This window comes from Coregonus lavaretus, assembly GCF_964263955.1.
Source record: "Coregonus lavaretus genome assembly, chromosome: 17".
In the NCBI taxonomy this organism is placed as follows: domain Eukaryota; kingdom Metazoa; phylum Chordata; class Actinopteri; order Salmoniformes; family Salmonidae; genus Coregonus; species Coregonus lavaretus.
In genome coordinates, this window is record NC_140004.1 from 3,812,585 (window position 1) to 3,873,532 (window position 60,948).

The window sequence follows — 60,948 nt, forward strand, 5'->3', positions numbered from 1 at the left end:
ATTATTCACAAATGGAAGAAACACAAAATAACTGTCAATCTCCCTCGGCCTGGGGCTCCATGCAAGATCTCACCTCGTGGAGTTGCAATGTTAATGAGAACGGTGAGGAATCAGCCCAGAACTACACGGGAGGATCTTGTCAATGATCTCAAGGCAGCTGGGACCATAGTCACCAAGAAAACAATTAGTAACACACTACGCCGTGAAGGACTGAAATCCTGCAGTGCCCGCAAGGTCCCCCTGCTCAAGAAAGCACATATACAGGGCCGTCTGAAGTTTGCCAATAAACATCTGAATGATTCAGAGGAGAACTGGGTGAAAGTGTTGTGGTCAGATGAGACCAAAATCGAGCTCATTGGCATCAACTCAACTCGCTGTGTTTGGAGGAGGAGGAATGCTGCCTATGACCCCAAGAACACCATCCCCACCGTCAAACATGGAGGTGGAAACATTATGCTTGGGGGTGTTTTTCTGCTAAGGGGACAGGACAACTTCACAGCATCAAAGGGACGATGGACGGGGCCATGTACCGTCAAGTCTTGGGTGAGAACCTCCTTCCCTCAGCCAGGGCATTGAAAATGGGTCGTGGATGGGTATTCCAGCATGTCAATGACCCAAAACACACGGCCAAGGCAACAAAGGAGTGGCTCAAGAAGAAGCACATTAAGGTCCTGGAGTGGCCTAGCTAGTCTCCAGACCTTAATCCCATAGAAAATCTGTGGAGGGAGCTGAAGGTTCGAGTTGCCAAACATCAGCCTCGAAACCTTAATGACTTGGAGAAGATCTGCAAAGAGGAGTGGGACAAAATCCCTCCTGAGATGTGTGCAAACCTGGTGGCCAACTACAAGAAACGTCTGACATCTGTGATTGCCAACAAGGGTTTGGCCACCAAGTACTAAGTCATGTTTTGCAGAGGGGTCAAATACTTATTTCCCTCATTAAAATGCAAATCAATTCATAACATTTTTGACATGCATTTTTCTGGATTTTTTGTTGTTATTCTTTCTCTCACTGTTCAAATAAACCTACCATTAAAATTATAGACGGATCATGTCTTTGTTAGTGGGCAAACGTACAAAATAAGCAGGGGATCAAATACTTATTTCCCTCACTGCACAGTACCGTGATGAGATCCTGAGGCATATTTTTGTGCCATTCATCCGCCGCCTTCACCTCATGTTTCAGCATGATAATGCACAGCCCAATGTCGCAAGGATCTGTACACAATTCCTGGAAGCTGTCCCAGTTTTTCCATGTCCTGCATACTCATCAGACATTCACCCATTGAGCATGTTTGGGATGCTCTGGATCAAAGTGTAACCACAGAGTGTTCCAGTTCCCGCCAATATCCAGCAACTTTGCACAGTCATGGAAGAGGAGTGGGGCAGCATTCCACAGGCCACAATCAACAGCCTGATCAACTCTATGCGAAGAAGATGTGTTGCGCTGCATAAGGCAAATGGTGGTCACACTAGATACTGACTGGTTTTCTGATCCACGCCCCTACCTTTTTTTTTAAAGGTATCTGTGTATTCCCAGTCATGTGAAATCCATAGATTAGGACCTCATTTATTTATTTAAATTGACTGATTTCCTTATATGAACTGTAACTCAGTAAAATCTTTGAAATGTTGCGTTTATATTTTTCTGTATAACTCTGCCAAGATAAAACAGTCAAAAATAGGCCTATTGTAAGTCATAACAAAATTATTAGAGGGAGCTTTGCCTGATACGGACTAGGGACTATGCACTTACACCGCTGCCAACAGCCAACCACACAGCCCTTTCAAGAGCAGCTCACGCTGGAAACAAGGTGCTCAAACTAAATGACAGAAATAGCGGCATGCCAAATGCCTGTATACATGGACCCACCCCAGCCTCCATTTTGAAACAGTATACATTTAGTAGCATGTATGCTTTGGCCCAGGGAGGAGGGATAGGGGAGGCTGATGGCTGCTATTCATAACTGTAGAGCCTCTTCTGTGTGGCAAGCCTAGTGATTGCCTAGGCAGCGAGCTTGAGCCCTCTGGTATGCAGACACTGCGGCTGTGAGAGTTGAAGAGCCTTGTCCGTTTTTACAGTATGGTTGTGGGAAACAAGCATCCTCCAGGTCAAACATCTACAGCTGCCTCCCTCTCCAAATCCAATAGGTTTAATCAACTAAATACAACCCAATGATGGACATAAATGGTGTGCCGCCAAACCAACTATCTATTGTATCCAACTGCAGCATTGTTATCGTCATATTTATTTAGCAAAACAATACAGAACAAAGAAAATAGGTTACATTTAACAGTTCGAGACAAGATACTCTTGGCTGACAGCCCTGAAAATGCATTTAATTTACATACAGTTATAATATTATTCATTATATACCTGTGGCATGTCTATTTTAAGTAGTGTGGTACATACTGTGCATGGCAAAATGCCAAGATTTTATTCCCTACATAACATGCAGCATCTTTCTACAGAATCCTCTAAGACATGAACATGTAGTAGGTCTATGCTGTAAATATAGCACCAACAAAAAAGAGATATAAGGGAAAACTGTCATTAAATGGCTGTTGACAGTACGAGGTCCGGCAAAGAAACCATACCGTAATCATTATTACAAGGAAAATAATGGTTAACTACCCTTTCACAACCATTATGTGTTATCATAGTAGTAGTGGACGAAGAGGTTTTTCCAACATCGAATGCAGCACCAAGACAGACAGCAAAATATACTGTATACCCAAAATAATTATACAAAGCAAAAAAGAAACAGGTATGGTATATCAATACAGAAATAAGCCTTTGTTGAGATGAGTGCAGATTTTTCTTCCCATTCTGCAATCAACAGGTCTTGTTTGAGATGTCAGGATGCACATACATGTGTACGAACAGAGAGAGAGAGTCCTCCAGACTACCTAAAATAACACCTCTAACAAAAACATTGGCTAACACCTGAAAATCACACTTTGCTACTGCAGTAAGAAAAACTGTCATTTGGTAATTTACAATCGACTGAAGAAACCGTGTTGTACAGTGCAATAAAATGAGCTCAGATGTGAGAACCAAGATCTGACACCAAACAAGTCAAACAAATGGGAATTAAATGTGTGTTTGGATGGATTTGCCACCTTCCCCGCTCATATCTGGATGTCAAACATGTATCGTGGGTGTGCTAAACACCCGCAAATCCCCAAGCTCTTTAAGAAGCACAGAATTGGGGGATAAAAAAAGAGGAAAAGGAGGAAAGGGGGGAAACAATGGTCCCCGGAGCAAATAAAGCTGTGACATCATTGTATGGGTAAGAGGACTATTATGCCACTGGGCTGTACACATCACCAGAGGAATGGATAATCACGGAACAATGGACGCCCTGAATGGGATCCCAAAGGAGAAAAACAAAGGAGAAAGGAGCCCAAAAGCATCCTGGGCCATGGAGAGGAAGACAAGCCTCAGACAGGGCTTTATTGTGCCATGTGACGGGAGGGAGTTTGAAGGGATTTCAGTTTGTCTGCCACCATTTTGGTTTAAGCTATCCAATGTATTGCTCGCCTAACATAAACCATCAAATAACAGGAAGAGGTTTTATTTCTAAGACTGCTTGTTAGTTCTGTGTGTTTGGGTCGGGAGGGACGGGGGAAGATGGAAACAGAGCTTTGTGCAACTTTCGGGGCTGTGCGTTTGAAACCTGTAGTGATCGTCTGTGGCAGAGACATGTGAGGAGAGGAGCGTGGATGTTTTGAATAGGGATGATCACAGCACCTCTTCACAAGTCAAAATGTGATGTTTAATTGCATTCTTTATCTCTAGGTGATAATAAATGAGGTCACAGCCTTCACAGCCTTCATTCCAACAAAGAGCTTCCGCTCCTCAGTGGCTGAACCCAGAAAAAATATATTAGAATCAGAAGTCTTTCAAGTCAGACGCTTTGATGCAAAACAAGTAGGTTCGATGAAATATAATTAGTTAGCGCTCACTGGCTGGGAAAAGCATTACAAGGAAATGGAAACCAACAACAATTCTCATTAATAAGTCACAATTAAGTAATAGAACAATAAAATTAGGCATAATCTATTTATGGAATCTATACCATGTAGGATAACAGAAAATGGTAGGCTGTGGAGGTAGGATGCAGGATTAGTAAGGTGGGCAGAGTTTTGAGGTGAAGACAAAACAGTTCCGAGGAGGAGACGACTACAGTGTTTTGACCGACAAGGACGGTCAAAACACTGAACCATTTCTAAAAGTCACCCAAATTCCATCGTAAATCAACTTAATACACATTCAATCTAATATACTGTACCTTAGACCATCAGATCAAAGACCAATAAAGGAATAACCAATCTATGACTACTGAAGGTTACATTACATTAGCACACTCACAGGTTTACAATAAATATTACAATTAGCTATGTCTACAAACACATACACTACCGGTCAAAAGTTTTAGAACACCTACTCATTCAAGGGTTTTTCTTTATTTTTTTACTAATTTCTACATGGTAGAATAATAGTGAAGACATCAAAACTATGAAATATCACATATGGAATCATGTAGTAACCAAAAAAGTGTTCTTCAAATAGCCATGATGACAGCTTTGAACACTCTTGGCATTCTCTCAACCAGCTTCACCTGGAATGCTTTTCCAACAGTCTTGAAGGAGTTCCCACATATCCTGAGCATAGCCAGTGGTGCGCGAGCATATGTTGGGTGCTTTTCCTTCACTCTGACTCATCCCAAACATCTCAATTTGGTTGAGGTCGGGGGATTGTGGAGGCCAGGTCATCTGTTGCAGCACACCGTCACTCTCCTTCTTGGTAAAATAGCCCTTACACAGCCTGGAGGTGTGTTGGGTCATTGTCCTGTTGAAAAACAAATGATAGTCCCACTAAGCCCAAACCAGATGGGATGGTGTATCGCTGCAGAATTCTGTGGTAGCCATGCTGGTTAAGTGTGCCTTGAATTCTAAATAAATCACAGACAGTGTCACCAGCAAAGCACCCCCAAACCATAACACCTCCTCCTCCATGCTTTACGGTGGGAAATACACATGGAGGTCATCCGTTCACGGCAGTTGGAACCAAAAATCTCAAATTTGGACTCCAGACCAAAGGACAAATTTCCACCGGTCTAATGTCCATTGCTCGTGTTTCTTGGCCCAAGCAAGTCTCTTCTTCTTATTGGTGTCCTTTAGTAGTGGTTTCTTTGCAGCAATTCGACCATGAAGGCCTGATTCACACAGTCTCCTCTGAACAGTTGATGTTGAGATGTGTCTGTTTCTTGAACTCTGTGAAGCATTTATTTGGGCTGCAATTTTTGAGGCTGGTAACCCTAATGAACTTATCCTCTGCAGCAGAGGTAACTCTGGGTCTTCCATTCCTGTGGCGGTCCTCATGAGAGCCAGTTTCATCATAGCGCTTGATGGTTTTTGCCACTGCACTTGAAGAAACTTTCAAAGTTCTTGACATTTTCCGTTTTGACTGACCTTCATGTCTTAAAGTAATGATGGACTGTCAATTCTCTTTACTTATTTCAGGTGTTCTTGCCATAATATGGACTTGGTCTTTTACCAAATAGGGCTATCTTCTGTATACCCCCTTACCTTGTCAAAACACAACTGATTGGCTCAAACACATTAAGAAGGAAAGAAATTCCACAAATTAACTTTTAAGAAGGCACACCTGTTAATTGAAATGCATTCCAGGTGATTACCTCATGATGCTGGTTGAGAGAATGCCAAGAGTGTGCATAGCTGTCATCAAGGCAAAGGGTGGCTATTTGAAGAATCTCAAATATAAAATATATTAGGATTTGTTTAACAATTTCTTGGTTACTACATGATTCCATATGTGTTATTTAATAGTTTTGATGTAGTTACAATGTAGAAAATAGTAAAAAATAAAGAAAACCCTTGAATGAGTAGGTGTTCTAAAACTTTTGACCGGTAGTGTATGTATAATGAATGAACTAGTCCCCCAAGCTCGTCCTTTTAGAGCGGTGAGCCATTGAATGCTCTAATGCTGAGGGACAGAGAGATGACAGAGAGGCCACCAGACTGTTGAATGATTTTACTTTCTCAGACTCCTCCAAGTAACATCTGAGAGACTGTTTGTATGTGTGTGTGTGTGTGTGTGTGTGTGTGTGTGTGTGTGTGTGTGTTAGAGATATGTCTCTCCAGCTCCTCCCTGGCTGGCTTGGATAGAGAGGAGACGTTTCGTTCTGTACACTGGAGGTCTGCCTGCTTCACCTCGGGGATTGGGCTGACAAAGCACGACACTGATCAGGTGGGAGTTCTCTAACTCTGCTGCTTGGCTTCCAAATAAATAATGTACAGCTGTCATCCACCACCACCTCTCCTCCTCCTGTTTCCTCTCTCTCTACTGGAGACACTACTGGAAGATTATGAGGGTATTATCAAGCCTTCTCCTTTCAATCAACAATATCGCTAAATTGGTTTCTGAGTTAGTTCTTATTTTGTTATGACGTGCATGCAGAATAACTTCAGAATGTAATTGCATTTAATATTTGTATTTGTTAATGATATTGTGATACTGTGAAGCCAAAAAAGACATACAAGATCTACAACAGAGAGAAAAATTAAGCAACTCAACATAGAAGAAAAACAATGTGTGTGTATAGCCATACACTTGATCTCCAGCTTAAATTTGAACCAGAAAACCATTCCTCTCTGTAGACAGGAGAGAGCCTGGGAAAGCCAGTATCTGTTGTGGGGCAACAGTGCCCCCTGTTGGGTGTTTGAGGAACCACCTCTCAACAGATTAGTGAACTGTGGGCTGGCTGTTATAACTCGTACACTTATCAATTGATGCAATTGAAATACGTCTCTCATGTTGCATTGTGTCAGAGAGACAGAATACTAAACAATGCATCATAAACAACAATTGTTAATCCTAGTGTTACCATAACAACCAAGGGAACCATTAGGTTAACATTTTCTGATGAAAAGCTGCAGATGCTGTCCATTTTGATGGACATGTATGGTCTGCTGATACTGTACAGATACAGACTCCCATAGGACTAAAAGGAAAGCAGGCTCTTGAGGCCATCATTAATAAGCTCCCTGCTCTCTGGTTATAGGTCTACTTCAGTGTCAAGAGGGACAAATGCAGAATTAGCATCCATGTGGAAGCCTGGATGGATCCCCTGAGTAATGTTAAGTAAACAGCCCCTCTGTATTGAGCAGGTAACAAAGGACAGTGTGTGTGTGTGTGTGTGTGTGTGTGTGTCTGTGTGTGTGTGTGTGTGTGTGTTCGACAGTGTCAAGTATTTACCTCAGAATCCTAATTTCTGCCCCCGAGCTCCAGCACTGCATGTGTATCCTTCAACGGCTTGAGTGGACTGGGCCATCTGAAGGTTTACCTGCCATCCGACATGCTCCAGCTATCAACCATACAGACATCACAATCAACAATTAAACAAATAAACAAACAAACACTGAACAAGTGGATACAAACTATATGAATAACATCAGGTCATTCATTGTCATTTGCGTTGCCATCTTAAAGAAAACTTCAGAAACAATATTAAGAAACCATCTTGAGAAACAATTGTGATCAGTTGGATGGCACAGTGACAGCACATTAGAGCAGAGGCCTAAAAGGCCCTAAAAGTTGCTGATTTATAAATGGACCCTCCAATCTGCATTAACAGTGGAATATATTAAGTGTGCTGAGAGGAGGGAGAGCGGTAAGCGTTTTATGATGCAGAGTGGCATTAGAAACCAGGAGTTATCTCTGTGTGGTCCCAGGTCGTCACAGCACCAGGTGTGATGACACCGGCCCCAGCCTCCCATGGGGGACAACGCTATGTCCCATATGGCACCCTATTCCCTATAAAATAATGCACTACTTTTGACCAGGGCCCATAGGCATTGTACTATATAGGTGTCTTTTGGGACACCCCCAAAGACTGCTGTCGCTGAGGTTATCATGACAACATCACAGGCTGCTTTGAGTCTCTCTTCTATGGTTTTAAAGCGGCTATCAGCAGTTGAAACAATAACAAAGTGTTCCCCTCGCCACTGTTTCACTAAAGAGCTGAGGGACGGAGAAATGTAACAAATCTCAAAATCATAGATAGAGCTATGGACTGACAATCCATGATATAAAAATAATTGTTTTAACAATGTTTTGAGGCTATACAGTGTTTGTTTACATTACCGTTGTTTACAAAAATTGGAGTAAAACAAGCTTATATTTTTGGTTCTGATGGGGGTACCACAGTTGAACTAAGCTCATGAGGCATTTTTAAGTTATATTCTTCAAGAATCAATGGGTACATATGCATAATTTATAAGTCACAAAATGGATGTAGCAACTGCATATTTCTCCTTTAACCTACACAGAGATTTTTCTCATCTTTTATGTTCAAATTATCAGTTTGGATCTGGCAGTTTCCTATGCATGCCAATGTTGATCGGGGCTCCAGCTCAACTCGACTGGTTTAATGTAACAAAAAAGTGCAAAAGTTGGCTGCTTTCATTGCATAGCCACCAGAAATGTATACCTCACGTACGTACGTACGTACGCAAGAATGCAATTAGGTACGCAAAATGGCCGTTCTGCATTCTTGCGTAGCAAAAATACACAAACGTGTGCAGTGACGCAATTTGCAAATCGACGCAACTATGCAGGATCGCCATTTTGCGTAGATAATTGCATTCATGCTTTTTGTATGTTTAGAAGTTATAAATTAGGCTTTATCTGCATTGCAGGAGCATAATTATTGCACAGCCTTTGCAAAATTTTTTGTAGGAGACTCAGGAAGTTTTCTACACATTTTTGGGGGCGAAAATCCTCTGCCTGACCTTCTCCACGACATCAGGGCAGGCAGTGGTCCAGGCCTGGCAGAAGGCCGCCGCCTTCTCTGGGGTGAGATGGATGTTCTCAAACTGCTGCTTCAGGGAGGCTGGCTTCACATTATGATACACAGCCTGCAGAGGGGTAGAGAGAGGATCTGCAATAGGCCTCAAGGTACTTTCTTCTTGGCTGTAGCTAAATGCTAGCCTGGGTACCGCACCTTGTGGCAAGGAGTGGAATAATAGCTAAACAGACTGGTTCCTAGGCTAGCTCAATACATGTTAAGATGCAGATTCTGCATGCATGACAGCAGTCACTTGACAGAATTGTTCTGCAAAAAAACGTATTGTATTGTACTGAGCATTAAACTAAGCTTTACTTAGAACTACACTACCGGTCAAAAGTTTTAGAACACCTACTCATTCAAGGGTTTTTCTTTATTTTTACTATTTTCTACATTGTAGAATAATAGTGAAGACATCAAAACTATTAAATAACACATATGGAATCATGTAGTAACCAAAAAAGTGTTAAACAAATCAAAATATATTTTAGATTCTTCAAATAGCCACCCTTTGCCTTGATGACAGCTTTGCACACTCTTGGCATTCTCTCAACCAGGTTCACCTGGAATGCTTTTCCAACAGTCTTGAAGGAGTTCCCACATATGCTGGGCACTTGTTGGCTGCTTTTCCTTCTCTCTGCGGTCTGACTCATCCCAAACCATCTCAATTTGGTTGAGGTCGGGGGATTGTGGAGGCCAGCTCATCTGATGCAGCACTCCATCACTCTCCTTCATGGTAAAATAGCCCTTACACAGCCTGGAGGTGTGTTGGGTCATTGTCCTGTTGAAAAACAAATGATACTCCCACTAAGCCCAAACCAGATGGGATGGCATATCGCTGCAGAATGCTGTGGTAGCCATGCTGGTTAAGTGTGACTTGAATTCTAAATAAATCACAGACAGTGTCACCAGCAAAGCACCACCACACCATAACACCTCCTCCTCCATGCTTTACGGTGGAAAATACACATGCGAAAAATCTCCAATTTGGACTCCAGACCAAAGGACAAATTTCCACCAGTCTAATGTCCATTGCTCATGTTTCTTGGCCCAAGCAAGTCAAGACTGGGTCTTCCATTCCTGTGGCGGTCCTCATGAGAGCCAGTTTCATCATAGCGCTTGATGGTTTTTGCGACTGCACTTGAAGAAACTTTCAAAGTTCTGGAAATGTTCCGTATTGACTGACCTTCATGTCTTAAAGTAATGATGGACTGTCGTTTCTCTTTGCTTATTTCAGCTGTTCTTGCCATAATATGGACTTGGTCTTTTACCAAATAGGGCTATCTTCTGTATACCCCCCGCCCCCGCCCCACCTTGTCACAACACAACCGATTGGCTCAAACGCATTAAGAAGGAAAGAAATTCCACAAATTAACTTTTAAGAAGGCACACCTGTTAATTGAAATGTATTCCAGGTGACTACCTCATGAAGCTGGTTGAGAGAATGCCAAGATACTTATTTTACATTGTGAAAACCATCATCACCAATAGCGCCATAAAATAGTTGCAGTGTGCATACTTTGGATACTTGTGCACAGTTTATACATAATTCCTTGAATTGCTCTGCATGTGACAACTAGAAATTCTCCCTCAGCTTCAGACTGGGAAACAGTACACTGAACGCTTGAGTGGAAAGGTAGGTTAACTAAGCAACAATGAATTAAAGATTCTTTATTCCAGCTACAGTTGAGGCGGACATCGAGGCCCACCTACCTGTTCTAGAATGAAGGCAACAGTCTCCAGCACCAGACTGCTTGTCCAATGACAGAGCACTCTGCAGTTTCTGTTCTTCCTCCTCACTGAACGTGTGCTCTTCCTGAAGGAAACAAGTAACTAGAACTTAAAGGCTTTGATTTCTGGATAAACAGATGGAAATGAGGTCTTAGAAAACATCTACCAGAAAAAGTATTTAAAGGCATCAGTACTGCATCAAAACACAATAATGTTGACGTAAAGATCCCTGCCAACTAATATCAACACTTATATTTTGGAGAAATTGTTTACCTTCTGTAAGTTTAAGAAATATTGCCTTGTACCCTCATAAGGGAGGATAATGAAAGTTCACAGAAGTAATAAGTAATGGTAGACCGACCAATTAGTTATGTTCAGCTGATAACTGTTTTCTTTCTCTTTCTTTTGTCTGGTGGTCAAACCCCTGGACAAGCCATCCCTCTCTACCTCCCTTTCTCACTCTCCAGTTTATGTCACCTCTCCCAGGTCTTACTTACAATTACCCATAAGCCCCCTCTCTTTCCATTTACTGCAACCAGCATCCTCACCCACTTAGCACCGACCCATACCGGACTTCCATGGACGTTGAAAAGTAGTTGAAATTTGGTCAGTCCACCCTGACCTTGATGTTAACGTCCACAGATGGACCGCACTGGACCAAATCGGAACCTATCATAGATGTACAGTATGTTTCACAAGTTTGGATAGTACAGTACAGTACCTTACATTACAGTGAGTAGAGCACAGTAGAGTGCAGTCCAATACAATACAGTAGTACAGTACAATACAGTACAGAAGAGTACAGTAAAGAAAAGTAGAGTATAGTACAGTAGAGTAGCGTACAGTATATTGTACTGTACTCTACTGAACTATAGTCTACTTTACTGTACTCTACTGCACTGAACTCTACCCTGCTGTATTGTACTGCATTGTACTCTGCTGTGCTGAGCTGTGATGTCCAAACTTGTGAAACATGAGGAGAATTACATTCATATCCATAATTATGCATTTCTGTGTAGTACAGATCAGGTACCCATGATGGCAGATATTTAACAGAGTTTTTGGAAAAATGTGGTCGCATAAAATCCTGAGGGAGATTTTACTGTAATTCCGTTACCAAAGTTTGAATCTGCACAGTTCTTCCACTAAATTCGTTTTAGTAAATTTTTCTGTGGAAATAGTAGTCATTGTGCATATAGTTGTATGGTTTGTTAAACTTTGAAATCAATGGTTTCTGTTTGGCATACATTTTAAAGTGAAAGAAACTGAGTCAAAGTGTAATTCCGTTACCATGGAACTGCCCACAACCCATATGAGGCTTATCATGCATGATCCAGTTTGTGTAGCCTGGGTGCCAGTCTAAAGCCCTATACGACATACGTGGTTTGAGGAGTTAGCGAGGTAACTTTGGTCAACTCTGAGTTCAACTCGGGATAACCGGCACCACGAAAGTGGCTCACCTTTTAGCCAGGTACATTTCTATGGTAACGAATCCTTCAGAACTAACCTGCTCCCGGCCGGGCTAACTCAGCGCTAACTCCATTTATCCTGAATGAAAGTGTGTGAGCCGTGAGTTGAGGACCAATGAAATCAGATTCCCTCCCTCTCGTAAAGATTGTGTCATCATTATTATTCAAATGTTTTTTTGTGTATTAAACATTTTTTATGTTAAAATACCTATCACATTACACATTTAGTAATGACAGAACGCATTTTAAACTTCACGCACAGTAAAACTTGTATGACTTAATACAATTATTTTATCGATAGGAGTGGGGGGAAAAGGTGCTCGTGCATTGTTAAGCACACCAAAGAGGGCATTAACGATAAGTAATAAAATAAAGACTGCACTTCAACAAGCCTATTTCACACCATAGCCTGCTGAATTTGCAAGATATCTTTTCTTTCATTTCATTTCGACTCGTCCATGGATTGATGTTTCAGCATTGTCTCAATGAAGAGTTTGGCGTTCGACTAGCCACGTGTGACATGCACCCGCAGTTACAAGACTGCTAGCTCATTCATGGACAATAACTACCTTCAGTGTCTATTCATGTGGACACCCATTAAAATGTGTGGATTCGGCTATTTCATCCAGACCTGTTGCTGACAGGTTGTTACGGATACAGGTATCCTGTATGTGTATTTGTGTTTTTCCTCTCCTTCTGCCCTAATCACAGGTGTCCTTTGTGTTCCTGATTGGAGGTCGTTGGTGTGTCCCACCTGTCAGTCATCAGTTCATCTGCTGATTGCTGAGGTGGACCAATCAGTGGCCACTTCTTCTGATTGCACCACCTGTTTCTGGTTTTCATTACCCAATCACATCACACATCCCCTTGTTTTAAAAGCCAGTCAGTTGTGTTTTGTGACAGAGACTCTTTTGTTTGTGAGTATGGATACTGTGGTGTCTTGTTTTTGTGTACTCACGCATTTGCTGTTAACCCCATATGGTAACTATGATGTTTGTTTGTTCCTGGGAAAAGGGGATTTTTAGCAAGTCGCCCTTGGGCATACACTACCCGTAGGAAAACTTTGTCTAAAAACACTAGTTAGACCTGAGCGGACCACCCACTGTATTTTTGTATGGTTAGCAGTAAGCTTAGCGGTTCTTGAGGCAGGCAAGATCAGTTTAGGGTTTTTTGACATTATTGTTTTATTCCTTGGGTCCTGCTCAGCCCCTTTTCCCCAAACCTTTACTGTGTTTATAATAAAAAAAAATGTTTTTGACGGTATCTTTTTGGTTGTCGGTGTATTTTTGTTCTCACTGTTCCTGGTCAATATTCTAAATCGCATGAGTTATGTTACGGGTCTATTTTCCATCCACCCTAGACTTTTAAAGCCACAGGGTTCGTAACACAGGTGTATAAAATTGAGCACACAGCTATGCAATCTCCATAGACAAACATTGGCAGTAGATTGGCCTTACTGAAGAGCTCAGTGACTTTCAACGTGGCACCGTCATAGGATGCCACCTTTCCAACGAATCAGTTCGTCAAATTTCTGCCCTGCTAGAGCTGCCCCGGTCAACTGTAAGTGCTGTTATTGTGAAGTGGAAACGTTTAGGAGCAACAACAGCGAAGTAGTAAGACACACAAGCTCACAGAACGGCGCTGAAGAGCTTCAAAATCGTCTGTCTTCAGTTCCAAGCTGCCTCTGGCAGCAACGTCAGCACAAGAACTGTTTGTCGGGAGCTTCATGAAATGGGTTTCCATGGCCGAGCAGCCGCACACAAGCCTAAGATCACCATGCGCAATGCCAAGCGTCGGCTGAAGTGATATAAAGCTCACCGCCATTGGACTCTGGAGCAGAGGAAACGCGTTCTCTGGAGTAATGAATCACGCTTCACCATCTGGCAGTCCGACGGACGACTATGGGTTTGGCGGATGCCAGGAAAACGCTACCTGTCCCAATGCATAGTGCCAACTGTAAAGTTTGGTGGAGGATAAATAATGGTCTGGGGCTGTTTTTCATGATTCGGGCTAGGCCCCTTAGTTCCAGTGAAAGAAAATCTTAACGCTACAGCATACAATGACATTCCAGACAATTCTATGCGTCCAACTTTGTGGCAACAGTTTGAAGACACTTTCCTGTTTCAGCATGACAATGCCCCCGTGCACAAAGCGAGGTCCATACAGAAATTGTTGGTCGAGATCGATGTGGAAGAACTTGACTGGCCTGCACAGAGCCCTGACCTCAACCCCATCGAACACCTTTCTGATGATTTGGAACGTGGACTGTGAGCCAGGCCTAATCGCCCAACATCAGTGCCCGACCTCACTTATGCTCTTGTGGCTGAAATGGAAGCAAGTCCCTGCATCAATGTTCCAACATCTAGAGGAAAGCCTTCCCAGAAGAGTGGAGGCTGTTATAGCAGCAAAGGCGGGAACAACTCCATATTAATGCCCATGATTTTGAAATGAGATGTTCGACGAGCAGGTGTCCACATACTTTTGGTCATGTAGTGTATCTTCTGGGCAAGGGAAGTTTTAAGCGTCCAAATGCTCATTCTGAACATTAACACGCATTGCTTGCGGTACGGTTTTGGAAACATAAGGAACTTTTCTTCATATCAGCGAGATAAGCATTTTCAAAAAACAAAAGTTTAAATTACTCCACACCTTGTTAGTGTTCCCACACAGCCATATCTCCATGTTATAGCACTTTACGGAAGATAGAGGATATCACCTGTGCTAATTAGCTATCTATTGTGCTCAAACACCTGTGTGTAAGCGTAATTGGGGGGAGGGGAGTGTAGTTTGTTGGCTGGAGGCACACACAGACATATGGATCTGTGCAAACATGCTACAGTAAGTTTATATATATTTTTTGAAATATTATGTCTAGCTAATATGAAAGATAAGTTACATATGTTTCAAAAACCATATCGCAAGCAATGGTTATTGACATTTCTAAACATTAAAACAGAGTCGGTATTGTAGTTCACATGGTCCCACCGGTAAGTGGTGCCTTGGGATAAGGCAGAATGCCTTGTTAATGCCTTCTAGAGTTAGCAGCAGGCGGACGAGGAACTCAGTCGAGGTCTCAACTTACTGTTGCGAGTTAAAATAGTACGATACACAAGGTGCAATTTCAAAATCTGGTTGTGCATCAGCAGATTTTCTCTTGGGCTATCAGTGACTGACATAACATGTCAGCATTATTTTTTTTTTGTTGGTATATTTGTCTAGAAGCCAGTATATGGGGGCCCCCTGGTCGAATTACCGGCCAGGGGGCCCCCATACATTTGTGTTAGTCAGTTCCACTCAGATATCATATTAAAAACTGCTAACATTTCTCTCCACCCTCCAACAAAATGTGTAGAATTGCAGGAAATTAGCTGTAAAACAGAAAATGTTCCTCTGCCCCATGGCAAAAACAGTAGAATTGGATGAAAATAGCTAAATCTTCTCTCTGCCCCCTTGGCAAAATGTGTAGACTTGCAGCAAACTTGCTTCAAAACTGCAAAATGTTCTCTACTCCCCATCCCAAAATGGGGGCTGGGGGAATGGATGTGGGTACGCAGACCCCCAAGCAACTGCAGCCCCTCATGGGGCGGCAGGTAGCTTAGTGGTTAAGAGCGTTGCGCCAGTAACCGAAAGGTCGCTGGTTCTAATCCCCGAGCCGACTAGGTGAAAAATCTGTCGATGTGCCCTTGAGCAAGGCACTTAACCCTAATTGCTCCTGTAAGTCGCTCTGGATATGTCACGGTTTCGGCCGAGGCTGCTCCTCCTCCTTGCTCGGGCAGGCTTCGGCGGTCGTCGTCCCCGGAGTACTAGCTGCCACCGTTGTATGTTTCATGTTCGTTTGGTTTTGTCTTGATGTTGTACACCTGTTTCCAGTTAGTGTTCATTAGTGTCCTATTTAGTTCTCGTTGTGTGTGTCAGGTGTTGTGTGTGATTGCGCTTCTGTTTGGTGTTCTGTGCTACGTGTTTCCCTCCGTTGTTTTGGAGAGGGTTTTTCGCACATGTTAGTGCGCCTTTTGTTTGACGCCTGTGTGCGCCTTTATTTCGCCTCCGGGCTTGTTGAGCTCGTGTACTACGTGAATATTTCACTAAAGTCTTTTGGACTTAGTTTCTGCGTCCTGCGCTTGATTCCTGCACCACACCCACCTTCAGCACCCTTGACAGGATAAGAGCGTCTGCTAAATGACTAAAATGTAATGATCAGTTCAGATTTTGAGGCCCCACCCCCACCAAAATTGCCCATCCCTAGGCTAGAGTTTGTGACCAACCAGTATTTAGAAACATGTTACGGCAATTCTACACCACATTACTTGTTCAGTGGAGACTGCTACCTTCAGGTGAAGTTTCTGCAGAATTCGTGAAAGTCGTCTGGATAATTTATTTAGGTCAATTGTGTTGATGGAAGTGACCGCTTCTTTTATTCTATGGATTGAATAAATTAAAATGTCAGCTTGTGCACACTACACTAGCTAACAGAGATGAATGAAACTGCTGTCTGAACAGATGAACATGACTATATTTCTCATGTAAATATTGCTATAGACCCTCGTGCAATTTTGTAAAGATTCACTAGCAAGATTACTTTTTTGGCACTTCTCTTTAGCTACAGTATGTATCTCTTAGCCAGCTGGGCTAACATGGCTAGCTAAAAGTTTCAGATCAAACATCAAGCAGTCATGTTACCATGTACAATAAGTGTAAACTAGCTGCCTACCTTTGTTTCTTTGATGATGGCAGCCATCACTGTCTTCTGTATGTTTAACAAATGTATTATTCGTTTCAAAGCTGAAATCTTTCACTGCAACACACAGCCAACTTCCTCTTTTCTCTTGTTGTGAATCGGTCCGTGCTATCCGGAATCCTTGGGACGTCCCTACCCCATTGAAATACAAATTAAAAATGGTTAAAGGGGAAGAAAAGCAACGAGAAGTATTCCATCCACTAATACTGAACATGTGCATTTAACGTAGAAACATCTCTGTTTTACATTTTCCTTTAAGGTAAGGGTTAAAGTTTAAATAAGGTCTATGGTTAGGGTAAGAGTTCGATTTAGGGTAGGGACGTCCCAAGCATCTCGGATAGCAATGACCGTCAGGTTTGACAGGTCAAACTAACATTTATATCACAATGACCATTTAAAACCCGGCCAAAAGGCCTGAAAACTAGCCCACATTTTTTTTTTCACAGCAAGAGGAGTTGCCATATTTATACAATAAACCCTTTTTCCATAACGGTATCGAGCCAATTCAGAAGGAATATCAAATTGTATTTGTCACATGCGCCGAATACAACAGGTGTAGACGATTAGTTACCGGAGTGTAACTCCAGTTCTATGAGTGGAGCGGAGCCCCATAGGGGAGCTCTGCTCCTATTGGTTTACCCACTGCCCTAAGGCAGCATCAGCCTGAGACAAAATGATGCACACACCTGCAGCCAATAGGAGTACAGGTGTCGCTATAAGAGGGGATGCCTCCCCTCAATCAGCCTCCCGAGATATTTATCTTCAGCGAGACTAAAGAGGGTCGGCAGGGCCTTAAGTCCTATGGGGCTCCGCTCCACTCATAGAACTGGAGTTACACTCCGGTAACTAATCGTTCTATATCGTGGAGCTCCGCCCCATAGGGGAGCTCTGCTCCTATTGGTTTAAGGGAGAGCGTAGCTCTCCAAAATGTACTCCCTGCCGAGCCCAACACTTCCCATCAAAATGAAAAGGTCAGGCCTAGCAATGGCTGCAACCAATTCCCGCAGTACTGTAACCACTGTCACCCTACAAGTGTCACAATATACTGCGTCATCGGTTAAAAACCCGCCCCACCTAGTCCAATGGCAACACCAATGACTAGTGGGCAGATCACCAGAATACAGGCCATACTAATCTGTACTAGCAGATAGATGGTACCTCAATATCCTGTTACAATACTACCGACCACTAATGGAATGACACAAAGTGTCACTCTACATTGTGTACACGGTAGGCCGCCTCACTCAATCAGTGGAACCCCAGAGATTAGTGGGCAGATCCCAGAACATGATTCATACTAATGTGAACAAGCAGATAGATGACGTCACATTCCGTCAAATTGTCATGACCGGTCTAATAGCATCGTAACCAAGTTACTACTATTATCCCTCATCATCCCGCCTCACTCCAGTGAATCACTGGTGGGCAGATCAATACATGCCCTCTACTGTACTGAACCTGTCAGTCAGGAGTCATGCAAAAAATATGTCCTTCTATCAGAAGCGGACCTGATAGAGACCCTGTCTCCACAGTCCTGCATTCCTCTCCTCCTAGCTCAAAGTCTCCCTTCAGCCACGCTGAGTACAGACTGAGCCAAAGAGTTAGAAGACATATCCAAGAGATAGAAACGGATAAATGGAGACGGTGTTGACCATGACGCCGCTCTACATATATCCTCTACCCCTGTTCCTCTGAAAAGGGCAGTAGAAGCTGCTACTCCACTAGTGGAGTGAGCTCTGATACCCTGAGGCAATTGTCGCCCCGCTGCCTCATAAGCTGTCTCAATGCCCTCACAGAGCCAATGAGACAGACGCTGTTTCGAAAGTGGTCTACCTAGTGCAGCAGCACCATGACACACAAACAGCTGAGGCGATGACCTAATCGCTGCTGTGCGCTCGACGTAACACGCCAAGGCGCATACTGGGCACAGGCGATGGAGCCTTTCCTCACTCCTCTCTCTATGAGGAGGAGGAGAAAAAGCCCACAGCTCCACGGTCTGTGATCTATATGAACTCCTAATAACCTTCGGCACAAATGCCGGGTTAGGACGTAACACCGCTCTGCTCAGATCGCCATTAATGGCCAGGCAGTCGGGTCTCGTCGAAAGAGCACACAAATCACTAACACGCTTAGCCGTAGTCAAAGCGAGCAACAGTGCTGTCTTCAAAGACAGCATCTTGAGGGGTATTTGATTCAATGGCTCGAACGGCGACTTACATAGCGCTTCGAGTACCAAAGCCAAATCCCACTGAGGAAGCGTGGCTCTAGGTGTTGGCCTAAGCCGCCGCGTTCCTAATAGGAAACGTTTCACTAGAGGGTGGCTAAAGACATTGTCTCTGCCAAACCCCTCGTGACAAGCTGAAATCGCCGCTGCAAACACCTTAATGGTGGCGGGCGATCTCTGCTTGTCAAACATAAGCTGTAGGAAAGAGTGAATACTCTCAACCTGACAGCTCATGGGGTCTACACCTTGTGTGACACACCATTGTGAAAACACGTTCCATCTACTGGCATACATCTTAGAAGTGGAACTGGCACGTGAACCCTGTATGGTCCTGATCACCGCATCAGATAACCCACGGCGCTCTAGCCTGTCCCTCTCAGCAGCCAGGCCTTCAGTGGTTGGCCGATTATGGGCAACTGCCCTATCGTGCCACCCGCCTGAGACAACGCGTCCCGTCGATGTGGAATTGGCCAAGGTGGCGCAATCAACATCTGACTCATCTCCGCAAACCAAGGAGCCCCTGGGCGATCGGGGGCTACCAGTATCACTGACAGCCCTCCTGACCTCACCCTGGCTAACAGTGGGAGAATGCAGGACAGCGGAGGGAATGCATACAGAAGAACTCTCGGCCACGGGTGGTGCGCAAAGGCGTCTCTTCCTAGTGGCGGTTCTTCCTGTTCCCTCAGAGAGAACCATAGGGGACATTGCGCGTTCACACGTGACGCGAATAGATCCACCTCGGCTCTCCCGAACTGTTCCCAAATTTGGAGAACAATGTCCGGATGCAGACACCACTCGTCGTCTCGAGGACCCCCTCTTGAAATGAGGTCTGCTCCTACGTTCAAGTAGCCCGGAATGTGTGCTGCTCTCAATGAGCGAAGGTGCTCGTGAGCCCACAGCCACAATTCCTCTGCCGCCCGATGGAGAGCAGGAGACCTGACTCCTCCCTGGCGATTTATGTGGGCTACTGTGGTCCGGTTGTCTGACCAGACCAGCACATCGCGACCCCGAAGGGTAGACGCGAAGTGGGTCAAAACCAGTCGAACCGTTTCCAACTCCAAGAGGTTGATGTGGCGACTCGAAAGAGGCCACGCACCTCCTATCGCTTGGGTCTGACATGTCCCTCCCCATCCCGTCAGAGACGCATCTGTGAACACTGGGATGTAAGAGGACACTTTGCCTATCGGGACTCTGTGCGTGAGAACGCGCGGGTTTCTCCAATAGTTCAGATCTGCACTGAGCGAGAGGGGAACCACCACCAACCGATGACGTTGACGCAATGGGTCTAGTCTTAGTTGGGCGAACCATCGCTGCATCCTGCGCATGTGCAGGAGTCCCAGCGGAACCACAGAGTGGGCTGACGACATGAGACCCAAGAGTGACATGATCGACAGCGCCGTCACCGTGTGATTCGGACGACACTTCCTCAGGGCTAGCAACAAGGCTACCCTTCAGGGGTCCGAAATTCGAGCCCTCATCATTACAGTGTCTAGCTGTATCCCCAGGTAGACAATCTGATGACTGGGCCAGGGCGCACTCTTTTTCCAATTCACAGCGAACCCCAGACGTGTGAGATGAATCACTGTCTGTGTTGTGTGAGTGATCGCCAGCTCTGCTGACGGGGCGAGAACCAGTAAGTCGTCTAGGTAGGCTAGTAGCCGTATTCCCTGACGACGCAACGGTTCCAATGCCGCCTCCACACACTTGGAAAACGTGCGAGGTGCCAGGGCGTACCCAAATGGCATCCTTGTGTATTCGTACGCCACCCCTTGAAAGGCGAATCGCAGAAACTTCCTGTGACGCGGCTGTACCGGCACATGAAAGTACGCGTCCTTTAGGTCTATGCTCGTACAAAAGTCTATTTTCTGGACACATTCCAGCAGACGTTTTGTCGTTAGCATTCAAAAGGGCTGTTTGGTTACGCTCTCGTTGAGAATGCGTAAATCCAATATTGGCCTCATTCCCCCCGTCTTTTTGGGCACCAGGAAGTAGGGCGAATATAGCCCCTTGTTCCTTTGCTCCTGGGGAACCACTGTGACCGCCTCCTTCGCCAAAAGTTCCGTAATCTCTGAAACCAGAGCGGCCACTTTTTCGGGCGTTTTCATCACCGTCTCCACCACTCCCCTGAATGGGGGTATGGTCCGATGGAATTGGAGAGCATAACCCTTCTGTAACGTCTGTTCTAGCCAGCGTGAGAGGGTGCAGCTTCTCTGCCACTGCCAGCAATACAGAGAAAGCGGCCGAGCGCGAAGCTGTGGTACATTCAGTAGGAAGGATCTGTATTCCTCTATGGCCCTTGCCGCTGCTGTTCCCCAACACTGAGGTGGTGGAACAGCCCAAGGCGGGCCTCCCATGAAAGGGAGAGGAAACATTAGTGCGTTCTGAACCAGAAGGAGGGGCAGAGACCTCAGTTAAACCCGTAACCGTCGTATTCCTGCCCTCCGTGAACGCAGCGCGGGTCTGAATTGCACTGACCAAGGCCACAGCCTGCGACAGGGCACCATCCCCAGCAAGTGATTGCGTCATCGTAGATGACTGCAATTCGCTATTAGAGCCCCTCACTACAATACTCCTAGGAGTCTGTAATATGAGGTCTCTATGAGGTAACACAAGGCGGCGCCTTAATACCTTCTTAACCTTCACCTTCTGTGTGTGTTCAACTCTGCACCTCTGGTGGGTTGAGTCACGCTCAGTGTGGTGAGTATTAGCGCGTTCTGTGAGAGGTGGGGGCGCCGATACGTTGGTTATTCCCGTAACCTCAGTAATCCGGCCCTCCGTGAACGCAGCATGGGTCTGAATCACACTAACCGAGACCTTAGTCTGCGATAGTGCGCCATCCCCAAATAGCGGCTGCGTCATCATGTCTCCTGACTGAGACTGCAGCCTGCTATGAGAGGCACTCACTACAGTACTCCTTGGAGTCTGTAATGTGAGGTCTCTTTGAGATAAACCAAGACGGCGTCTTGGTATCTTTCCTCCTTTCACCTCCTGTGTGCGTTCAGCTCTGCACCTCTGGTGGGCTGAACTACACTCAGTGTGGTGAGCATTGGCGCGTTCAGAAAGAAGTGGGGGCGCCGATACACTGGGCACCTTCGTGACCGTGGTAATCGGTTCCTCCGTGAACGCAGCATGGGTCTGAATCGCACTAACTGAGACCTTAGTCTGCGATAGTGCGCCATCCCCAAATAGCGGCTGCGTCATCATGTCTCCTGACTGAGACTGCAGTCTGCTATGAGAGGCACTCACTACAGTACTCCTTTCCATTTCACCTCCTGTGTGTGCTCAGCTCTGCACCTTGGTGGGCTGAATTACACTCAGTGTGGTGAGCATTGGCGCGTTCTAAGAGAGGTGGGGGCGCCGATACGTTGGTTACATTCGTGACCGTGGTAATCGGGCCCTCCGTGAACGCAGCATGGGTCTGAATCGCACTAACAGAGACCTTAGTCTGCGATAGTGCGCCATCCCCAATAGCGGCTGTGTCATCATGTCAGTGTCTGACCGAGACTGCAGCCTGTTATGTGAGACACTCACTACAGCACTCCTAGGAGTCTGTAATGTGAGGTTTCTATGAGGTAACACAAGGCGACGCCTTGATACCTTCTTAACATTCACCTCCTGTGTGTGTTCAGCTCTGCACCCCTGGTGGGCTGAGCTACACTCAGTGTGGTGAGCATCAGCGCATTCTGAGAGAAAACGGGGCTGCCGATATGTTGGTTAAACCCGTAACCGTAGTATTCCGGCCCTCCTTGAATGCAGCACGGGTCTGAACTGCACTGACAGAGGCCTTAGCCTGAGACAGTGCGCCAGTGGTCCTCTGTAGCTCAGCTGGTAGAGCACGGCGCTTGGAACGCTAAGGTAGTGGGTTCGATCCCCGGGACCACCCATACACAAAAAAAAAATAATGTATGCACACATGACTGTAAGTCGCTTTGGATAAAAGCGTCTGCTAAATGGCATATTATTATTATTATTATCCCCGAATAGCGGTTGCATCATCCTGTCACTATCTGACTGAGACTGCAGCCTGCTATGTGAGACACTCACTACAGCACACCTAGGAGTCTGTAATGTGAGGTCTCTATGAGGTAACACAAGGCGGCGCCTTGATACCCTTTTTAACATTCACCTCCTGTGTGTGCTCAGCTCTGCACCCCTGGTGGGCTGAGCTACACTCTGTGTGGTGAGCATCAGCGCGTTATGAGAGAAACGGGGGCGCCGATACGTTGGTTAAACTCGCAACCATAGTATTCCGGCCCTCCGTGAACGCAGCACGGGTCTGAACTGCACTGACTGAGGCGTTAGCCTGAGACAGAGCGCCGTCCCGAATAGCGGTCGCGTCATCATGCCATTATCCGGCTGAGACTGCAGCCTGCTATGTGAGACACTCACTACAGCACTCCTAGGAGTCTGTAAAGTGAGGTCTTCATAAGGTAACATCTTAAACTTAATATCCTTTTTATACCTACCTCAGCAACGCACCGTGGTGGGCTGAGCTGCACTCCAGTGGTAAGAGAGAGAGCGAGAGTGAGGAAGGTCGAACGCTCTCGGATGTATTATGGAAAAGGGGCTCTTTTTTTGACAAAGTCAGGTAGAGCCAACTGTTTATTACACACATCAACAAAAAACATTCTCCTCCATACCCTCAACGGTAGGGTGGGGGGGAACAGAGGGCTCAGTCACACCAGGCGCTGCGCCGTCTTCCATTCTCTCCCCCTCGCCATGTCATAAACGGCGTCTCTTCTGGCCGCCCTTCGGTTGATGCCAGGATGACGCTTTAATGACCTCTCTCGCCGGCGGAATGGTCGGCACCTCTGGCGCTGCAGGGGGGGGGCGAGGCCCGCTCCCTTGCTGCTGGAGGCCGCCGTCTGACGCCGAGCTGTAGCGAGAGTAACGGCCGCCCTCCATCATGTCCACTTCCGGGTTGGAGGGAATGAGGGGCAGCTTAATCTCCAGCTGTTTAGCAGCCCACTCAATGAGACCTGAAAATTCAGAGCACAGAGGCTGTGGCGTCATCATCCAGGGATGTAAATGACCTCACACTTTCCTGAGGGAAAAAGGGTGTTAAACATCTGGGTCAGTGTAATGAATTGTTTCAATAGAATATTCATTTCTTCCCCAATAGCCCTGTCATCTCCTGAGTCAGCCCCTCAGATGATGCCTCAGAAGCTGAGGCTAACACTGATAGCACATCCTCAAGAGGAATATCCTCCCTTAAAATGCCCAACGCTGCTTCCTCTCCTTCAAAAAAGGAGGGCGCAGCTGGCGCATAGTGGGGGATTAATGAGGCTGTCCCTGGCGTACTGTGTCCCTCAACCCACGAAACATAAGTCGGTGGGGGTCGGCAGCCGCCAAGGGGAACAGCGACATAGAGCTCTGAAAATAGCTTTTGTTTAATACTTACCCTACGGATAAGCTTGGTGTGCTCATTGTAGGACGACGTCGATGATCTGGAAAATCGACAGCGTTTTCTTCGTCCTGAGTCTTCTCTTCGTCTCTTCTTGGCTTCTTCAGTCTAGTCCAGTCGCTGAAGATAAAGGGAGGCTGATTGAGGGGAGGCATCCCCTCTTATAGGGACACCTGTACTCCTATTGGCTGCAGGTGTGTGCATAATTTTGTCTCAGGGTGATGCTGCCTTAGGGCAGTGGGTAAACCAATAGGAGCAGAGCTCCACGATATAGAACCTTACCGTGAAATGCTTACTTACAAGCCCTTAACCAACAATGCAGTTAAGAAAATAGAGTTAAGAAAATATTTACTAAATAAACTAAAGTAAAAATAAATAAATAAAAAAGACTGCTATAAATAAAATAACAATAATGAGGCTATATACTGGTACCAAGTCAATGTGCGGGGGTACAGGTTAGTTGAGGTAATTTGTACATGTAGGTAGGGGTAAAGTGACTATGCATAGATAATAAACAGCGAGTAGCAGCAGTGTAAATAGTCAGGGTGGCCATTTGATCAATTGCTCAATTGCTCAGCAGTCTTATGGCTTGGGGGTAGAAGCTGTTAATAAGGAGCCTTTTGGATCTAGACTTGGAGCTCTGGTACAGATTGCTGTGCAGTAGCAGAGAGAACAGTCTGACTTGGGTGACTGGAGTCTTTGACAATTTTTTGGGCCTTCCTCTGACACCGCCTAGTATATACATGCCTTCGGAATGTAGACGGCTTGACTTTTTTCACATTTTGTTAAGTTACAGCATAATTGTAAAATGGATTAAATAAAAAAAATCCTCAGCAACCTACACACAATACCCCATAATGACAAAGCAAAAACAGTGTTTTAGATTTTTTTGCAAATGTATTAAAAATAAAAAACAGAAATACCTTATTTACATAAGTATTCAGGCCCTTTGCTTTGAGACTTGAAATTGAGCTCAGGTGCATCCTGTTTCCATTGATCATCCTTGAGATGTTTCTACAACTTCATTGGAGTCCACCTGTGGTAAATTCAATTGATTGGACATGATTAGGAAAGGTACACACCTGTCTATATGAGGTCCCACAGTTGACAGTGCATGTCAGAGCAAAAACCAAGCCATGAGGTCGAAGGAATTGTCCGTAGAGCTCGGAGACAGGATGTGATATCTGTTTTTAATTTTTTATTAAAAACCTGTTTTTGCTTTGTCATTATGGGGTATTGTGTGTAGATTGATGAGGAAAAACATAAATGTAGTCAATTTTAGAATAAGGCTGTAATGTAACAAAATGTGGAAAAAGTCAAGGGGTCTGAATACTTTCCGAATGCACTGTAGGTCCTGGATGGCTGGAATCTTGGCCCCGGTTATGTACTGGGCTGTACGCACTACCCTCTGTAGTGCCTTATGGTCGGAATGCCGTAGTAACTTGTAAAGATGTTAGAAGCAAAATTAGTTTTTCCTCAAAAGACATGACGTAATAAAGGAATTTGAATATGTCGCAAGAGAAAATATAATTTGCCATTATTAAACTCGCCAGATCATTTTCCATCAATGGATGTCGATTTAACTAGTTTGACTGTTATGATTAAGCAATAACGCACAAGGGGGTATGGTATATGGCCAATATACCACGGCTAAGGGCTGTTCTTAAGCTTGACGCAATGCGTAGTGACTGGATTTAGCCGTGGTATATTGGCCATATACCACAAACCCCTGGGGTGCCTTATTGCCATTATAAACTGGCTACCAAAGTAATTAGAACAGTAGAAAGTATTTGTTGTCATACCAGTGGTATATGGTCTGAAATACCACGGCTTTCAGACAATCAGCATTCAGGGCTCGAACCAGGTTTATAAATGTAAATAAATCCCTTTTGCGCATGTGCATAACTATAGATAAATCCGACAGGAGAGTTTGAGTGATGAAAGTTGGACAGAGGATCTCGAAATCTCTGAGCAAGAAACACTTGGAAGAACTTTAAAAAACCGAATGTTAGGCTATTTTCTGGCAATTGTGCCAGATGTTAAGACTACAAACCATTATCAATGGCCCATTTGCGAGATTGAGAATAAGCATAGGCTACAGACTAAAATCTGGGTTTATGATTGTAATTCAACATTGCCATGGTTTGCTTGGATAAAGGCAGGTATCCTATAGCCCCTACATCTCATTTCAGATAGTCTACAGTAGTTTAGGAAAGATGGAAAATGAACGTAGTCTAATCTGACTACTGTTACCGTCAATCTAATGCATTCTAACAACTGATTGGCAATTGCGATAGAGCTTTGATAACTTCCAATTTAATTAACTAAACATGTCCATTAATAATTGCATAATAACACAAGACTACAACAACAAACTGAAGTTATAGGCTATTTATTAAAATGGTTTGCCAGCTCCAGGTAGGCTACACAAGTGGAACATTGATTTGCAATGACTCCAGTGATATCGTCATTTCAACATATTGTAATGACCCAGCTGGGTCATAAAGGAAAAGAAAGACGGCACCAGGTGTACAGGGGAGAACACAGGTTTATTCCTAAAGGGGCTATTGTTCAGGCCACAGCCCACGCCGCTAAATCCCGAACGTACACAAATATAACATGTCAAGTTAAGGGTCCCGAACAGAAGAGAGAGAGATGAGACAGTAACCCCTATTTATGCAATTCAAAACCCCGCGGGATTACCCATCATACCCCCCCAACCTTTCCATCTGTCCTGGCATATTTAACCCCTGCTAGCACCCATGAGAACAATAACACACCCACGAACACAGAACACAATACCGGGTCGTTACATAGCCCCCCCCTTTCTAAACCCTAGCCCCTAGGGTTACAAAACAAAATCCTTAAAACGACCCGGAGGGCGCATCAGTCTCTTGTGCCTCCCCGTGACTCTCACCGGTGGACCCCCAGAACACTCATCTGCCCCAATGTCATTTCCAGCGCCCTCCGAAGAGGCAGCCCCCGCCCCAGGTTCAGGTTGCGCTAGAGTCTCCTCATTAGACTGTTCCCGTGGGCTCACATCAGAGTCCTCACTTCCATTCCCTACCGTTTTCCTCCCTCTGTAGGGCGCCAATCGGTCCCGGTGGACCACCACCTTCCTGCTCCGTGGGGGAACCTCCACCCGGTACGTCACCTCCCCCACTCTCTCTATCACCAGACAAGGCCCCACCCAGGCACTGTCCAGCTTTGGGCACCGGCCCTTCTTGCGCGTGGGGTTGTGAAGCCACATGCGTTCTCCCGCTCCAAAGTGCCTCCCCCTAGCGCGTGAGTCATAGTGGCACTTTTGGCGCATCCCTGCGTTCTCCAGTTGCTCTCTTGCGAAGGTGTGAGCCGCTTCTAACCGGTTCTGCAGACGACGAACATAGTTTGGGCCAGGCAAAACCCCGTTGTCGTTATCAGGAGGGTGGCCAAACGTCAGTTCGGCTGGGGTGCGCAACTCACAACCTAACATTAGTAGCGCTGGGGAGCACGCAGTCGATTCTTGAACAGCCGACCTACATGCCATGAGAATAAACAGTAAGTGGGTGTCCCAATCTCTCTGGTGTTTTGAGGTAACGATGGCCAGCTGTTGTGCTAATGTTCTGTTAAATCTTTCCACCAGCCCATCACTCTGGGGGTGAAGCGGAGTAGTGCGCGTCTTCTCCGCGCCTAACCGTCTACACAACTCTGAGAACACCCGTGACTCAAAGTTTCTCCCCTGGTCGCGGTGTATAGACTGTGGCACCCCAAACCGACTGATTATTCCCCCTACCAACGCATCAGCTACTGTTTCTGCCTCCTGGTCTGGGAGAGCGTAAGCCTCTGGCCACTTGGTGAAGTAGTCCATAGCAGTTAGAATCCACCTGTTACCGCTGTCTGTGGTTGGAAACGGCCCCACTATGTCTACCCCCAGTCATCGTGCTGATGCCCTCACCACCCAGCTGATGACCCAGGAACGCCACCTCCCTTTGCATGAAATGGCACTTTTCCGGGTGTAATTTTAGCCCCGCCCCCGAGATCCTCTCCAACACTCACCTAAGTGACCCCAGTGCCCCCTCAAACGATGTGCCGTGCACCAATATGTCGTCTAGGTACACGACACACTCGTCTCTCGGAACCCCCGCCAGCACTCTGTCCATGAGCCTCTCAAAGGTGGCAGGAGCATTACAGAGCCCGAAGCACAGCACCTTGAACTGCCAATGGCCCCTATCTGTGGAGAAGGCAGTTTTTTCACGTGCCCCAGGCGAGAGGGGCACCTGCCAGTAGCCACTGCGCAGATCAAGGGAGGAGAACCACGAGGACCCTCTGACGTGGTCTAGCGACTCATCGATCCTCGGTAGGGGGTAAGAGTCTTTAGTGGTGACAGAATTTAGGCCCCTGTAGTCAGCACAAAACCTAAGTTTACCCCCTTTCTTAGGCATCATGACGACCGGCGCGGACCATGGGCTATCTGATGGCTCAATGAAATCAGCCCGCAACATGTCAGCAATAGCTGTGTCTGCTGCTTCCCTCTTGGCAAGGGGAATACGACGGGCCGAATTTTAATGGGTCGGGCGTCCCCAGTGTCGATGTCACCCCAGATCAGCTCCCTCTTCCTGGCCATCTCCACTGCAGCCCGCAGAGATGGTGGATCCGCCATCTGAACATGCTTACCCAGTTCGGTGGAAGAGAGCGCTCTAATAAAACTGTCCCGTGCCAGCTCGTCTTGCACCCCAATCGGCATAGTTGCATAAACCCGCCTGGTCAGGCTCAGAATACCACTTGCCAAAGCCTTTAATGATTCCCCCTGAAGTCTCTTTTTGTTACTCAGTTCAATCCGCAGCATGTTGGGCTGCGCATCGCTGCCGAAACGGCCCCCCAATGCCTCCACTAGCGCACCGTAGTCGCCCCTCTCGTCCGGGGCTAGCGTTAGCAGGCATTCCAACGCCTCCTCTGCCAGGCTCAGGGCAAGCTGTAACGCTTTCGTCTCGTCAGACCACCTCCCGGCTCTAGCCAACAACTCGAATTGAGTGAAAAAAACTTCCCATTTACCTTGTCTATTGAACTTTGGAAGTTTAACCGCTACCGTGGCTAATGGCAATAGGGCGCCGCCATCTCTGTTTACATAAGCAGGCCCAGCCATTTCCGCACGCGGTGACGTCGACATCCCCGTCGCCGTGACGTCTGTTCTGGTCGAGCGGTGTGAAGGAAAACCCGCCAGTTCTGCCATCTTGCTGACTGACAATTTAACTTCCGCCATGTGGCTCTCCAGCTCCAGAAATCAACTGAATAGGACATTGTCATCTATGGTCTTATATTACCGCTTTTCATAGAACCGGCTATGAAAGAAAGTACATTTTTACTAATTTTGTTGTGTAAAAGCTGCGCAAGAGCAGAGATATTAGAAAAGGAGACGTCCTAAAGCGGTCATGTGCCATTATCAGCTGTGCTGTCACTGGAACACGTGATGGCCAAACTGAACCTAATAAGTGTAAACTACAGTACGTTGTGAATCAATTATTAATTGCATTGCAAAAAGTTTCAATCATGGGATATTTACTGTCCATAAGATGCAAGCTACTTGGATCAACAGCGGTCCAACTTGCTCTTCTTTGAGAAAACCTATCCTGCACTATTACACAATTGTATAGTATGAAACCAGGTTCAATGCAAACACATAGGCATTAAATGATTCAATACTTTATTGAGTTGCAAAAAGGAGAAAAAAAACTCTCAAACACTGATTAAAATCAAGAGAAAATGATTTGATAAGACAAGATCATTTAAAACACTGTATACAGACAAGAAAAAAATATACAATTTCAGAATAACCATCATATTGTATATAAGAATATTCTGTTCAGTTTGTTTTACAAACCACTACTAAGGTATGATTTTCAAATACTGTAGCAGCCAAGACATAAGGGCACACCTCCAGTGAGGGTAGAGGAATGTAATAAATAAATAATTAATTTTCTCAAACAAGCCACATCAATGACATTCATTTAAAACAAGGAAACAAAAAAAAAAGAGTTAACGCCAAATGAATTCACACAGTACCTTCATGATCTTTGTTTTGATTTTGGTAAACAAATTGCATCGTAAACATTGGTCAACTTCTGCACAGTGGGTCTTGCCGCTATTTGAAGGAGGGTAAGTTTGGCACTTTTATGCTGATGTCTCCAATGTTGATGTTTCTGGGCATTTCGGGGAGGTTCATGTTCTTTACGGCAGATACAGCACGAGCAGGTGCACCTGCAATCCCAGCCTACACACAAAACACACAGAGTTAAGAGTCACCAGAAACGCTTACAAACATATTGCACATTACAACTGTCACACAACCAGACACTGGGACACACAACACCACAGGGACACACAACCCCACAGTACTAAATACAAAGCACGATACGGAGACAGTCACCAACAGACAAAATGCAAAGCATCGACTATTAACAGATGTGTGCAAATGTACATTCAAATGCCTAGCTTCATATGCACATGCATTATTTGGTTAATTTATGATTTACATCACAACCAGAGCCAATTATGAATCAACTGAGAACATAGTGCTACATTCATAGATGTTGAAATATTCAATAATATTGACTTTTAAAAGATGGAGGCAGCATTGCTTGAAAAGTGAACCCACCAAATTCTTGAGGACTGATAAGGATAAAAATGCAAGGAGAGAATTGGGTGAAACAGAAAAAAAAATAGAATTTGATATGAGAAGGAAATGAAGCTATAGATATGTATAGAATGTTTATAGAATTTCGAAAACCTAATTTGAACATGTGACTGAAGTGAAATGTCTTATTTATGTGTCCTAGGAAAGAGGAACGAACTAGCGCAATATCAGATGGCCTAATGGAAATTATATCACATTACACTAAGATTTATTTAGCTACTTACTTACATATACTGTATTTATGTGAACATTTCTTACAGATTAAATCGTTCTCTGTGAAATATAACACCATTATGACAATTCAGAATGGTTTCGTAGTCCTTTTTCTAGCCATTCCTAAAGTACAATAAACAGACTTTTACTGAAAGTGGATAAAAAACTGTAGGAACTTTCCAAGGATATACAGTGCATTCGGAAAGTATTCAGACCCCTTCCCTTTTTCCACATTTTGGTACGTTACAGCCTTATTCTAAAATCGATTAAATATTTTTTTCCCTCATCACACAACACACACAATACCCCAAAATGACAAAGCGAAAAAAGGTTTTTTGAAATGTTTGCAAATGTATTAAAAACATAAATACCTTCTTTACATAAGTATTCAGACCCTTTCCTACGAGACTAGAAATTGAGCTCAGGTGCATCCTGTTTCCATTGATCATCCTTGAGATGTTTCTACAACTTGATTGGAGTCGACCTGTGGCACATTCAATTGATTGACATGACTTGGAAAGGCACACACCCGTCTATATTAGGGCTGTGGCGGTCACAAAATCTTGTCAGCCGGTGATTGTCAAGCAAATACCTGCCGGTCTCACGGTGACTGACCGTTAATTAAACACATTTAGCATCTCCTGGCTTCCACACATAGCCTACAAGCCACTAATGCAGACCTTTGGAACATCTACATTTTAAAAAGTCTAATAAATCCATGTAATATAGCCTACACCTACACAATAAATCCATTATGTATTTTAGACACCTCTCACTCACATGGCTCTCCATCACGTGATCGGTTCTTTCTCACAGGCTACAAGTGAAGACTGACACATCGGGGAAAAAACTGCCCAAATCATTATCCAATTCCAAGGTGCATATTGAAGAATTTGGAAGAACTGTCCACATTTACTTTGTCAGCCAACAAGATGAGTAGGCCTAACGTAAAGCAAAAGCACTAGACTATGTCAATATACTATCCCCCATACTACAAAAGTTGACCTATTCTGTGCAAGAAATAAATATTCCAAACATAGTCTGGGACAGTTGTGGGATGCGATAGATCCCAAATTAATGCAACCACTAGCATCAAAAAAACATTTTTTAAGCAATGAGACTGACGCAACAGATCAGACAGTTTAGCTTAAAATGTTGATAAACTATTAGGCTATTTCTTCACCTTATAAGCACAGCAATGAGCACACAGCAGTAGGCTATAAGCGCAAATGTTCCATTAGCGGGAAAACACCATTATCAAAAGTGACCGCAAATGCGATTATGCATGTAATGCTTTTATTACAAAAGGTGCATTTCTATGGTGAAAATTATCTTCCCCAAACATGAAACTCACGCGCTACTTACGTATGCCAATCCGCTTTACAAGGGGTGTAGAGCCTGAATGTGGTTAATTTTAAGAAGTTATTTGGCCACTTTAGTTGTGATAGAAACCTTATCAAAACATATAGGCCTATGGGCTAGGCTACATGAGGTGTGTGATCCTGATTTGAAAAATATCATTCACAAGTGGTAATATATGATTCACAAGTGATAGGCTAATATTGTCACCCATCACACTACTCTTGATTTAATCTTAGTCTTTACATATACTAAATAATATGTTATATTTGTTTTGATTTAGAACCTGGACTTCCTGACGGGCCGCCTCCACGCTGATCTGCCACGCTGATCCTCAACACGGTGGCCCCTCAGGGGTGGGTGCTCAGTCCCCTCCTGTACTCCCTGTTCACCCATGACTGCATGGCCAGGAACAACTCCAACACCATCAAGTTTGCGGACGACACAACAGTGGTAGGCCTGATCACCGACAACGATGAGACAGCCTATAGGGAGGAGGTCAGAGACCTGGCAGTGTGGTGCCAGGATAACAACCTCTCCCTCAATGTGACCAAGACAAAGGAGATGATTGTGGACTACAGGAAAAAAAGAGGACTGAGCATGCCCCCATTCTCATTGAAATGGGCTGTAGTGGAACAGGTTGAGAGCTTCAAGTTCCTTGGTGTCCACATCACCAACAAACTATCATGGTCCAAACACATCAAGACAGTCGTGAAGAGGGCACGAGAAAGCATATTCCCCCAGGAGACTGAAAAGATTTGCCATGGGTCCTCAGATCCTCAAAAAGTTATACAGCTGCACCAGAGAGCATCCTGACTGGTTACATCACTGCCTGGTATGGCAACTGCTCGGCCTCCGATCGCAAGGCACTACAGAGGGTACGGCCCAGTACATCACTGGGGCCAAGCTTCCTGCCATCCAGGACCTCTATACCAGGCGGTGTCAGAGGAAGGCCCTAAAAATTGTCAAAGACTCCAGCCACCCTAGTCATAGACTGTTCTCTATGCTACCGCACGGCAAGCGGTACCGGAGTGCCAAGTCTAGGTCCAAAAGGTTTCTTAACAGCTTCTAGCCCCAAGCCATAAAGACCCCTGAACAGCTAATCACGGCTACCCAGACTATTTGGATAGAAATGTTGCGCAACATGAGCTCTCATGAGTGTTTGATTAGATTTGATTACATTTGCATTGATGACCATCAGCAGCATCAGAGCTTGGAGAAGCCTAATTACAGTGACTAAACGGTTACGTGGAATATGACTGCCTTCATGACCGTCAGTGTGGCGGTAATACGGTCACCATAACAGCCCTAGTCTATATAAGGTCCCACAGTTGACAGTGCATGTCTGAGCAAAAACCAAGCCATTAGGTCGAAGGAATTGTCCGTAGAGCTCCGAGACAGGATTGTGTCAAGGCACAGATCGGGGAAGGGTACCAAAAAAATCTGCAGAATTGAAGGTCCCAAGAACAAAGTGGCCTCCATCATTTTTAAATGGAAGAAGTTTGGAACCACCAAGACTCTTCTTAGAGCTGGTCGCCCGGCCAAACTGAGCAATCAGGGGAGAAGGTCCTTGGTCAGGGAGGTGACCAAGAACCCAAATGGTCACTCTGACAGAGCTCCAGAGTTCCTCTGTGGAGAAGGGAGACCCTTCCAGAAGGACAACCATCTCTGCAGCACTCCACCAATCAGGCCTTTATGGTAGTGTGGCCAGACGGAACCCACTGCTCAGTAAAAGGCACATGACAACCCGCTTGGAGTTTGCCAAAAGGCACCTAAAAGGACTCTGACCATGAGAAACAAGATCCTCTGGTCTGATGAAACCAAGATTGAACTCTTTGGCCTGAATGCCAAGCGTCACGTCTGGAGGAAACCTGGCAACATCCCTATGGTGAAGCATGGGGGTGGCAGGGACTGGGAGACTAGTCAGGATCGATGGAAAGATGAATGGAGCAAAGTACAGAGAGATCCTTGATGAAAACCTGCTCCAGAGCGCTCAGCACTTCAGACTGGGGTGAAGGTTCACCTTCCAACAGGACAACGACCCTAAGAACACAACCAAGATAATGCAGGAGTGGCTTTGGGACAAGTCTCTGAATATCGTTGAGTGGCCCAGCCAGAGCCCGGACTTGAATCTGATTGAACATCTCTGGAGAGACCTGAAAATAGCTGTGCAGCGACGCTCCCCATCCAACCTGACAGAGCTTGAGAGGATTTGCAGAGAAGAATGGGAGAAACTCCCCAAATACAGGTGTGCCAAACTTGTAGTGTCATACCCAAGAAGACTCCAGGCTGTAATCGCTGCCAAAGGCTGTAACGTAACAAAACGTGGAAAAAGTCAAGGGGTCTGAATACTTCCGAATGCACTGTACTCTAATATATTAGAACTGTAACAACTCAGTGGAAACTGTACACACACTGAGGTAAGGACTTACTAGTTGTATCGGGGGAGACTAGGTTAACAGGGCTGACTTGTTTGTAATGGGGGTGACAAGGTTCAGTGTTTGTAAAATATGACTATGTTCAATCTAATGTTTGATTATTAAAATGTACATAAAATATTATAGCGACAGCTATTCAATGTTGTGAGAGTTATTTCCATGGTATTACCTATTGACATCATCCATGTGGGGAATTGTTGTAATACTGCGTCACAAAAATGGGTCTACTCTATGGCATACTGAAGAAAACGGAGGTAACACACTAAAGCAGTGAATTTCAAAGCATTGTTCAATATAAAACCAAACAAAAACATTATCCAATATACACCGAGTGTACAAAACCTTAGGTTTACCTGCTTTTTCCATGACATACACTGACCAGGTGAAAGCTATGATCCCTTATTGATGTCACTTGTTAAATCCACTTCAAATCAGTGTAGGTTAAAGAAGGACTTTTAAGCCTTGAGACACAGATTGTGTATATGTGCCATTCAGCAACGCTGCTGGGTTTCACACATAACAGTTTCCCATGTGTATCAAGAATGGTCCACCACCCAAAGGACATCCAGCCAACTTGACAACTGTGGGAAGCATTGGAGTCAACATGGGCCAGCATCCCTGAGGAACGCTTTCGACACCTTGTAGAGTCCATGCCCTGATGAATTGAGGCTGTTCTGAGGGCAAAAAGGGGTGCAACTCAATATTAGGAAGGTGTTCCTAACGTTTTGTACAATGTGTAATTTGAGATGCAAAACAAATTGATTGAAATGTCAATAGTGTAAATTCTGACAAAAATAACTAATTGACATTGTGAATTCACATTTCCTATGGATAACATGTTGATCTCTAGATTGCATTTGAAAATCACTGCTGTTAGAGATCCACCCACTGAATCTTGAACAGTCGAACCCAAAAATTAAGATTCAACCAGCTTCTAGACTTTCAGTTAATAGGCTAAAGTTTCTAGTTCTGAAAATGAGTTTAACTAGGCATCTCTTTTAGAGAACTACCATAGGAAGGGTTGCAAATATGAAACAGTAGCAATCAGTAGCTTTTATGTCTAAATAACTGGTTCAGACATTTTTCTGTATTATAGGCAGTCATTGGAATCGATAACAGATATGCGCACATGATTTTCATTGCATCGTCTATAATTGTGCACACAAGGTCAGTTCAAGTGTGTCCTTCATACAGTTTGCTGCCATCAAGTTGAGCGGCAATACAGAGTGGCTACTGTACTTCAAACGTGAAGAACCCTGGGCTTTTACTGACCTTGGCAACTAGTCAACTAAATTATGTAGCCTACACTTTGTGACAACTCAAGGGAGACAAATTAGACTTGCTCCTAGCTGGTTGCCCAAAGGCCTAGGTTTCTGGTCAAGTACTCAGTCACACATAGCTATGTTAAGAATCACACTGTACTACGTTCCACAGGTCTCCCCATAGAGGCATTACTGGTGTGTACTAAGCACTAAGCTGTGTCTGCCTGGGAAACCAAACCACTGGCTTGGAAGATGGTCTGTTGATTAATAAAACACTGATGTGTCTCAAACCAGGGGGGGAAAGCACATTTCAGATACGTAAACAGTGGTTTACGCGTGTCATAAAAGTAGTCTGATGAAATCTATAGGGCAGCAAAGCAGAGAGTGGTGACAAAGGACCAGTCGAGACACAGCAACAGCATGCTTGTGTGTTGTGTTTGGCTAGCAACCTAGCGAGGTGCGACTTGAATTTTCAGCGACGACACATCTCTGTTACGGAAACAAACCCAGTGCCAGACAACACAGGTGCACGGACAGTATCATTGTACGTCTTCCTCTAGGGCAGCTAGCTACAGCTGGCCACCTGCATTTATTGACAAATGCTTCTTTATTGCTAAGCCTAGCTTGCACAGCTTTGGTATTGGTGCAATATCAAAAACATGATTTTCCTGTGTTATATACAGTTTAAGTCGGAAGTTTACATACTCTTTAGCCAAATACATTTAAACTTAGTTTTCACAACTCCTGTCATTTAATCCTAATAACAATTCCCTGTCTTAGGTCAGTTAGGATCACCACTTTATTTTAAGAATGTGAAATTTCAGAATAATAGTAGAGAGAATGATTTATTTCAGGGGGGGTAGGCCTTGAAATACATCCACAGGTACACCTCCAATTGACTCAAATGATGTCAATTAGCCTATCAGAAGCTTCTAAAACCATTACATCATTTTCTGGAATTTTCTAAGCTGTTTAAAGGCAGTCAACTTAGTGTATGTAAACTAATGACCCACTGGAATTGTGATACAGTGAAATAATCTGTCTGTAAACAATTGTTGGAAAAATGACTTGTGTCATGCACAAAGTAGATGTCCTAACCGACATGCCAAAACTATAGTTTGTTAACAAGAAATGTGTGGAGTGGTTGAAAAACGAGTTTTAATGACTCCAACCTAAGTGTATGTAAACTTCCGACTTCAACTGTATATATTTCCACACTATGAGGTTAGAATAATACTGTGAAATTGTGAAAATTATGATAATGCCGTTTTAGTGTAAGAGCGGTGTGAAAAGACAAAAGCGCTGTCTGTTTTGGTGGGATACAGTTTTGGCCTGCCTGGTGAAATCACCAGGTGGTAAATTAGTTGATAGACCAATAAAAAAGAGTGTCAAACCTCTCTGCCAATAATAGGTATTTTTCAGGTTTTCCCCTCCCCACACAGACAGTCCTAGCAAAATTCTTGCTTGAGAAATTGCTCTTAGCAATTTGTTTATTTTTTACCATTTTAATTGAAAGAAAATCACAGTAAGGTACTTAATTGTTACCCAGAAATGGTTTTATATTGGAGATAAAAACAGCTGCATTGGGCCTTTCATTAAAAACATCCCAATGATGAAAATATTTACTATCGCCATACCAATTTCCTAAATAGCCAAGTAATATGTGGTTTCATTGCTCTTTTGAAGTACAATTGATACATTTTAGGGTCTGCTGTAAAAAGATTTTGATGTTAGTGATGTCGTTTTGTTATTAAGTGGTCGGCCTATGGAGAACTACGGATAGTGTAAATAAATTTGGGAAGTTACAGTACTTGGTTGGAAATTTAGCAGTACCTGTGTCTACCTGTCCTGTCTGGGAGACTGAAAGATAAATGTCTGTAAAGAGAGAAGAATGGAAAGAACTAGAAAGGGTCAGGGGAAAAGAGGAATGAGGAATGTTGTTAAAGCAGATCAAATTAATTACAGTATATATATAAATTGAAAGTGATAAGACCTATCGTAGACCGCATTCATAGACTGCACTGAGAGAGGCCTCAACACCTCCAAAGGCATAGCAACACTTCTGCTGTTTCATACTGATGAGCTGGTTGAGCATGTTAAAGTGAACTAAATCCAGCATATCATTCTTCACCAATTTGTATTGACTTAACATTTTTTTTTTACACACTACTAGGAATGTATTTTGTTTACGTCATTCTTTATGGCTCTGAATTAGTGTTGAAGTTATGATTATGACTATGAGAACACTGCGGTCTAGGGTAGGTCCAAGAAGGAAAAGACGGAGCACATCTGATGTTTGTTGAACAGTCAAAGACTTGGCGTACAATACACTACTGATTCCATTTAATCAACCACACAATACGGCCCAAAGTTGTTACCAAAGCATGGTTTCCATTGTTAGATACAGCAAAATTGCAACAGTGAGGTAAAATCTGTAAATGTTAGCCAAGGGTGCAGCACCAATTTGAAATAAAGATAAGTTAACAGCAAGTTACACATCCGTAGGACTTTTGAGTCACACCATGTAACCTTACATTGTGCAGTAAGCAAACAAAACCTAAAATATATCCTCAAAATAACTTTGAAAATACATGTGGCTTTTCTTAAATATTTGACTTCATATCCGTTTATTTAACTGGAATATTTTGTGTGTGTGTCAATTTAAAATACACACAGAGTCATGTATTTAGATGGATCTGAATACACCTTGTCAAAAGTCATAATGGCATTGTTCTGCCAATGGCAATGATTCCATAAAATTATCTCTGGCTGTAACAATCGGTTTTCATTAATAATTAAATTTAGAGACTGTATTCAAAGAGATCTGAGAACAAAGCAATGTCTAGGCCTTAATATCACAGACATTAAATGCTCAGCTCCAAGATATCTGCTCACAGATCAGCTCAGGACATCTTTGACTTCAACGTCAAATTTCGTTAATTCAACATCCCTCTATGACCACAACTAACCATTCAACAGCCATAGAAACGCTACCACCACCTCGCCATTTAAGCAAATACGTCAACACGACATGTCCAGTCTGTAGAGTTGGATGAGCAATGCATCTCATGAGTGTGTGATTGTTGAGGATCAAGATTCCGCAGATGCATTGGACACTGTGTAAATTTAGATTCCAGAGAAGAGACAATCGGTGTCTGTGATGATGATTATAACTTTGGGGTAAGAAGGAAGAGAAATGTCATTCTGTGTGGTGACGCAGTGCAGTAGCGGAGGGCCAGAGAGCACAAACACTCAGTCAGGAGCATCACAAAGGCACTGGAAGGGCATGCAGGTTCCAGCATACACACATGCCTACACATACCTGGAGTATGAGAAGTCAGAAAGAAGTACTGCCACTCTTACCTCCGATTTCTCCATTTTGGTTTGGGCGTCCACCTGTGTGATGATCTCATTCATGTTGGTCTCCAGCACCATCCCTCCCATCACCATCTCTGCCAGTATATTGTGTACCTAAAGGTTCAATGCAAAATGTTCTATTTATAGGCTATTCTCAGACTGAGAAAACATACTATTACTGTTAACCAAAATATACAGTTGAAGTCGGAAGTTTACATACACCTTAGCCAAATACATTTAAACTCAGTTCTTCACAATTCCTGACATTTAATCCTAGTAAAAATTCCCTGTTTTAGGTCAGTTAGGATCACCACTTTATTTTAAGAATGTGAAATGTCAGAATAATAGTAGAGAGAATTATTTATTTTAGCTTTTATTTCTTTCATCACATTCCCAGTGGTCAGAAGTTTACATACACTCAATTCGTATTTGGTAGCATTGCCTTTAAATTGTTTAACTTGGGTCAAACGTTTTCGGTAGCCTTCCACCAGCTTCCCACAATAAATTGGGTGAATTTTGGCCCATTCCTCCTAACAGACCTGGTGTAACTGAGTCAGGTTTGTAGGTCTCCTTGCTCGCACACGCCTTTTCTGTTCTGCCCACACATTTTCTATAGGATTGAGGTCAGGGCTTTGTGATGGCCACTCCAATACCTTGACTTTGTTGTCCTTACGCCATTTTGCCACAACTTTTTAGTATGCTTGGGGTCATTGTCCATTTGGAAGACCCATTTGCGACCAAGCTTTAACTTCCTGACTGATGTCTTGAGATGTTGCTTCAATATATCCACATAATTTTCCTTCCTCATGATGCCATCCATTTTGTGAAGTGCACCAGTCCCTCCTGCAGCAAAGCACACCCACAGCATGATGCTGCCACCCCTGTGCTTCACGGTTGGGATGGTGTTCTTCGGCTTGCAAGTCTTCCCCTTTTTCCTCCAAACATAACAATGGTCATTATGGCCAAACAGTTCTATTTTTGTTTCATCAGACCAGAAGACATTTCTCCAAAAAGTACGATCTTTGTCCCCATGTGCAGTTGCAAACCGTAGTCTGGCTTCTTTATGGCGGTTTTGGAGCAGTGGCTTCTTCCTTGCTGAGCGGCCTTTCAGGTTATGTCGATATAGGACTCGTTTTACTGTGGATATAGATACTTTTGTACCTGTTTCCTCCAGCATCTTCACAAGGTCCTTTGCTGTTGTTCTGGGATTGATTTGCACCAAAGTACGTTTATCTCTAGGAGACAGAACGCGTCTCCTTCCTGAGCGGTTTGACAGCTGCGTGGTCCCATGGTGTTTATACTTGCGTACTATTGTTTGTACAGATGAAAGTAGAACCTTCAGAACCAGACTTGTGGAGGTCTACCATTTTTTTTCTTGGCTGATTTCTTTGGATTTTCCCATGATGTCAAGCAAAGAGGCACTGAGTTTGAAGGTAGGCCTTGATATACATCCACAGGTACCCCTCCAATTGACTCAAATGATGTCAATTAGCCTATCAGAAGCTTCTAAACCCATGACATCATTTTCTGGAGTTTTCCAAGCTGTTTAAAGGCACAGTCAACTTAGTGTATGTAAACTTCTGACCCACTGGAATTGTGATAGTGAATTATAAGTTAAATAATATGTCTGTAAACAATTGTTGGAAAAATTACTTGTGTCATGCACAGAGTAGATGTCCTAACCGACTTGCCAAAACTATAGTTTGTTAACAAGAAATTTGTGGAGTGGTTGAAAAACGAGTTTTAATGACTCCAACCTTAGAGTATGTAAACTTCCGACTTCAACTGTATGTTTTAGGGGGGATTATTTTGTGTGCCTTATTTTGTGCACCCAGGGGGCCCCAGGACAGAGTTTGGGAAACCCTGCTCTACAGGATTATTTCATATTTATTATCATTGTTACATATTAAAGAGGCTAAACAAATGCGAACAGGAGATCAACAACCCTTGAAAACAAATGACCTGATGTGAGATATGCATGCAACCCTATCTATTGTCAAAACATTGGATGTACTAACAAATCACACACTCACATTTATACTAAACAAAAATATAAAACGCAACATGTAAAGTGTTGGTCCCATGGTTCATGAGCTGAAATAAAAGATTGCTGAAATTTTCCATAAGCACAAAAAGCGTAATTCTGTAAAATGTTGTGCACAAATTTGTTTACATCCCTGTTAGTAAGCATTTCTCCTTTGACAAGATAATCCATCCACCTGACAGGTGTGGCATATCAAGAAGCTATTTAAACAGCATGATCATTGCACAGGTGCATTGTGCTGGGGACAATAAAAGGCCACTAAAATGTGCAGTTTTGTTACACAACACAATGCCACAGATGTCTCATGTTTTAAAGGAGCGTGCAATTGGAATGCTGACTACAGGAATGTCCACCAGAGCATTCAATGTTCATTTCTCTACCATAATCAGCCTCCAACGTCGTTTTAGAGAAATTGGCAGTACGTCCAACTGGCCTCACAACCGCAGACCACGTGTAACTACACCAGCCAAGGACCTCCACATCTGCCTTCTTCACCTGCGGGATCATCTGAGACCAGCCACCCAGACAGCTGATGAAACTGAGGAGTATTTCTGTCTGTAATAAAGCCCTTTTGCGGGGAAAAAACTAATTCAGACTGGCTGGGCCTGGTTCCCAAGTGGTTGGTTAAGTAATAAGTTAAAATAATTAAAGAGCAGCAGTAAAATAAAATAACACTAGGGAGGTTATATACAGGGGGTACCGATACAGAGTCAATGTGCGGGGGCACAGGTGAGACGAGATAATTGATGTAATATGTACATGTGGGTAGAGTTAAAGTGACTATGCATAGATAATAAACAGAGTAGCAGCAGCGTAAAAGAGGGAGTGGGGTGGGGGGACAATACCAATAGTCTGGGTAGCCATGATTAGCTGTTCAGGAGTCTTATGGCTTGGGGGTAGAAGCTGTTGAGAAGCCTTTTGGACCTAGACTTGGCGCTCTGGTACCGCTTGCCGTGCGGTAGCAGCGAGAACAGTCTATGACTAGGGTGGCTGGAGTCTTTGACAATTTTTAGGGCCTCTGACACCTCCTGGTATAGAGGTCCTGGATGGCAGGAAGCTTGGCCCCAGTGATGTACTGGGCCGTACGCACTACCCTCTGTAGTGCCTTGCGGTCGGAGGCCGAGCAGTTGCCATACCAGGCAGTGATGCAACCAGTCAGGATGCTCTCGATGGTGCAGCTCTAGAACTCTTTGAGGATCTGAGGACCCATGGCAAATATTTTCAGTCTCCTGGGGAAATAGGCTTTGTCGTGCCATCTTCACGACTGTCTTGATGTGTTTGGACCATGATAGTTTGTTGGTGATGTGGACACCAAGGAACTTGAAGCTCTCAACCTATTCCACTACAGCCCCGTTGATGAGAATGTGGGCGTGCTCAGTCCTCTTTTTTTCCCCTGTAGCCCACAATCATCTCCTTTGTCTTGATCACGTTGAGGGAGAGGTTGTTATCCTGGCACCACACTTCCAGGTCTCTGACCTCCTCCCTATAGGCCGTCTCATCGTTGTCGGTGATCAGGCCTACCACTGTTGTGTCGTCGGCAAACTTAATGATGGTGTTGGAGTAGTGCCTGGCCACACAGTCATGGGTGAACAGGGAGTACAGGAGGTGACTGAGCACGCACCCCTGAGGGGCCACCGTGTTGAGGATCAGCGTGTCAGATGTGTTGTTACCTACTCTTACCACCTGGAGGCGGCCCGTCAGGAAGTCCAGGATCCAGTTGCAGAGGGAGGTGTTTAGTCCCACGGTCCTTAGCTTAGTGATGAGCTTTGAGGGCACTATAGTGTTGAACGCTGAGCAGTAGTCAATGAATAGCATTCTCACGTAGGTGTTCCTCTTGTCCAGGTGGGAAAGGGCAGTGTGGAATACAATAGAGACTGCATCATCTGTGGATCTGTTGGGGCGGTATGCAAATTGAAGTGGGTCTAGGGTCTCTGGGATAAAGGTGTTGATATGAGCCATGACCAGCCTTTCAAAGCACTTCATGGCTACAGACCTGAGTGCTATGGGTTGGTAGTCATTTAGGCAGGTTATCTTAGTGTTCTTGGGCACAGGGACTATGGTGGTCTGCTTGAAACATGATGGTATTACAGTCAGGGACATGTTGAAAATGTCAGTGAAGACACTTGCCAGTTGGTCAACGCATGCTCAGAGTACGTGTCCTGGTAATCCATCTGGCCCTGTGGCCTTGTGAATTTTGACCTGCTTAAAAGTCTTACTCACATCGACTACGGAGAGCGTGATCAGATAGTCATCCGGAACAGCTGATGCTCTCATGCATGCTTCAGTGTTGATTGCCTCGAAGCGAGCATAGAAGTGATTTAGCTCGTCTGGTAGGCTCGTGTCACTGGGCAGCTTGCGACTGTGCTTCCCTTTGTAGTCTGTGATAGTTTGCAAGCCCTGCCACATCCAACAAGGGTCGGAGCCAGTGTAGTACGATTCAATCTTAGTCCTGTATTGACTCTTTGCCTGTTTGATGGTTCGTCGGAGGGCATAGCGAGATTTCTTATAAGCGTCTACCCTTTAGCTCAGCGCGGATGTTGCCTGTAATCCATGGCTTCTGGTTGGGGTATGTACGTACAGTCACTGTGGGGACGACGTCATCGATGCACTTATTGATGAAGCCAGTGACTGATGAGGTGTACTCCTCAATGCCATCGGAAGAATCACGGAACATATTCCAGTCTGTGCTAGCAAAACAGTCCTGTAGCTTAGCATCTGCGTCATCTGACCACTTCCTTATTAACCGAGTCACTGGTGCTTCCTGCTCCAGTTTTTGCTTATAAGCAGGAATCAGGAGGATATAATTATGGTCAGATTTGCCAAAAGGAGGGCGAGGGAGAGCTTTGTACGCGTCTCTGTGTGTGGAGTAAAGGTGGTCTAGAGTTTTTTTTCCTCTGGTTGCACATTTAACATGCTGGTAGAAATGAGGTAGAACGGATTTAAGTTTCCCTTCATTAAAGTCCCCGGCCACTAGGAGCGCTGCATCTGGATGAGCGTTTTCCTGTTTGCTTATGGCCTTATACAGCTCATTGAATGCAGTCTTAGTGCCAGCATCGGTTTGTGGTGGTAAATAGACAGCTACGAAAAATATAGATAAAAACTCTTGGTAAATAGTGTGGACTACAGCTTATCATGAGATAGCCTCGAGCAAAACCTCAAGACTTCCTTAATATTAGATTTCGTGCACCAGCTGTTGTTTACAAATATACACAGACCATCCCCCCTTGTCTTACCGGAGTCAGCCGTTCTATCCTGCCGATGTAGCGTATATCCCTCCAGCTGTATGTTATCCATGTCGTCGTTCAGCCACGACTCGGTGAAACATATTCCAGTTTTTAATGTCCCGTTGGTAGGATATCCGTGATCGTAGGTCGTCTATTTTGCTTTCCAATGATTGTACATTGGCTAATAGGACTGATGGTAGAGGCAGATTACTCGCTCGCCGTCGGATCCTTACAAGGCACCCAGACCTACGTCCACGATATCTCTGTCTCTTTCTCATGCGAATTATGGGGATTTGGGCCTTATCGGGTGTCTGTATTTTGCGTGCAACTCGTTGATGAAAAAAATCTTCATCCAATACGAGGTGAGTAATCGCTGTCTTGATATCCAGAAGCACTTTTTGGTCATAAGAGACAGTGGCAGAAACATTATGTACAGAATAAATTACAAATAATCCGAAAAAACACACATAATAGCACAATTGGTTAGGGGGCCGTAAAACGGCAGCCATCTTCTCCGGCACCATTATTATTCTCAGTAAAAAAAACAGTAAAATCGTTGAAATTGTTGCATGTTGCGTTTATATTTTTGTTCAGTATATAACGGTTTTGTTTAAGTAGATTGCTGCGGTCACAATTATCTCGCTTTCGCTTTGCTCATATTACTCTCTGTACACATGACTATCAACGGCATCTCTGTGCGTGAAATGCTGCAACCTGTACAAAAAGTCTGTAATATCATGCTTCGCTGCCACACTTGGCTAGACATTCACGATAGATTTTCTTGTGACAAGAGCCAGCAGGGTCGAAGCATTGTCACAGGGATATCATCAAGATGACGCTGAGAGACACAGCCACCCTGTTTCCACAAGGATTTCGCTGCATTCAAGCATTTTGATGCACCCGCTAAAACATCTGCTAAACTGTGTAAGCGACCAACTTTGATTTGACAGGGGAGATTAATTCACCTAGACAGCCTTATAGTAAACAAATGACACTATAGCACAGTGAGTTTCTATGGGAAGTCACACATTCATTGTGAGCATTAAATGCAGCTGTTTGGGGCAAGGTTGACTCTTACATTCTTGGTATAGTAAATATTAAAATTAAGGGTGAAATAATAGGATATAGTTGATAAAATAATTCTGTACCTTGTCCACGTGGAAAATTAAGTCAAGTTCACAGACATTCTCAAAGCATTTGTCCAGCGTTTCCACAAACACCTGTGGAGAGACGATCACATTCACTGAACAGTGTAATCATCTACCGTCCACCAAAAACTAAGATTGTGGTACCAAACGGTCGTAGTTGAACAATATATTGTTTTAAAGACTTTGGAAATATTACCTGGATAAGGTCTAGGATGCCAAGCTCACTCTCAGAGGAATCGACGCAGAATACGAAGTAGAGCGTGGCATAGTGTCTGTAGATGAGCTTGTTCTCCGACCCACCTATCAACCTAACGACACAAAAACAAAATGAAGGGACAATTGAAACCTTCTCTGAACAGGGTTGTATTCATTAGCGCAAACGGTAGCAAAACCTTTGCAATGAAAAGGTGTTATTTATTGGGCAAATTCAGGTAGGTTCTGGCTCGTTTCAGCCCGTTTGCTTCCGTTTGGTGTCTAGTAAATACACCCCAGTTGGTGTGCATTTGCCTGGGATCTGTGAAGACTGGCATGCATGTGGAAGTGAGCCAAGGTTGGTTAACAGAGATCAATGCAACAACAAGCCATCTGCCCTGTGTGCTTACACTACAAACTGACACTTCAGCAGCACTGTCTCCTAGTACTTCACCTCTACATCGGAACAACAGTCCACACGACAAGGGGAACACACTCACATGACACCAATCAATGCATGGGATAGTACCGTGTCATGTTCATTACCCAACACACACATTCTATAATGTGAAACACAGCCAAACATGCTGGTATGTGAAACAAAGCCAAACATGCTGGTATGATGAACAAGTAAAAGGGTCAGCAGACTGTTTTGTCCAATAGATTGACTTGGTCACGTGTCCAGGCCAAGTACAGAAGCCTTGAACAATCTTTGTAAGGCAAAAACACGTTGACCTGAATCTGCTTGAGCAACATCATATTTGTTGATGAGCCTAAGCAGTAGCAACAATCATATACCAGGGATCCCAGTGGTGTATTCACTAGGAACCAAACAGAAAAAAGCAAACGGGCCGAAAAAGAGGGAGACTAACCTGAACTTGTCCAATAAGAAAGGCTAATTCTCAAAGCAAAACGTTTCCCGTTGCAAAACATTTTGCTACAGTGTGCACTAATGAATACACCCCAATTGTATTATCCTCTGTTGTGTGAGAGGAGGTTCCACAACGCAATAGCCTGCTTCATGAATGATGAATTCATATTTAACTATTCATGATGATCCAATTTCTCTCCCTACAGCTGGCCACCATCTGATACCAGGCTCCCCCTCTGTCCCTTAGCTCTCCCATGTAGTGCAATGTGTCATGTGATATTGCATCATGAAAAGCTGATTCTACTCATGGAGCGTTTTGTTGAGCAGCCCACATCATCAGATCAAATCATTGGTTTGTAGCAGTTGTATATATGTACATGAAATTGAAAGATTATGCATTTCATTGTTACATGAGCAGGAAATGTTAAGATAAAGCCTTCTACATCAATAGGGTCCAGCACGTGGGGGGTTATGGTTTTCAGTACTTGTGGACAGTTTACGACATCTTAAAGAAATCTCTTACATTCCACCTTCTAGGAAATTGCAGACGTTCTCATCTCTTTTGGATACCAGATGAAATGTTTCTCTGATGATTTGTTGTTCTGTGTCTTCACTCTGTGGAACAAACAGTACAAACACAGTCAGTGTGGATGAGAAAACAAAAATGTTAAGCTTTTGGTATAGGTCTGCAGAACATGCTTAAAACTATCCAATCTTTTTTCTGATAATATACTGATGGCTGAGACTACCATATTTTCACACTCATAAACTGGAAAAGTAACAGTACATCCAGTGGTCACATAACCATGCTTTTTTTGAGGAACTGAAAGCAGTTAAGTCCCTCTCAATGTACTACCCTCAATGTGCTTTCCTGAATCTAGGACCAATAAAATATATTCAAAATAGTTTCTGAAGTTGTGTTATTGTCTGTTAGACTAATGGTCAAATATGGCGGTTTTTTCAAGTTTCTGAAAAGTTTGGGAGATACAAGGTTTTCAGACAGCAAATGTATGTGGACACCTGCTCGTCAAACATCTCATTCCAAAAATCATGGGCATTAATATGGAGTTGGTCCCCCCTTTGCTGCTATAACAGCCTCCACTCTTCTGGGAAGGCTTTCCAATATATGTTGGAACATTGCAGTGGGGACTTGCTTCCATTCAGCCACAAGAGCATTAGTGAGGTTGGGCACTGATGTTGGGCGATTAGGCCTGGCTCACAGTCAGCGTTCCAATTCATCCCAAAGGTGTTCGATGGGGTTGAGGTCAGGGCTCTGTGCAGGCCAGTCAAGTTCTTCCACACCGATGTCGACAAACCATTTCTGTATTGACTTCGCTTTGTGCATGGGGGCATTGTCATGCAAAAACAGGAAAGGGCCTTCCCCAAACGGTTGTCACAAAGTTGGAAGCACAGAATCATCTAGAATGTCATTGTACGCTACAGTGTTAAGATTTCCCTTCACTGGAACTAAGGGGCCTAGACCATTATTCCTCCTCCACCAAACTTTACAGTTGGCACTATGCATTCGGGCAGGTAACGTTCTCCTGGCATCCGCCAAACCCAGATTCGTCCGTCGGACAGCCAGATGGTGAAGTGTGATTCATCACTCCAGAGAACGCGTTTCCACTGCTCCAGAGTCCTATGACGGCGAGCTTTACACCACTCCAGCCGACGCTTCGCATTGCGCATGGTGATCTTAGGCTTGTGTGCGGCTGCTCGGCCATGGAAACCCATTTCATGAAGTTCCCAACGAACAATTATTGTGCTGACATTGTTTCCAGAGGCAGTTTGGAACTCGGTAGTGAGTGTTGCAACTGAGGACAGATGATTTCTACACACTGTGCGCTTCAGCACTCGGCGGTATCGTTCTGTGAGCTTGTGTGGCCTACCACTTCGCGGCTGAGCCGTTGTTGCTCCTAGACGTTTCCACTTCACAATAACAGCACTTACAGTTGACCGAGGCAGCTCTGAACTCTTCAGTAAGGCCATTCTACTTCCAATGTTTGTCTATGGCGATAGAATGGCTGTGTGCTCGATTTTATACACCTGTCAGCAACGGGCGTGGCTGAAATAGCCGAATCCACTAATTTGAAGGGGTGTCCACAACACGTGTATATTTAATAGTATTTTTTTTCACTTTCACTTAGCTAGCTAGCTAGCTAGTTAGTTAAGCCTACTCAAAACACCCAGCTCAAAACAGAGAGAGACGCTATGTTAGTCATCTGGCTATGACTATCCAACACTGGAACTCTTCCAAGTCAAGGTAATCTTTTGGTTGTATAAATTTATTGCCACCGGGGCCCGCCGGTGTAACTGCTAAAGTGCTTGCTGTCAGTACACTGTACTGCATGATTGTGGAGGGTTTGCTAATGCGTTAGTTCTATTAGCTATGTCTACTATGATGTTAAATAATATGGTGACAACGATGTAGGCTGTGTGTAGCGGTTATGATATGAAGGCTTGGCATGGAAATGTTTTTTCGCCTGGTTACAGACAGCCGATGTGTTGTGCACTGAGGTCCACAAGTAAAGGGAAAAAGTGAGAGAGGAGGAGAGCGCGAAGATGCAGGAAGGAATTACAACGAGCAAAGTGATAATGGTGTTGGTATGTGGCTGCTATGAAAGTGAACTGTGTTTACGGTGATCAGGGGTTTTTCATTCCGCCAATTCTGTTGAAAAACGTTGCGGCTGGGTTCTGGGTTAAGAGATCAGTGTGTTAAGAAGGAATTGGATATCACAAAACTTGGGAGAAAATGCGGTAAACTTACAACTTATGTATAATTGTTGTGCAATTCATATCTATAGTGCATTCAGAAACTATTCAGACCCCTAGACTTTTTCCACATTTTGTTACAGCCTTATTCTAGAATGGATTCAAATCATTTTTTTCTTCCCCCCCCACACAAAATACCCCATAATGACAAAGCAAAAACAAATGTTCTGCAAATGTATTACAAATAAAACTGAAAGACCTTATTTACATAAGCATTCAGACCCTTTACTCAGTACTTAGTTGAAGCACCTTTGGCAGCGATTACAGCCTCGAGTCTTCTTGGGTACACCTGTATTTGGGGAGTTTCTCCCATTCTTCTCTGCAGATCCTCTCAAGCTCTGTCAGGTTGGATGGGGAGCGTCGCTGCACAGCTATTTTCAGGTCTCTCCAGAGATGTTCGATCGGGTTCAAGTCCAGGAGGAGGTGAGGGCTCTGGGAGTGTGGTGCCAGAAGCCCTTCTCCCCCGATTGCTCAGTTTGGCAGGGCGGCCAGCTGTAAAGAAGAGTCTTGGTGGTTCCAAACTTCTTCCATTTAAGAATGATGGAAGCCACTCTGTTCTTGGGGACCTTCAATGCTGCAGACATTTTTTTGCCTCGACACAATCCCGTCTCTGAGCTCTAGGGACAATTCCTTCGACCTCATGGCTTGGATTTTGCCTTGACATGCACTGTCAACTGTGGGACCTTATATAGACAGGTGTGTGCCTTGCCAAATCATGTCCAATCAATTGCATTTACCACAGGTGGACTCCAATCAAGTTGTAAAAATGTCAAGGATGATTCCTTTCATTATTTTTATCTGTCGTTACTGCGTAGGCTAATCTTTAGCGGCAAATACACACCAATTGCCTTTAAGGAACTTGTGCAAAAAAAGTTCACGTCGATCCACTGAAGCAAAAAGGACAATATCAGAGTTTAATTCAATAGGACAAAAGCTGCGAAATGGAAATGAATATAAATAGAAGTGAGGGCCAGAACACTAGTCTAACGTTTGGGAAAGATTTGGTGAAGTGGTAAAAGAGGATGATAGCAGTGCCACTATGTTGTGTGTGATGACAGGGTCTTGGCACGCCAAGGGAACTGTACTGTTCAGATGGGTTTAATCTAATAGTAGCCTAACTGAAATCTGGATACTGACTGTAGGTCTATAACCTCTCACATAGCCTAAGTTAATGTTAACTCCTGCAGAATTCAGCATTTTTTGCAGTAACAATATATACAAAATGTACATTTTGACTCAGTAAAAGGAGTGGAGAAATAGGATTTACAGTGAGGGAAAAAAGTATTTGATCCCCTGCTTGTTTTTTATGTTTGCCCACTGACAAAGACATGATCAGTCTATAGTTTTAATGGTAGGTTTATTTGAACAGTGAGAGACAGAATAACAACAAAAAAATCCAGAAAAACGCATGTCAAAAATTTTATAAATTGATTTGCATTTTAATGAGGGAAATAAGTATTTGACCCCTCTGCAAAACATGACTTAGTACTTGGTGGCAAAACCCTTGTTGGCAATCACAGAGGTCAGACATTTCTTGTAGTTGGCCACCAGGTTTGCACACATCTCAGGAGGGATTTTGTCCCACTCCTCTTTGCAGATCTTCTCCAAGTCATTAAGGTTTCGAGCCTGACGTTTGGCAACTCGAACCTTCAGCTCTCGCAACAGATTTTCTATGGGACTAAGGTCTGGAGACTGGCTAGACCACTCCAGGACCTTAATGTGCTTCTTCTTGAGCCACTCCTTTGTTGCCTTGGCCGTGTGTTTTGGGTCATTGTCAGGCTGGAATACCCATCCACGACCAATTTTCATTGTCCTGGCTGAGGGAATGAGGTTCTCACCCAAGATTTGACGGTACATGGCCCCGTCCATTGTCCATTTGATGCAGTGAAGTTGTCCTGTCCCCTTAGCAGAAAAACACCCCCAAAGCATAATGTTTCCACCTCCATGTTTGACGGTGGGGATGGTGTTCTTGCGGTCATAGGCAGCATTTCTCCTCCTCCAAACACGGCAAGTTGTTGATGCCAAAGAGCTCGATTTTAGTCTCATCTGACCACAACACATTCACCCAGTTCTCCTCTGAATCATTCAGATGTACATTGGCAAACTTCAGACGGGCCTGTATATGTGCTTTCTTGAGCAGGGGGACCTTGCAGGCGCTGCAGGATTCACAGCGTAGTGTGTTACCAATTGTTTTCTTGGTGACTATGGTTCCAGCTGCCTTGAGGTCATTGACAAGATCCTCCCGTGTAGTTCTGGGCTGATTCCTCACCGTTCTCATGATCATTGCAACTCCACGAGGTGAGATCTTGCATGGAGCCCCAGGCCGAGGGAGATTGACAGTTCATTTGTGTTTCTTCCATTTGCGAATAATCGCACCAACTGTCTCACCAAGCTGCTTGGCGATGGTCTTGTAGCCCATTCCAGCATTGTATAGGTCTACAATCTTGTCCCTGACATCCTTGGAGAGCTCTTTAGTCTTGGCCATGGTGGAGAGTTTGGAATCTGATTGATTGATTGCTTCTGTGGACAGGTGTCTTTTATACAGGTAACAAACTGAGATTAGGTGCACTCCCTTTAAGAGTGTGCTCCTAATCTCAGCTCGTTACCTGTATAAAAGACACCTGGGAGCCAGAAATCTTTCTGATTGAGAGGGGGGGGTCAAATACTTATTTTGCTCATTAAAATGCAAATCAATTTATAACATTTTTGACATGTGTTTTTCTGGATTTTTGTTGTCTCTCACTGTTCAAATAAAACCTACCATTAAAATTATAGACTGATCATATCTTTCTCAGTGGGCAAACGTACAAAATCAGCAGGGGATCAAATACTTTTTTCCCCCTCACTGTATTTTCTTCCAGCATCTTGCGAGAATGAATGCACGGTTAGGGACCGTCTGTAAAGTTGGTGGTGCTATCTTTATCAGCATGATAAAAGCTGATAGTATTTCAAGCACATAAAATATGCATCCAAGCTGAACTGAAATCTTATCAAAAACATGTTGGGTTGTTTTAACAGCTTTTATGTTCCTTAAAACCGGTCAAACTGATGTCATTTGGAAGTTTTGCACGGAAAATCGTCCCTTTTTGGGGGGGGGGGGGCATTTTCTCCCGATCACTAAACTTCTTTGCTGAAAGAAAAAAACTACTTTACTGATGTCAACTAACGTTAGATTGGAGCATTCATTCTATCGAATTATGACATTCTGGTGAGCAAAGGTTTATTTAGTCTTCCAGGTAGTGCTGAGCTTATTTTTAGTTTTTTTAACCAATGGAACGACGTCGGCTCAATTATTTGAATTCAATTTCATTCCGTTTTTTTTTCTGTGAGCTCGATGTGCAGTTTCTGTAGAGATAAATCAGATCAAGCCTGAACTGTGCGATGTAGTAAGGAGTTGTAGTTTAACAGGCCAATATTGTACATAGTTTAGCGCAGAAAACATGGTAATTAACATAATCCATTGCACGCCATCTTAAACTTGTCCGGTCTGTGCGGAGCAAGACATGGAGACTGGGAAAATGCCCGTTCGAGAGGGATGGAAAGCCTGAAAATACATAACCTAAGTGATTGATAGATTGTATTCAGCAGTCATAAAAGTATGCCTTATTTACTTTGAACTACTCAAATTGTAATTGTCATACAGCAAGGCAGTAGCTCTAGAGATGAGATTAAATAATAAAGTAATCAAATAAAAAACAAATAAAGTGAATAAAAACAGTGATAATTTTATTAGAATCTAACCGAAACCGAACAGGCAAAGGGTAAAGTGTACAAAACTTAGTCCACTGTGTCCATAACAGATTCTAGATTTGGAAACAAAAAAACTGTATTGAGATCAAATGTTTAATTGATGAGAACATTTGTAGAATGTCCATCTTCTCCCACTGCCAGCCACTAGGCTTCCTCTCCCCTCCATATTTGGTTATGAGTGGAAACGCCAGCGGGATGCTTCACAGTTATACATCCAGTGAAATATCTGTCTCATTGTTCTATCTGTGACTTTACTATCTATCTGTGACTTTACTACTATCCAAGATGGAAACCCTTCACACTAAAATGGCAGATCCGGGCACTGATAAGTGCCTAAACTGGAACACAGTGGATGTACAGTAACATGATATAAATGACAACAGAGTTCAGGATCTGAGCTGCACAGCGCAGTATGGGTTTTGACTGACAGCTGTTCTGAACTTGAGGTCCACACCTGACAAAAAGTTGACCCCATCCACACCGCAAAATAATGTTTGGTTGTCTTAGTGAAGGAAATGCTGTAAATTACGAGGACTACAGATACAGTGGGGGGAAAAAGTATTTAGTCAGCCACCAATTGTGCAAGTTCTCCCACTTAAAAAGATGACGGAGGCTTGTAATTTTCATCATAGGTACACGTCAACTATGACAGACAAAATGAGAATTATTTTTCCAGAAAATCAAATTGTAGGATTTTTTATGAATTTATTTGCAAATTATGGTGGAAAATAAGTATTTGGTCAATAACAAAAGTTTCTCAATACTTTGTTATATACCCTTTGTTTGCAATGACACAGGTCAAACGTTTTTCTGTAAGTCTTCACAAGGTTTTCACACACTGTTGCTGGTATTTTGGCCCATTCCTCCATGCAGATCTCCTCTAGAGCAGTGATGTTTTGGGGCTGTCGCTGGGCAACACGGACTTTCAACTCCCTCCAAAGATTTTCTATGGGATTGAGATCTGGAGACTGGCTAGGCCACTCCAGGACCTTGAAATGCTTCTTACAAAGCCACTCCTTCGTTGCCCGGGCGGTGTGTTTGGGATCATTGTCATGCTGAAGGACCCAGCCACGTTTAATCTTCAATGCCCTTGCTGATGGAAGGAGGTTTTCACTCAAAATCTCACGATACATGGCCCCATTCATTCTTTCCTTTACACAGATCAGTCGTCCTGGTCCCTTTGCAGAAAAACAGCCCCAAAGCATGATGTTTCCACCCCCATGCTTCACAGTAGGTATGGTGTTCTTTGGATGCAACTCAGCATTCTTTGTCCTCCAAACACGACGAGTTGAGTTTTTACCAAAAAGTTCAATTTTGGTTTCATCTGACCATATGACATTCTCCCAATCCTCTTCTGGATCATCCAAATGCACTCTAGCAAACTTCAGACGGGCCTGGACATGTACTGGCTTAAGCAGGGGTACACGTCTGGCACTGCAGGATTTGAGTCCCTGGCGGCGTAGTGTGTTACTGATGGTAGGCTTTGTTACTTTGGTCCCAGCTCTCTGCAGGTCATTCACTAGGTTCCCCCGTGTGGTTCTGGGATTTTTGCTCACCGTTCTTGTGATCATTTTGACCCCACGGGGTGAGATCTTGCGTGGAGCCCCAGATCGAGGGAGATTATCAGTGGTCTTGTATGTCTTCCATTTCCTAATAATTGCTCCCACAGTTGATTGCTTCAAACCAAGCTGCTTACCTATTGCAGATTCAGTCTTCCCAGCCTGGTGCAGGTCTACAATTTTGTTTCTGGTGTCCTTTGACAGCTCTTTGGTCTTGGCCATAGTGGAGTTTGGAGTGTGACTGTTTGAGGTTGTGGACAGGTGTCTTTTATACTGATAACAAGTTCAAACAGGTGCCATTAATACAGGTAACGAGTGGAGGACAGAGGAGCCTCTTAAAGAAGAAGTTACAGGTCTGTGAGAGCCAGAAATCTTGCTTGTTTGTAGGTGACCAAATACTTATTTTCCACCATAATTTGCAAATAAATAATTTAAAAATCCTACAATGTGATTTTCTGGATTTTTTTCCCTCAATCTGTCTGTCATAGTTGACGTGTACCTATGATGAAAATTACAGGCCTCTCTCATCTTTTTAAGTGGGAGAACTTGCACAATTGCTAGCTGACTAAATACTTTTTTCCCCCACTGTGTGTGTGTGTGTGTGTGTATATATATATATATATATATATATATATATATATATATATATACACACATACATACACTACCGTTCAAAAGTTTGGGGTCACTTAGAAATGTCCTTGTTTTCAAAAGAAAAGCAATTTTTTTGTCCATTAAAATAACATTGAATTGATCAGAAATACAGTGTAGACACTATTAATGTTGTAAATGGCTATTGTAGCTGGAAACGGCTGATTTTTTATGGAATATCTACATAGGCGTACAGAGGCCCATTATCAGCAACCATCAATCCTGTGTTCCAATGGCACGTTGTGTTTGCTAATCAAAGTGTATCATTTTAAAAAGGCTAATTGATCATTAGAAAACCCTTTGGCAATTATGTTAACACAGCTGAAAACTGTTGTGCTGATTAAAGAAGCAATAAAACTGGCCTTCTTGAGACTAGTTGAGTATCTGGAGCATCAGCAATTGTGGGTTCGATTACAGGCTCAAAATGGCCAGAAACAAAGAACATCATTCTGAAACTCGTCACTCTATTCTTGTTCTGAGAAATGAAGGCTATTCCATGCGAGAGATTGCCAAGAAATTGAAGATCTTGTACAACGAGTTTTAATGATCTTCAGTTGCTTGGCAATTTCTCGATTTCCAGGGTATGAACGACATAAGCGTATTCGACGCCTACCCCATGCCGAGGGTGGACGAGCTAATCGACCGATTGGGAAAGGCCCGGTACATCAGCACCCTTGACCTGACCAAAGGATACTGGCAGGTACCATTGGCAGCCTCCTCCCGGAAGAAAACAGCGTTCTCAACACCAGACGGTCTGTACCAGTACCGGGTGCTCCCGTTCGGTCTCCACAGAGCCCCACCCACATTCCAGCGATTGATGAACAGAGCGCTTCGACCCCACCAGCAGTATGCAGCGGCCTATCTGGATGATATCATCATCCACAGCCAAGGTTGGGAGGAGCACCTGACGCGCCTCCAGGCGGTGCTGGACGTGCTCAGACAAGCCGGGTTGACCGCAAACCCAAGAAATGCAAGCTAGTGTTCGAGGAGTTGGAGTACCTGGGGTATTTCATCGGACGGGGGAACGTCAAGCCCCAGGAGAGGAAGGTTCACGCGGTACGTGACTGGCCCGTTCCATGCACCAAGACACAGGTCAAGTCCTTCCTGGGACTGGCAGGATACGTGTATAGCGTACAGCAGGTCAGCCACCAGGGGGAGACTTGTTGAGGCCTGGTAACAGATGGGAGTATACACGGTGGCTCCATCTGCTGGACGTGCCAGGTCTCGACGGGATCCCGGACAGGACTAATTGGGGCTGATTGGAAGCTGGTGAGTAATTAAGGGCGGATTGCTCACCAGCTGTGCAAGGCCCATAAAGCTGCCAGAAGGGCAGCACATGAGGGGACTGGGGGAAGTAAGCTAACTTCCGTGTAGTTGGAGACGGTATCCTGGAGAGGATCTCATGGGGGAGACCTAACCTTTTCTTTTGATTATTTTATTAATAAACACCCTTGAAACCGAGCTAATCATACTCTGTCCGTGTCTGATCTGTGTAAACATCTTGACCCAACCCCCTGATCTGCCACTATGTGTGTATATATATATATATATGCGAGAGAAAAAAACATATGGGGGATCGGAAGAGATGCAGACAATTACATTGATGGAAGTTACAACCTATCTGCAATATTAAAGCTGATCTACCCCCTAAAAAAATTAAAAATAAAAATAAATAACATCGCTGTTAGTGAGCATTTCTCCTTTGCAAAGATAATTCATCCACCAGACAGGTGTGACATATCAAGAAGCTGATTAAACAGCATGATAATTACACAGGTGCAACTTGTGCTGGGGACAATAAAAGGCCACTTTAAAATGTGCAGTTTTGTCATAACACAATGCCACAAACGTCTCAAGTTTTGAGGGAGTGTGCAATTGGCATGCTGACTGCAGGAATGTCCACCAGAGCTATTGCCAGATAATTGAATGTTAATTTCTCTACCATAAGCTGCCTCCAACATAGTTTTAGAGAATTTGGCAGTACATCCAACTGGCCTCACAACCACAGACCACATGTAACCACACCAGCCCAGGACCTCCACATCCGGCTTCTTCACCAGCAGGATCGTCTGAGACCAGCCACCCAGACAGTTGAAACTAAGGAGTATTTCTGTCTGCAATAAAGCCCTTTTGTGGGGAAAAACTCATTCTGATTGGCTGGGCCTGGCTCCCCAGTGGGTGGGCCTGGCTCCCCAGTGGGTGGGCCTTATATGAACTTTAACTCAGTAAAATCGTTGAAATTGTTGCATGTAGCGTTTATATTTTTGTTCAGTATAATATGAGTTGGGTTGGAGTGTTTTATAACATGATTAGACACATTTTCATAATGCATTGTAGTCTATGGCAAGTGATAACGAAACAAAATATCAAAAATCAGTTTGGGGAATCAACTATAAGTACCTGTAATAAGGACACGTGTAAAAATGGGTGAACTTCCCCTTCAATTGGTTTTGGGAAACCGGCCCTGGTCTCAAATTACACCGTTTAAGATTATGGCTAGTACCGTTAGCTAACAAATAATGTTTGTTTGTTTTCAGTAATAATTATGCAATTAATTAGCACAATAACTAAGGTAGCTAACTAGACAGCTAGCAACATTGTTTATGCAATCGGCAGACCTGATTGCATAAACAAAGCCATAGCTAACTACCTACTAGTTAACGTTAGCTAGTTATCAGCCCAATTTGTAATAGCTAATGTTAGCTAGTTACGTCACGTCAAAGCTTTTGTATAGTTAACCTTACACGAGCATCCCACAGTGTAGCTAGCTAACTAGTTACTCTCAATTAACTTTACTGAATTCGCTAACATACAGTATCTGAATTAGCTAGATAATTTTAACATTAGCTGTGTGACAGATTTGCTTGCTACTACTAGCTAGCAGATTAGAAACAATCGCATACTCACGTAATGCTCGTAGAATTTAGAAAGCCGAGGTTTTCCGTGGTTGTTGAATATTAGTATGGCTTTAATCATGATGTTCTGTTTTATGAGGGGGCGAACAAAAATGGTCTACCTGGGACCCTAAAATCTGTCTCAATCTAGCTAGCTAAAACGGATAACAGGCTAAATTACATGTCGCTTCTCAATCCAGTTTTTGCGGAAATACTCCACGTCAAAAAACATTAATCTTCTTCTATCTACAGCAGCTGTGGTGGGTCAAACTGCGATGGTGAACGTTCCATTTGCCCAGTCAGAAATCAACCTCTACCACTTCTTTCAAGACACTTGAGACAGCTGGAGATGTCCCAATTTACTAGATCTGAAACCACTGGATAGTGTAACCAAAATGGCAGAAAGTCCTAGCAATCTTCTTCTTCGTGTAGTTTTCTGGCAGACTAGTCACTTTATTGCGTATTGCTGCCATTCACAGGTTGGAGTGTAAATAGCACATTTTCTTTACAAACCCCCCCTGTAGCTCTTCTGCGCTAAAATCTCTGACACCCAAAAACTTCTCTGCTGCTGACCCACCAAATCAATCTTCTGGGATTTCCATTTAATCTGTGCGGTACAATTAATGACCATAGCAACAAATGCAAGAAATCCTACCTTATTAAAACTCATCCTCTCTGGTTCTGTATTTTCATGCCTAGGCCTACTCACTGGGGGGCTCGCAGTCAAATCACTCACCCTTGGGCTATCTTTTACTCTCTTCACTGCCTCTGCATAGGAAACTTTCTGCCCCATTCGAAACTCTGGCAATCTCAACCTGTCTCTCTCTTACAGGGCACTTCGGATCACCAGCTGCATGGGCACCCCTACAGTTGACACACAGTGCTTTCTCTATCACAACTTTTCACTCCCTCTGACTATGCCCTCCTGTTCATTTCTCACATCGTGGGATCTCCCTTCTACACACTGCTGCAACATGTCCGAATCCTTAGCACCTAAAGTTCGGAACAGGCCCTCACAGAATAGCAAATATAATCTAACCTGACCTTATCAGGTAGAAACTCTGTGTCAAAGCTCAACAAGACAGACAGGGTATTCTCAGTCTCACCATTGCCACCGGGTCTAAGTCTCACCAAACGGCAGGCGTCACAAACACCAGGAATATTATTTTTCATTTGATCCACCTCGACCCCACTAATCACTTATTTGAGCGGCTGCCTGCTCCACAGAGCAAAGCAACACACAGGTTGAGCCCCGAGACGCATGACTCGAAACGGCCAGCTTCCTCTGGGGGTTAGATGGACAAAAAACCCAAACAATTTCACTTCTCGAAACGTTCACAGATGTTCCCAGTTTGTTCTTTACTAAGCTTGACACAACGTATGGGTTAGCCAAAAAACAGCAATTCACTCTTTCCAAAAATGTCACTCCTACCAGTCCAAACTGCTGACTGACTCCATTTCAAGATCCTCAAGGTTCTCAAGAGAGCAAGTCGATTTATAGGTACGTTTATTTGGTTTGTATTCAGGAGACAAAGGTATGTACTCAGGAGACAAATGTTTGAACTTAGCGCCATTTTTATGCCCTCGCGTCATAGCACTTCTTCCTAGCCAATCAGAAGAACACAATGATTTTGCTTACACCTAACATACGGGTATCTTGAGGGGCCATCAATAAGTGTGCAGGATTTGAGGCAAGGGGTTGATTTTGGATAAAAGGGGCCTTGCAGAAGAAGGTTTTTTCATAAACTGAAACATGCTTGAGCAATTTTGTGGGAGAAGGGATGTATTTTTAAAAAATTTATGGAGGGTCTTGCCATCTCTGGCAGACTGCAGACCATTTTAGGGGTTTTCCTCTTAGGGATGACTTTTATGATTGAAGTACAATATAGTACTTACGTGATATTAACAAAATAAGATATTTGAAGAATGATTCATGGTCATGAACAAGTGGAGTTGCAGCCATGGTCCATGTCATAGGCATGTTCTGAAAATAACGTCAATCACACCACCCCCTAACTCAGGTCGCATTCCCCTGCTCAGAAGTTGCATGCATCAACCAATGGTTGTGTGCCACGTCATTGACTGTGTCATCGACTGACAGTGTGT

General features: G+C 44.0%; 1 protein-coding gene across 1 annotated transcript; it reads right to left on the minus strand.

The window, feature by feature from the left end:
* Positions 1-30,097: 30,097 nt before the first annotated feature.
* LOC311144979 (AP-3 complex subunit sigma-1-like) lies at positions 30,098-59,270 on the minus strand. The gene is made up of 6 exons (XM_084181178.1): positions 58,856-59,270; positions 47,740-47,831; positions 46,350-46,461; positions 46,154-46,225; positions 39,744-39,851; positions 30,098-30,685 (listed from the first exon to the last, which is right to left on the minus strand). The coding sequence occupies exons 1-6, from the start codon at positions 58,922-58,924 to the stop codon at positions 30,557-30,559; spliced, it is 582 nt and encodes a 193-aa protein (XP_084037304.1). The 5' UTR covers positions 58,925-59,270; the 3' UTR covers positions 30,098-30,556.
* Between the last annotated feature and the right edge of the window lie 1,678 nt (positions 59,271-60,948).

Excerpts from the sequence above, each read along its gene's own strand:
- LOC311144979 (XM_084181178.1), bottom strand. The coding sequence starts at position 58,924 with ATGATTAAAGCCATACTAATATTCAACAACCACGGAAAACCTCGGCTT. Across the intron at positions 47,832-58,855 it reads CTAAATTCTACGAGCATTAC|AGTGAAGACACAGAACAACA; the intron begins GTGAGTATGCGA and ends TTTGTTCCACAG. Across the intron at positions 46,226-46,349 it reads GCATCCTAGACCTTATCCAG|GTGTTTGTGGAAACGCTGGA; the intron begins GTAATATTTCCA and ends GTCTCTCCACAG.